This window comes from Calidris pugnax, unplaced genomic scaffold (genome assembly GCF_001431845.1).
Source record: "Calidris pugnax isolate Ruff unplaced genomic scaffold, ASM143184v1 scaffold219, whole genome shotgun sequence".
NCBI lineage: Eukaryota > Metazoa > Chordata > Aves > Charadriiformes > Scolopacidae > Calidris > Calidris pugnax.
In genome coordinates this window covers 17,187,852-17,259,044 of record NW_015094507.1, presented here as the reverse complement: position 1 = coordinate 17,259,044, position 71,193 = coordinate 17,187,852, and the positions used below count along the sequence as shown (strand labels likewise).

General features: G+C 43.5%; 3 protein-coding genes across 5 annotated transcripts in view; 1 reads left to right on the top strand and 2 right to left on the bottom strand.

The window, feature by feature from the left end:
• The window catches only part of PM20D2 (peptidase M20 domain containing 2), a 17,194-nt gene extending 2,115 nt beyond the window's left edge, over positions 1–15,079 (top strand). The window contains exons 3-8 of one of the 3 annotated variants that reach the window (XR_001414386.1): positions 1,637–1,779; positions 4,817–4,971; positions 6,790–6,925; positions 8,685–8,820; positions 11,786–11,893; positions 12,693–12,709. Coding sequence is in view for 2 of the 3 variants with exons in the window: in XM_014964720.1 (XP_014820206.1) it covers positions 1,637–1,779; positions 4,817–4,971; positions 6,790–6,925; positions 11,786–11,893; positions 12,693–12,895 (745 nt within the window). In the remaining variant the exon portion in view is untranslated. Of the gene's footprint in view, positions 1–1,636; positions 1,780–4,816; positions 4,972–6,789; positions 6,926–8,684; positions 9,849–11,785; positions 11,894–12,692 lie in introns of those variants that run through there. The other 2 variants (XM_014964720.1, XM_014964721.1) reach the window with 2 other exon arrangements.
• A 1,842-nt stretch (positions 15,080–16,921) lies between these two features.
• Positions 16,922–45,835, bottom strand: LOC106901545 (gamma-aminobutyric acid receptor subunit rho-1). Its single transcript, XM_014964372.1, has 10 exons — positions 45,583–45,835; positions 32,850–32,903; positions 31,036–31,142; positions 29,614–29,681; positions 27,080–27,303; positions 24,212–24,294; positions 22,875–23,015; positions 22,258–22,410; positions 20,769–20,965; positions 16,922–19,578 (listed from the first exon to the last, which is right to left on the bottom strand). Exons 1-10 carry the CDS (start codon positions 45,702–45,704, stop codon positions 19,291–19,293), a joined length of 1,437 nt encoding a protein of 478 aa, XP_014819858.1. The 5' UTR covers positions 45,705–45,835; the 3' UTR covers positions 16,922–19,290.
• A 24,698-nt stretch (positions 45,836–70,533) lies between these two features.
• The window catches only part of GABRR2 (gamma-aminobutyric acid (GABA) A receptor, rho 2), a 24,232-nt gene continuing 23,572 nt past the window's right edge, over positions 70,534–71,193 (bottom strand). The window contains exon 9 of the mRNA XM_014964695.1: positions 70,534–70,842. Coding sequence (XP_014820181.1) covers positions 70,534–70,842 — 309 coding nt within the window. The remainder of the gene's footprint in view (positions 70,843–71,193) is intronic.

The window sequence follows — 71,193 nt, the reverse complement described above, 5'->3', positions numbered from 1 at the left end:
TACCAGGAAAACTGGTGAATACATGCCAGAATTTGCTGATTCCTACTCACTTATCCTTCATCTAATCAGCCTTTTTATTGTTGGTCAAACAGGATCCACATTCTTCTGCTAATATTCTTAAACTGGCTTAGGGTTTCATTATTCAACAAAGTCTGTTGAGTTTTTTCTGAGAGTATGTGACATTTATGTAGTAATAGCAGTACAACAAGGAACATTTTTTTAACAAGAAGCACGTGTTTCTTGTGGGGGGAAAAGAAAGAAGATTGCAACATGACTTTCTGCTTTACACTGCCTTCTCTCCATTTTTTTGAGAATATCCAGGGATCTGTCCTGCCTTCTTTGTGAGTTGATTTGAGGGGTTTTAATCTAATTCTTGGGATGTGAATGGATAAGGGGTTTTTTTGTCTTGATTTCATAATGATAATAAATTTTAAATAAAACTCCTACTTTACAGAATGGGATGTGTGGTTGTCTTAGAGGATGGAAAAGGGCATAATTAATTTGGATTGCAGGCAGTAGCAGCAGGCGTTTTCTGCTGCAACAGTACACTCCATTGTGTCCTGCTTTGCTGTCCAGTATTGAAGTTCTGGTATTAACTTACAGCCCTGGCGTGGTTCAGAGCAGGAGGGGTCAGTTCAGGACAAGTGGCGAAGTTGGCATCTGTGCAAGACAGAGGGACAAGCAAGTGAGGCTTGTCCTAGCTGGGTAAGAGACAGCTTGTGTGTCTCGGGAGCTCTTTGAGCTTCAAGGATGGAGATTTTTAATGTAAAGGTATTGAGTACAAACAGATCTAGTTAAAATCTCTAGTATTGGTAAAAAAACCCAATATATGTGTATTTGATTAGTAGTCATACCTTGTGTAGTTATCAGTATTTCATATTTACTTCTCATGTGAAGAGTTTTCATATCATTTGAAATGCTAGATTATTTTGTAAGGCTAATGTAAAAGGCCTTCATAAGATGAAGCCAAGCATGAATTCTTACTGGATGTGTTGGAGGCTATCCTTCTTCCTTGTGGCAAGCCTTTCTACCAGCATCTTTGAGGTGTGCAGGGAAAGAACATCCTTGCTGTAGCGTGGTAACGTATATTTTATACTAGACTATCCCTTTACTGTGCTTTTAAAACTCGACTTTTGTTATTTAGACATGGCTTGTATGTGATCTTAGCAATGTGCTTTTGCTGACTTACGTACTGTATGCATTTTATTGAAGTTTGACAAGAATTAGGACAATCAACCTCTAATTTTGAATCAGAAAAAAGGGTTTGTTATCCTGATTTGAGAAGAATGTTAGTAACTTTAAGTCTCAGAACAGTCAGGAGGTATAAAAAAAAGTGCTGGAGACATTTAATTAGTATGTGAAGCCTGTCCTCAGGAAAAGGCTGTATAGTGATATGTTACTGGTAGTTCTTTTGTCTGATGGTCTTGATATTGTTTCGTTTCATTGGTTTTCTAGAAATCTTTCAGCACCTTCCTGCACACAGAGATAGTTCAACTTTGCAACAGTGTAGTGCCAGGTAAATTGTTTAGTGTTCTGCACAAAAATAACAAACATTTGTGTGAACAAAAGGAAGTTTGTATTTTAGAGGTTTTTTCAGCGAATGAAAAACCAATAAGCAATGCCTTTTATTTCCTAGTGTGACTGTGAAATACTATGGAAAAGCTTCTCATGCTGCTGCTTATCCTTGGGAAGGAGTTAATGCATTAGATGCTGCTGTTCTTGCATACAACAATCTGTCTGTTTTAAGACAGCAAATGAAACCGACCTGGAGAGTTCATGGTGAGATCTTCATTAAATCTAATGTACAGCGAGTAAGAGTTTAGGCTGTTGAAATACTAACTTACAAAATCCCACAATTTAAAATACTGCATTATTGCACTAAATTAGTATAGCCACTTCAAATATTATGAAATAGCACCATTTCATTTAAATAGTTTGTGTATAATCTTTAAAAACATGTCAGCATCCAGAACTAACTTCAGGCTTATGGGTCAGATTCAAGAGAGGACACCAGTACCTTGCTAGAGGCTGGGCAATTTTAAGTCATTGCACTTGAAGTTACAGTTCAGAAAGGGGAAGAAAAAAAGTTTATTTTGGTACATGGCCTTGAATTCCTTTAAAGTTAATGTGTCTGTTTTTGCAAAGATGTAAGATTAAATGCTTCTGGAAATTGAAGTATTCTTACTGCATCCTTTTTAAGTAGACATTCCATTAATTAGATGGCATTTAAATTGACATTTGAGGAAAGGTGTAGTGGTTTAGAGTGACTGGAGTTTATTGACTGAACTTCAAAAAAGAAAGTGATGGCAGAAGCCTGTAGTTCTGGTTAGTAGCCCAATCAGCTAGATGTGTATTGGATCCTAATATTTAATATCTGGTAGACCTTGAAGTAGAAAGATCAATTTGCAATAAGATGTGTTGACCATTAAGCTTGACTTGTACTCCTTCAACATCATGTATTTCTTTTTTTGTACAGTGAGAAAGTTTCAGAAGTTGAGATGGAAGTTGCCCTTTAACTATAAACCCAGGTTTTCCGTATTACACTCAACACAACTTTTTCCAAGATGAAATTAAGAAACTTTGCCATTTCTACAGAACTTAGGAACATAGAACTGTTTACTTGGAAAACTTGTTAAGAACTTAAAATGCTTCCAGAAGCTTTGAGCTAATGGTTATTGTATGTTGTGGCTGCTTGTGCTGTATAATACCTGTGTGTATTTCTCTCCAGGATATCTGGATGGAGTCTGGAACCCCTAACCCTTTTGCCTGTAGATGAAGATGTCTGCAGTTCTGCTATGCAGCATACCCAAACAAATTTCAGGCAGCAGGCATACCCTTAGCTCTCTGTCCTATTGCTCTGTAGGAAACAAGGCACTTAATGATGAGTTTTGGTGTCCAAAACTCACATGTTGCAAGTTTAAGATTGGAGGTGTCTAAGCTGCCGATTGGATCTAAACCTAAACCCTTAAATACTATTTTTTTGATAGTTTCTAAAGGATACATGGATAATTTAAGAAAAATCCCCTAAGTATCTAAACAGGCCTCCTGGAGGTAACGTTTCCTGAACCACAGCAAAACTTAAATTACTGTGTTGATACAACTGCTGTCATAAACCTGGTTTTCAAACTGGAAATATTTAAAATACCTTTGGGAAAGTATAAGCAGCTAGAATGAGATTCACTTTTAGGAATGCTTTCTTTACAACAGGTGTTGGAGGTCTTGTGTCACAGGCTTGGGGTAACAGCTATGGCTGACTTAACAATTCCTAAAAATCTTAATGTTACCCACTAGCAAGAGCCAAAATGGTTTCCATTACCTGAAGTCTAGAATTTCTAAGCAGTGTTTTTTTGTATTTGAACAATGTTGGTTTGAGTTTGTCTAATATTTGATAAGTTTGTTTCTTCCCTCCTTATGAGTGGAGTAAATGTTGCCTGCTTAAAAAATAGGAATGTAGATTTGATTTTTTTCTGTTGAAGAAATTGTATTAAACAGGCTGTGAAAAAAATTTCCATCTAGAAGCAGGACAAACTGGGTGCTGTTGGTAGTGTGCACACAGCCTTACTTTTAAGCTAGATCTGCTGTCCAGGCCATTAATACAGTTGCTTTGAAGTTTAAGTGTAGACATACTCTTAGTCTCTATCCAGTCCCATTTACAAATGTGTTGGAAGACAAATGAAAGCTCATTAAGCTGCTTGTGTTGAGCAAAGGTGTTAGGATGTGTCATGCAAATTTGCATGATTACTTACTTGCTGATTCCTTTTCTGTGATGTCTGCCCCTCCATCTGAGCTGTTCCTTTTGTTATGGACTAGGACTGGTAGTGGCTTAATTCAGTGTTCTGTTTACTTTGACTGTATTCCAGACTGGAAAGGTTTTATGTGAGAGGGGAGTTCTTAGTCTTAATATGCACCAAAAAGTAAAGATTTATTGACCTGACAGTACTGTCTTTTCGGGCTTCAGTCAGTAACTTTGTGCAGTATTTGCACTCAAGGTAGATAATTCCTCAGGTTCTACAGGAAACAAATCTTGTTCCACGTACATAAATTGAGGATAGGAAGCCAGGGAAACAAGCAGCCTGTTGAAAGTAATGAGCTGTTAATGCATTGAAATCTAATGTAGAATTAAGGTATACAATGTGGTTTTTTTCTTGAAATATGCATATGTTATGGTTTTTATGGTAATGCCGCTGATGCCAGAATTGAAAGCTATCTATTTGTCACAATTTTCCTTGAGGGAGCACTTTCAACTCAAACTTCACTCTTGAATAAAACTGTACATTTGTTATACATCCCAATATTTCTGAAGAATTACCATGATGAATCTAATGAACTCTCCATGCACTGTAACTCATTATTACAGTATTGCTAAGAAATGCAATTTAATCAATTTCTCTCCAAGCTGGTAAAGCAAGTGGGAAACATTCTAGTTGAGGAAACCTTTAAAAGTTGAACTAGAAGGTAGCCTTTATAACAATTTTTTTTTCTTTTTCAACGGCAGCCAAATTGCTCTATGAAAATTCTGATGCATTGAATTTCACAGGATTAGTTCCAAATGTTGTCTTTAGGTTTATAACAGGTAGCCAAAGAATGCAATGAAATTGTGCTAAAAAAAACATGTGCACGTTCCACTTAATCTAAGTGATGAAGAAACCTTGTCCATGTACTGTATTTTTGACATTCTTTATATGTTTCATGTTCAGCTGATGTTTTGATGGGGTTTGTTTATATATTTGGTTCTTGCACAAGGAGTTTCGTGACAGGTCTGAAGCTACCAAGTATTTATATTTAAGATTGGTAACAAGATTTTCCCTTTCTGCAGGTGTAATAAAAAATGGTGGTGTGAAACCTAACATCATTCCTTCTTACACTGAACTAGAGTTTTACTTGCGCGCCCCTTCAATGAGAGATCTTTCTGTTCTGACAGAGAAGGTGGAGAACTGCTTCAAATCTGCAGCGCTGGCCACAGGATGCAAAGTAAGAATCTGTTCATGGTCACGTGTTTCTATTACACTGGAGATAAAGTAGGGCAGAATAGGAAATCCAGGCTTACAGCATTTGTCTGCGTGGTGTTTACCTGAAAGAAATCAAAATGTCAGTGATTCTGTTTGCTATTCTATTGCTTTGTGTCCTGAAAGAAAGTTTTATTTTATAAATAGAATGCCACAGAATCATAGAATAACCCAGACTGGGAGAGACCTCCAAAGGTCATCTACTCTGACCCTCTGTTCAGGGCAGGACCAGTGAGAGTGGATTGCCCAGTGCCATGTGGACTTCTGAGTATCTCCAAGGATGAAATTCTACCACCTGTCTCAGCAGTGCTCTACCCACCTCCGGTTGAACAAGGGTTTTCCTGATACTTATACTGTGATGACTATTGGAACAGATTGCCTGGAGAGATAGTGTTTTCCATCCTTGGAGATACTCAAAAGCTGCCTTGATGTGGTTCTGGGCAACCAGGTCTAGGTGATCCTGCTTGAGCAGGGGAGTTGGAGAAGATGACCTCCAGAGATGCTTTCCAACTTCAACTTCTGTGATTCTGTTATTTCCAATAAGAATTTCCTTTGTTGCCTCTCATAGCACTGGGCATCTCTGAGAAGTCTGGTTCTGTCTTCTCTCTACCCTCTCCATCTGGCAGCTGTAGACAGCTTACCCTTCTTCTCTAAAGGCTCAACAAACCAAGTTTTTTCAACCTTCCCTTGTATCTCATGTTCTTCAGCACCCTGATCATCTTGATGACCTTCCCCTGGACTTGCTCTAGTCTTGAGTTCAGCATGCAGTACACCAGCTGTGGTCTCACAGCAGTTGTCTGCATCAATAATAGAGATATTACACCAGTAATTGGCACTGGTATTGATTGCAGATGGATGCTACAAGTAACAGGCAGCAATTTGGATTTTTGCACCACTGATCATAACGCTTTGAGCCTGAATGTCTTCTGTGTCCACTGAGCCAGACCTGTCATCATGAAAAGCTAAGCTTGGTTGTGCACCATCTGCTCTTCCATGAATCTATGCTGGATAGTCACAGTTGCCTTGTGATTTGTGTGCCTGGAGATGGGTCTTAGGAGGATTTATTTGCTCTTTAATCTCCTCAGGAGCTTGAGGGTAGGATAGTCTGACCAGTCTGTAATTTCTAAGATCCTCCTCCTGGTCCTTCAAGATGGATGGGACCTTTAGGTATAGTGTGTATCAATGGGAGCTAGTGAGTTTTAAGGTCTATTTGAGGCATTAGGTGCCGTTTTCCTGGTATGGCCCCTCCACTCTAATTAGAAAAGGATTTCATAAAGCGTGTTTTATGCAGAATGAAAGTTAAGATCTCTTCTGAAACTTGACTTTGGTATGTTTTTTACATTTGTTTTCAAATTTATTGCCTATGTGAAGCCATTTCATGAATGGGGCTGTTGTTATTGGAAGTGTTCTGAACAAAAACAGTAAAACAGAATTTGGTGAAAGACTTAATTGATTTCTACGTAGTTTAATAGTACCAGCAGTGGAAATCATGATAAGCTGTTACTGGAAATGCTTGCTTACTATTTTGGAGATGTGCTCTGTGAAATCCACGTGTCTGGAATTTGCCCATCTAGTGCAAGCTTGACAGAACACCAGCTGTGTTTTGATCAAGGCTAATATTTGGCAGAATGTTGTGTTTTTGAAGGAGGCTTAGCAATTATGTCTGGTTTGACACGGGGTTGATGTATGGACATGTATTTAACTTTTCTGGGCTTTAAATTGTTCACGGTAAACTGGCGTAGGTTGGTGAAAAATTTCTAATCATTCGGGTGTTTTTGTCTAGGTGGAAATAAAAGGTGGTGAAAATGATTACTACAATGTGCTTCCAAATAAGAGCCTGCAGAAAGCTTACCAGGAGAATGGGAAGAAGCTTGGAATAGAGTTTATATCAGAAGATGCTGTCTTGAATGGTTTGTCAGGTAACTCGATCAGTGGGGTTTTTTCGTTACAACTTAAGCTTAGATTGATCAAGTGTGTAAGATACTGGGATAGAGGTAGGTTAAACATAGTTTGGTCAGAAGGAAAAAAGCCAAATTAGAAAAATTGAAGCTTTGTAAAAGGATCATACTTCTGGCCTGTGTTTCTGTGTTTGGTGTAGAAGCTGAGAAATTTTCCCAACCGGTATGAAAAGCACTGGTGGTTTTCTGATAATATTTCTGAAAATATTTCAAGTAAGAAACAGTTTGGTTGGAGGGGATGATGGAAGGATGGAAAGATAAGGATTGTCTGAGACCATGAAGACATGGAATGAATTGAGGCTCATTCTGTTGTTTTGAATTACAGAATCCTGGTTTATGCTATGAATGAAGATGAGATTAAGTTTTTAGGAACCTTGCTTAACATTTGTTTCCAAGTTTGCATGTCAACAAGCATCTAACTAATATTATAGAGGGAGCTTTTTGAAGAGATTTTTAAGTGGAAGTTTAAGCATCTCATAACCTTAATTTAAACCTCTTTCCATTAACAGGTAATACAGTGCCTCTAATTTTAGTTCATGAGTTCAACAGCTTAGTTTTCCAAAGGGTGCTGTTCCAGTAGGTGTTCACTTCTGGGTCTTGACTGTGTCTCAAATTATTTCACTTTCTTGTCTCTCAGAGTTATAGGAATGTGAATTCTTGAATGCTCAGGTGGGTTTCTCATTACCCTTAACAGGTGGGGTTTTTTTCACCCGAATCTTTCTACAGGAGCTCTGTTCAAGTCTTATAATTGCTGCTGATACTTCATAGCCTTCACTCCTGATCATAACTGCATGTATAAATATTTTTACTCCACTTTTGAAAGGTTTTTCCCTTTATTTAGAAGTAAAAAGACGTTTTCAGTAAAAAAATGTTTTTCCAATTAGTTTGATTGTAGTACTAATCTTCTCTATATTAAATGCAGATTATCTTTGAATAGTTGAGATCTTACTATTTGGCAATAGATTTCTCCAAAATTTCATTTGTGTGGGGGAGACGGCATATCTAATGGTATTCTGGTTGGATTTTTTCTTATTTCTTACTTCCCTTCCAAGTAAAGGCAGCAGTAGCACATTTTTCTCTAATTGATTCATTGTTTTGGGTTTATAAACAAATTATAGCTAAAGGCAGATTTCTTTTCTCTTTATTCAGTGTGGTGCAAGTAAGACTTACTACAGTGCTCGTTTAGCCTAAGAAGGGTGCTGAGGAACCTCGTTTTAGAATGTTTACTGCAGTGAAACTTTCTGGAGCTTTGTGCTACTTCCCTCAAACCATTGTATTAAGGGTGAAGATCATGAATACTGGTCATCATGCTGGCTCAGAGGACTTTGAATGAACTTAGTAAAAACACCTAATTCTAATAGCGCTTTTTATGTAAATTACATTATATGCTAAATGTTAAAAATTAACTCTTGCTTAAACTGAAACTCTCCATATTCCTCTCTTGTCGAAATTGCCTGTCAAATGTCAAAATGTGCTTGAGCAGTTATGTTTTCATTGCACACTGCAGTAGGCCTTACTGAATTTTCTTTCCACAGCTGCTTCTCTGAATATTTTTTTTTTGCAGTGGGGATTCAGGAATGATGACAAAACACAGTCTCCAGAGACATAGTGGAATTTTGTATGCTGCCCTTTTCGGGGAGGGGTGGAGTGTTTTGTCTCATCTTTTTCAAGACCTCTATTTCTGTTTAGTTTTCATACGGTTTTCAATGTTTTCTTTTAGGATGTCAGTTTCTTCTGTTGAAAGGGAAGGAAGATAGCTCAGTTGCTTCTCCATGTCTGTGCAGCAGAAAAGTCGTTAACAGATGAGCGTACTCGCTGCCACCTCTACATGGGTATTAGTATCGGTCTGCTTACAGGTATTATTCTAGGCAGCTAAGCATTATGAAGAATTCCTCTAGTCCATTGAGTCACACTATTTTATGTGTGCCTTGTGCACACTCCACTCCTTTGGCACACAGCTAGAATGGTGTAAAATAACCTGAATCCCAGTTAGCTTTCACCAGGTACCATGGTACCACAACCTGTTTCTCCTTCTGCTGGTGGGGTGTCGATCACCTCCCACAGCAGATGGCTTAGTTTAGTGTGCCTTAGTTGAGGCACCCACGCTTGTGGTAACTTACTCTGGTATTTTTAGCATTCATGGGGTTTATTGGTTTCCTGCACACGAGAATAATCATAAGAAGGAGCCAGTATGCTTTGAAAATAGCACTTTCGAAGCTTGGGGCTGTCTATAAATGCTTCCTGGAATCTTTTGCGTTTTCCCCTCCATGTTTGTGGTAATACTGGCTTCCATTATGTGCTCAGTGCTTGAAGTGACTTGAAGAGGCTTCAGAATTAACTTCAGGATAGTTTTTTGAGAGGCTGGAGCTCCCGCTACCCTTCTGTTGAAGACAGCACACAAGTCTGTATATTGCTTTGATAACTCTGCTTCCTGGTTCTGGAAGGAAACCTGATCCATACATCTGAAGCATTGTATGGAAACTATCAGAACACTTGATGTTTTAAACATGCCTTTTAAACATTCTGCTAGGTATGATAAGAGGAGAGGAGTTTTTTATGCTTCTAGAAGGAAACTCGATCTCTATGTTTCTAGCAAGCATATAGTTCCAGATGTTTGTAAGGGAACTATTGGAATGCCTGATATTTAAATGTGCCACTAGGGGAAGATTTGACTGTCACATTTTTATTAAAAGCTGCCTGGATTTGGGATTGGTAAGCTCTCCACCTTAGTAGAAAATGCCAGGTTGAAATCCATTACATTCTGCAAAAATAACTTGTAAACGGGTAGCAGATTGGATATGTATGTCATTTTAAGTGGAATTCCATGCTTGAGAGCTGGGATGCACGGAAATTGCTAATGCTGCATTTGCTGGGTGAGAGGAGGGGATAAGGCCAACACAGTCTTTCCAGGAGCTCGGGTATTAGGACTTAATAAAGCAAGTCTAGAATTCTGGCTTTCAGTCTGGAGCTGGCAGAACTTGCAGACATCTGGGTTGTCTTTCCAGACCGACCAAAGAATAGATCAATAATGTAGACTACTGAACATAAAAATAACTTATTGCTCTGCTGGGAGTTGGAGTTTTTCAAATGCATACTGAATTTATAGGAAAAGGGTTTTTTGGGGGGACAAGCCTTGCAGCTTCCATTTGTCTGTAGGCAGAGCAAATAGCAAGCTGGTCTTGTCCTCTTTGATCACATAATGTAGGCTCTGTGGGCTCCCTTTTAATAACTATAATCTATATTCTTCAATCACTTCATTACTAAGTCTTAAGGCATTAGCAATGTCTTGTTTTCCATAAAGTGTCATGGTATGGAGGCTACGTGATGTTACAAATAATGCTCAATCTTTAGAACAGTCATTTTATATACCATTGTTAAAGAAAAAAAATCTTACAGCTCTGATTGGGCTGAAAAAAGTTAATTGAGGTCTTAGTTGGTCATCCCTATTTTTCCCCGCTATGGAACAATGTTTCCTCTGGTATCCAAATTTCACAATAACTGGCGTGTTGGTTTCTCCAGCTTCTAAATGTCATTTTAACAAATACTGAGTTTATTACTTGTTTTGGGGGCTGGGGAGGAAAGGCACTCAATGTAGTTGCAGACTCTTGGATGATTTACTATGAAGGATCTACTACTTCTGGATGGTATCCTTAAATAGAGAAGGCAGTACTTGGAGATGGGTCCCATCACTAGCTAACATACTGAAAGTGCTAGTCAAGCATGAAAAAATCATCATTAAGATCTGCTGTTGCTGTCAAGATTTTTTTGTCTACAGAGCACTAGTGCTTTGTCTGAAGGTTAGTTCTGATCTTGTTATTTCAAGGGTGCTTTTACTGTTAAGGTTTCTGTAACTGAGAATAATCAAAAAAAGAAGGAAAAAATAGTTGTCTTCAGTCTGTTTTTGTTTAAAAATAGATTGTTCCTGTTTCAGAGTCCCCTACCTACTGCTGAATACTTGCAGGCTGGTAGAAAGTGGTAACTATTGAGCCTGGTTCTAAGGGCTGTTGCAGGAAAATAGCTGGACTGCACAAAACTCTGAGGGTTGCAGCTTTCACTGTTTCTGAATTGACAGTTTACTGTCAGGAGATGCTTGATAAAAAATAAATGGTAAATGGAATAGGAACATGCTGGTACATCTTCCTTGCAGTCCAGGAGATGATTATTGATCAGAAGCATTGATCAGATTGTAAGTCTTATGAGGAGAGGCTGAGGGAGCTGGGGGTGTTCAGCCTGGAGAAGAGGAGGCTGAGGGGAGGCCTTCTCACTCTCTACAACTCCCCGAAAGGAGGGTGTAGAGAGGTGGGGGTTGGTCTCTTCTCCCAAGTCACAGGCGACAGGACAAGAGGAAATGGCCTCAAGTTGCACCAGGGGAGGTTCAGATTGGATATTAGGAAACATTTTTACACAGAAGGGGTTATTAAGCCTTGGAATGGGCTGCCCAGGGAAGTGGTTGAGGCACCATCCCTGGAGGTTTGTAAAAGACAGGTTGACACAGTGCTTGGTGACATGGTTTAGTGATGGTTTTTATCAGAGTTAGGTTGATGGTTGGACCGGATGATCTTAAAGGTCCCTTCCAACCTAGATGATTCTATGATTCTAAGTGTGCTAGAGAGCAGCATCTGAAGATGGCTAGTTAGGGAAAACATCTTGGTGATGGAAGATTTTTGAATGGATAATGACTCATTAGAAGTGCATTTAGCATTTGGGGCAAAGGATATTCTGGTTTGGATATGGGCTGGAGAATACCTATCATACATTTTCTTACAGCATTCAAAACTCTTCAACATGTATTCATTAAGAAAACTTCTGTGCTGCTTCTAGGTTCCACAGACTTTGGAAATGTTACGTTTGTAGTCCCTGGGCTTCATCCTTATTTTTATATCGGCTCTGATGCACTGAATCATACTGAGCAGTACACAGAAGCTGCAGGTGAGTGGAAGTGAAAAGTTAGAGATTTATATTTGGAACCATGATGCATGTTCCTGGCCCTACACTACAGCAAATCTAGAAATTATAAATATTTCAAATTAGAGGATTAAGCTTTCACGTGCTTCTGTGGTACTCAAAGTTTCTGTGTAGTAGATGTACAAAAGTGTAAGTACTAGATCTGAAAGTGGCTGCATGTGAATACCTGCATAGAAATGGAGTCGCTGTCTTCAGGCATGATGGGATGTGAGCTGAATATGAACCCTGAAACAATTTACTTATTTAATTGTAGAGTTGCAGAAAAAAGCTGGAAAAATGTAGAATTTCTGGGTTTGTGATTGAAGTTAAATGTATATGGGAAGGATGACCACTCCTTGTACTAAAAGCCTGACTTAGTGTACCATCTAAATGGAAGAAATTAGAAGGGTTATCCCTAGCAGCATATTCAGAAGAGTTTCTAAACATGAGCCAAAAGATAAAAGTAACATTTGTTCCTAAAGCACAATACTCTGGAAGTATAATAGAAATAACAGTATAAAACTGCATTTTTTAATAACAGAAATGTGAATGCTCCTTTTCCCGTTTATACCAGTTGCAGATAGTTAAGTACTTTCATGTGAAAATTTGTTTAGAGGAATCAGAAAATAGACATGCTGTGTTCGTGCAAATCGATCTTTTAAGAAGCTGTTCTTGCAATTGAAACTTGAAGATTTTATTTTATAGGAAATGCCTTATGGGGTGAGCTAGTGGTTCGTAGCCAGTAGTAGTAATGTAACCTGAAATTTGTCTTTTTTCTCTGCAGGGTCCCAGAGTGCTCAGTTCTATGCTCTGCGCACAGCAAAAGCTTTGGCAATGACAGCACTGGATGTCATTTTCAAGCCAAGTCTGCTTGAAGAAGTCAGGGAAGACTTTAGGCAGGTGAAGCTAAAAGAGGAGGGACAAATAAATCCAGTGGAACCTAACAAAGAATCTGGCATCGGCGTAGGAGCGTGCGCGTCGCACTAAACTTGGCTAAACCCCTCTCAGTAGGATTGACTTAATGGAGATGCTGTATTTAAATCCCAAAAGGGGCTGGATAAACATGTAGCTGAAGTAATGTTGATGATTTTTTTTGGACTTTAGGAGAAACAAATAGTATAATTGCTTCCAAAAATGTGCAATTTCATCTAGCTGTAATGTTTGCTGTATTCAATATGGTGATGAATTTCAGAGAGATCTCAAATATGCTGTCTTTAAGTTGCGGTGTTGAATAAATGATAGATCCCTTGTCAGTGATTTTCTGTGTTGCTGAAGTAATCTTCCATATAGGGGAAATATGGTATTTGCATGGAAAATTTTGTTCTAAAATTAGCACTGTTCACTCGGTGATCATAGGCCGAATCTGATCTGTGAAATATTTGTCTCTGGCCAGTCACTTGTTCTTGGGACAAGATAGAGGCTTAAAACCTGAGCTGATTCTGCTGGAGAGAAGGGTGTGTGTTTGAAGGGTGCTTGGTTTTGACAACAGTCACTTCTAGCAATGGAAGAGAACGGTTTGTATGGAAGCGTGATCTGTAAAGGTTGGTTTTCCTGAAATGTGTTGATCTTCCTCCTAATAAATTTAGGAGGGGTTGTGGAGAAGTTGTTGATCCAAAAACTGGAAAGCAACTAAATGTTTATTTGTTTAACACATTTAAACTACTGCAGGAAAATGCATGTGCACCTTTTTAAAGTTCTGCTCAAAGGCAGTGCGAGTGTCCACACAAGGTGATGCTCTGGCTTAACTGGTGTGAAGGGTGTGCATAAATTCAGCTAAACCAGTAGAAATCCTTTTCACAAAGATGCAAGCGTGGTACCATGAAGGTCTCTTTAATCCTTGTTATTTTGCTTCCCAGAGACATTAACATTGCAAATTTTATCTAGGTGGTGGTCTGTGGAAAACCTCTTAGGAATGTTTTGGGTTTTTTTATTTGCTTGTTAAAGGATCATGTGAATACATAGAGAAGGAACTAATCTTTTGTTCAGATACAAGTTGCTGAGTCAATGGGCAGGCTGGGTGAAGAAGCAGCTCACTGGTTAACATTTTCCTAAGCACAGGTATTACAGTAAGCTTCTGAAAAAGTCAGGCAAACTGTATTCCCCAGGAAGTCAGAACACACAAAATCATTTCAGAGCCCTTGTTTTTAACAGCAATAGTCTCTAAATGGTAAACTGTAGAATTCTAATCAGAATTTATATTTTATTAATTTCTATATCAAATTTCTGATTTTGGAAAAAACAGATTCCTTATCTTGGTCTAACTGTGCACTCCCTCTGCATTTCTGTTGCACAGACCTCCAGCTGCTGTTGAAGAATTCTGTTGAGACTTTCCCTTAGCAGGGAAGGAGTCTGGCCAGGCCAGCTTGTATCTCAAGTAGACATTGTAGACAACCTACTTTAACTTTCAGATACTACTTCAGATGCTCTGTGCTTGTATTAATAGGGCACAGGCCGTTAATACATGAAATGCTCAGTGTCTTTGGAGAAAGGAAGTAACTGTAGATCTGTTTCTGTAAGAACCAGAGGCATAACTAGTGATTTGTATTACAGGCCAGTTGTTGGAAGAGTTGACCATGGCCATGGTCATGGTCTCCAAGTTCTGTGATGGTCCATCCTTACGGCAGTGCCCGTGCGTTCATTAGCAGAATGTTCTGACAGATTAATGTGTGAAACAGATGAGGGTTGGACCCTGAGCTATAGGTATGTCCAGGATGGTGAGCTGGATGCCAAATCCAACTGAAATTTGGTCCAAAGTTGGTCAAAGGAACTTTCTCCTTAATTTTTAATTTAAACCCTACCTTGCTGGTTCTCAGACACAATTACAATTCATTAATTTCTGGGTTAACAAGCTAGTTTATGAAATTCCTTAGCATATGTGGTTTTTTATTTCCTCCTGTATGAACAACTTCTTGCTTTGCTGTTTTTGAGATGGAATGTTGGGATCCAGTGACTGGGATACGCGCTGTGGTGGTGTCTTTTCTACAAGCTGATGTGTGTGACAGCCTTCTCAGTGCTCTCTGTCCAGAGCTGTTGGCTGCATCGTGTCCAGGATCATTTAATTAAACATTTCTGCGCTAAAAATACGTCTTAATTTTGGTGTAATCGTTGCCGGAATTAAAATGAAACTGAAGCACTGATTAAAGATGAGTTGATACCAGTAAAGCAATTTAATTGTGACTGACTTTTCTTGTCCTTTGGTGAGTGTTGGGATGCTGCATGACTTCATTTGAAGAGCATGTTTGATTTTTTTTCCCCGTAGTTTGGTCTGATTGTTTAAGAGTTGAGGGTGTTTTAAGCTTTCTGTTTCAGTCTGCTGTAGTCAGCAGGGTTTTGTGAGGGTTAGTGCTTTTCGAATACAATATTTAATGGCAGTCTTTATAAACTTAGGTCTGGTTTAACTCTTAATGCATGTTGGTATTCATAGAGTGATAGGAGGGGTGCCTGGGAGGGCTCTCTGGAGGATCTCTGTTAGGCTAGACCTGGTCCAGGCTCCAGTTTGAAGTGGGGTTATCAGCAGCACTAGTTCAGAGCTCGGCTTTTTGCTCAGTCCTGGAAGCCTCCAAGGACAGAGACTTCTCAGCTTCCCCAGGCCAGTTAATTCCCATTTGTCTCTCAGTACATTTCATTCTTCAGGTCCAGAACTAAAACAGTTTGGGATTTAATGTTAGGATTTTAATATCACAATGATATTGTAGATGAGAGAAATGAGTCCGTAAAACTCTCTTTGATTGTCACTAATTTGTGCTCATAAATCACATGGATATGAAAATACCTGGCATGGTTTTTTTTCAAGTTCCCTAACTGCAGTCTTCTCCAAGCTGTTTGTAATTTAAGAATATTGGAATATTTATCAAGGACAGTACTTCTAGCAACAAATCAAAATGTGTGAGTAATCAACTGGAGTTGCTGAAGTGACTCTGAAGAGCTGACAGCAGATCTTGGCTCTTTAAGGATGAGGTGACAATGTCCAGGCTTTGTGAAGAACTTGCTCGGGTGTCCAGTGTTGTAGAGAGACCTCCAATGATGTGATTGCTGTTAGAATGTCCTTTTACTGGGGGAGAAAGAAAGAGATCCTTGATCTTTCTTTGTGCCTTCTCACTGTTCTGTCTGTTCCTGACTGAAGTTTCCCCCCTTTCCTGCTCCACCCTGTGGGTGATCATCAGTGCCCTTAAGGACTGTTAAGGGCTTCGTTCTCCAAAGCTCTTAGTCTCTATGTGCTCACAGGCAGGACTTGTGTCTCTCCATAATCCACGCAGACCTGGAAACACACTTCAGCTTCTCAACCCAGCATCATCCCAGGCTTTGGTTTAACCTCCAGGAAATTGCCCTGAATTATATTCCAGAGTACCCTCCTAAGGAGATAGGAGAAGGGCTGTAACATGCTTGGTCTGGGGTGGAGACCTCAATGTCCTCTTCTTGGCCAGCTTGAGTTTGGGTCCAGGCTTCCCAACATCCCAGGGCTCTCCGGCCCTTCCAGTATCATGGGATTTAAGGACATTTGGTATTTGACTGCATCAGGTCCTGAGCAAAAAATAGGTTTCTACAGGTACGTATAAACTCACGGAGATCATTCTTTCAAAGGCAGGAACCACACGATGTTGTACAAATGTGAGGTTTTATTGCGATTTTGAGTGTTTCTAGAAGTAAAACCAAACCCAAACAGATCACTGATTTATTGTGGAAATGGAAAGGAGCAGAGTGTGAATGATTGGATCTGAAACCACACACTGGAAGGTTAAAAAGCCAACAAGCTGTGTATGTAAATATGTTTAATGAGTGCAGCTGTTGATGGCAAACACTGACTGTACATGACATATCCTGTACTTATAGAATACATCTATATACACATTTATATAAGACTGAAAAGGCACTAGAGTTTCCCAAATAAAACACAAGTAAATTAACAATGTAAATCCAGATACGGAGGTTGGGGAATCTGTTTAGGGAGATGCCAGGAGGGGAACTTTGAAAATTACATGGGAAATGAAAAACCAGCCTTGCGCTGAGAGCCAGGGAATGCAAAAGTCCAGCTCTCCTTTGTGTCTTCAAAATCTCCCTGAATAGGCTGGTTGGATGCCAAATAATGTATGTGGTGTGAGATTAGTGAGTCTATAAGGGAGCGTACGGTGCTGTGGCCAACTGCATAGAGGTAAGCTCCTTAGGAAGCTGGAGAGCTTACTAGAAAATCTGGCACTCCTGTTCCTGCCAACTGTAGAAATAAATGGGTTCTTTACAATACAGAGAATCTAAATACATTCCTGTGCCAGTGGTGCCCAAGAAACCTCCGAGCTATTTGTGGGGGAAGGTGCCATCGGGGTAAAGGAGGGTGGCCCAGCCTTTCATCTGCTTTTGTTGGGGTCACCTTCCTCCATTTGACTGAAATGTTTAGGGTTTAAGAAAATATGGTGGTTTTTCTTAAATCTCTTGAACAAACATCACTGGAGAATGATATGATAGGGAGAAAACTTGATAAAACCAAGCTAAGGTGGTGTGTGTATGTGGAAAAATAAAAAAAGCTTTGTAGAAATGAGTACTAAAATGATCTTACTTGGGGGGGAGGGTGTCTGTTAGTGATCTGAGCTGTTATTTCATTGCCTTTATCTGTGGGGCGCAGGCTGTAGGTGCAAGAGGAACGGGGGTGGTTTGAGCAGTGGGGAGGAACTCTGAGTGTGTTCATGTGCTGTTTATTTACAGGGAAATTAAAGCTCAGGCAGCTGCCGTGTCCGTGTCACGAGCGGGGAGCACAGAGCAGCTCCTCAGCCAGCCCAGGGCAGATTCCCTGTCAGAACCTCCTCTTTCCTTTCAGAGACACGACTGCTTTGGTCGGATTCTTGGAGCGGCTACACCTGTAGAAGACAACAGCCTCTGCTGTGCAGGGAGTGCTGGATTTCCTAACGGTGTGCAAAATCACGCGTGGGTTTAAAGTCCTGTCCCCCCCACGCCCTGTGGGGATGCGGGTGGGTGGCAGCAGAGCAACGGAAGGACCATGCTTCCTGAGACACCTTTGGTGCTCCCAAGGTAAAGGCCCCTGATTTCACCAACCGTTGCTCTCCTGAAGTATTTTGTTACTTCTACGGTACAGATTTTGCCCTTTTCATGCAGAGCGTTTACGCTGACTCTGTAAGAGGCTGTGATGGAGGGCTGGGACTTCACGCCAGGTGTGCCCAGGTCCAGCTGTGTCTCCTGGCTCCTGCCCTGGGAGGTGCTGGGCCTGCCCTGAGGGCAGAGGGGGCTGCAGGGCACCAGGGGCAGCAGAGGTGGTCAGATGTACCAGGGTCTGTAACACAGCTGCTCCCTTAGGGTGGAAGTGCCTTCATTCCAAAGTTTTTGGCGTGGTATCCATAGTATGAAGTCCTGACAACTGCTGTATCACCTGTGCAGCACCTTTCCATTATGCTTGTACTAAAAACGGATGGACCAGTGCAATTACTGGTGGCTTCAGCAGGGATGAGAAGTTACAGGCTGCAGCAGGTTCTCAGGCTGTACAGACCAGTAACGTCCAGACCGTCTCAGACTCAGAAGTGGCATCTCCTGTAGCAGCTTTAGTCTTTTTGTAGACGCCCCATTGTCTTCACTGCATCATTTTGTTGAGAAACCTGTGTTCTCTCCCAGGAAATTCAGCAGCAAAACTCCAACTGCCCCAAAGAAGGAGAGCTCCTGTGTTTCCTGGAGGGTTTGGTCAGCGTCGCAGAAGGTCCGGCTCTCTTTCATTCCTTAGCAAGTGTGCATTGCAAATCGTGTTTTAAAGGGAGAGTCACAGAAAACAGCTTGGAAAGATTTCTTGGTTTTAAATATGATCACAAATCTGACAGTGTTCCTAGATGGACCTGCCAGCGCCGAGCTGGCAGCACACATTTAGCAGTGTAAGCAAGCTTTAGCTGGCAATAACTCCGCCAACATGAGGATATTTTGCATTTATAATGACCATTTCTGACCTCGTCCCGCAAACACGCAAGTATTTGCATATTCTTTGTATTTATTGGTATCAAATGTGATAAGTTTGTTTGAGTTGTGAGATGGATGTGCAGAGAATCAGGATCTCGGGGGCGCAGAATGGAGGATGCACCGTGTATAAGCAATTATGGTGATTATAGTCACTTGTTAAAATAGTTTATGGTGGCCTGTGAGGCACAAGAAGGAACATAGCACAGCTTTAAATAAGTATAAAATTATAGATTGTGTATCCTATATTTTGCTGAAATGTGAAGCTTGCACAATGATTTATGCCACAGATGAGTTGCATCTAATTTTAAAAAATCCTGAAAAAAATTTATCCATCTTCCTTCTCATTAAAACAATTCTCCATTTTCTCTCTGTTAGTCTGTGAGCCGGTACTTTCACTTAACGTCACAACGCTCTGCGACTACAGAAGTCACATAGATTTATGAAAAAATGGACCAGTATATCAAATTAAACAGGATGTATGCACCGGGGAATATGATCCTGGAGTACTTGTCGATGGCGTGGGTGTCGATGCGCATGCTGACGTATCTCTGGTTTTTCCTCCTGCCCGAGCCCCTCTCGGACCCCAGCGCCAGCTGCACCATCATCCGGTCCTGTTTGTCCCCGTTCTCCGACACGTAGTGCCCCAGGTCGCTCACGTCCCCGTCGTTGAAGCTGCCGTCCATCATCATGGGCCGTGGCTGGGGCAGGCTGCACGCACAGGGGAGCTGTGGACACAAAGAGGGGAGAGGGAGAGGATGGAGCTGGGCAGCAGCTTTTCCCTTCTCTGTTTCCACGTCTGCGAGACGCAGCGCGGAGCGGGGCTGTCTGTGGAAAAGCTGGTCTGGCTTAAGGTCGTTGGACCTCTCGGCCTCCAAGTTGAGAAAATCAAAGAAGAGGGCAGAGGGGAACCACAAGGAGGAATGTATGAGGCTTGCCCCATTTGAAGAAAAGATCTTAGGCTGAAATGTGGTTATAATTTAACGTAACGAAGGCAGAAAGGGGAAATTTGGACCATTGTGTAAGTTTATTATATGCCCACAAGTATCTCAAGGGCGGGCTGAGGGAGGAGGGAACCAGACTCTTTTCAGTAGTTGCCAGTGAGAGGACAAGGGGCAACGGGCACAAGTTGGAACATAAAGGGTTCCACTTGAATATGAGGAAAAACTTTTTCACGGTGAGGGTGCCAGAGCCCTGGAACAGGCTGCCCAGGGAGGGTGTGGAGTCCCCTTCCTTGGAGATTTTCAAGACCCGCCTGGATGCCATCCTGAGTGGCATGATCTGACAAGCTTTGGGTGGTCCTGCTTTAGCAGGTGAGTTGGACTAGATGATCTCTATGGTCCCTTCCAACTCTAAAAATTCAGTGAAATTCAGTGAAATTTAGAGTGTGCCTAGGGAAAGGTGGGGGGTGTCTGCCATGTCATCTAGAGCCCAAAACACAGTATCCATCTGGTGCTATTCACAGGTTTGGATATTCAGTATAAAAAAACTATTTAAAGGTAAAACTGTAGAATCATAGAATGATTAGAGTTGGAAGGGACCTTGAAGATCATTGAGTTCCAACCCCTTACGCTGGGCAGGGACACCTCCCACCAGACCAGGTTGCTCCAAGCCCCATCCAGCCTGGCCTTGAACCCCTCCAGGGATGGGGCAGCCACAACATTCTGGGAAACCTGGGAATAAAATCCTAACATACAGGCAGTGGAGGACTGTATGTAGAGGGAGATGGATGGGGCTTGGCTGTAGCAAATCTTTATAGCCCGGAATGCCTCACTGCTGGTGTCTTTTTACAGGCACTGGTTTCTCCCCGGGCAGCTGAGCGCAGCACTCTGGAGTTGCAAACTTCTGAACATTTCCAGACATTGGCCAGACCTTTTCCCGGGGGGATAAAGCTGCATCAGAGATAGAAAAACCTCACCTTGTCACGCAGTTTCCTCTCCTTCCGCTCTTGCACCGTCGTCAGGTAATTCACTGCCGCGTATTCCAGCACCGAGAGGAAGACAAACACAAAACTGACCCACAGGTAAATGTCCACTGCTTTGATGTAGGAGACACGAGGCATGGAGGCGTTCACCCCGGTGATGATGGTGGACATGGTCAGCACGGTGGTTATCCCTGGGAATGCACCAGCAGAGAGACCGTAAGACACTTTCAAACCAGACTTTCCATCACAAATACAGCTGTCGTTACAGTTTCCTGACATCTGGATTCACCTTTCAGTACCGTTTTTCACCCGTTTGAGCAATGGGTTTCACTGCCTGGGGAGGGTCCAGGCAGCCCTGATTTCTAACTGGGGGTTTCTTGTCTTTTTGGTGAAAACAGCTCTAGTTCTGGCCTCGGGGTGTTTCTAGCCTGGTTCCTCACCACACCACCAGTCTCCCACCCCATGGCCAGGCAGCCCCACTCTGACCCTGTGCCTGCTGCACCCCACCTCCAGGCTCAGGATAGTCCCTGGAGGGGTACAAATACATTGAGTTGGACTTGATGATCCTTATGGGTCCCTTCCAACTGAATATATTCTATGACTCTATGATTCTGAGTATCTCAGCTTCTAGTTCAACCCTTCCACCAGGATGGGCACAAGCAAAGCCCATCTGCCGCTGCTGCTTCCACCACTTTCCCCAGGCCTGTGTTTTCCATCTGTCCCCGGGAAGTCCTGCTTCATTGGAAGTCACCAGCTGGCTCTCATGCCTCCCCCAGAGCAAGAGCAGAGACTGATGGGGCCCCACAGGACAATGCTGCCCCACGTCACACCATGGGTGAGCACAAGGAGCTCTACAGCACCTGTAGTTTGGTGTTATCCTGGCTCTGTGTTTCTAAACACAGACATGGGGAACTGCCCCGTTGCCTCCATATATCCTCTCCACCAAGGAATAGGATTTTAACAATAAATAAAATCCTGAGGTGTGTTCCCTGGAATAAGCAGAAGCAAGGTCAGGCTCAAAACCACAATCAGCCCTTTGCTAAGGGCAAAACATTACTTTAGAAGAAGATTTATGTTCATATCATAGTTGTGTTCCCATAGTGACTCCTTCGACATATGGCTTCATCTGTCTGAAAGATGCTGCAGAGGGGGAAGCTGAATCCCTTGTGTTGCACTGTAACCTCATGGAACCAGTTGAAGGGCACAGCTCAGCTGATGGTGTTACCCCCACCCTCCCTCCTCTAGCAAAACTCAATAAAACCAAAGTTTTGTCAGGGCTGCTAATACTGATTTTCACCTTCTCGCTTGTTGAAATCTCTGAAGGATACTGACACTTTGGACACGTGTGTGACACAGCTGATTTCCATGCCACAGGGCAACGTGAGGGCAGCGCATGGCACAGGGGATTGTGTCTTGATGGTCAAGGCAACAGCTCCAGCAATTGTCTCTTAGGTCTGTCTGTGGGCTACAAGATTGTTTTTACCTAAAGGGACTCTGGCAGGAACTGCTCGGCGATCGATCCAGAAGGACACCCAGGACAACATCACCATGAGGGTGGCGGGGAAGTAGGTTTGGAGCAGGAAGAAGAAGATGTGTCGGCGTAAAGTGAAGTTTATGTAGAGGCGATTGTACCACCCTGTGTAACAGAGAGAACGAAAAAGAGAAGTCACACCAACACCAAACATCATACTTTTGGATAAGGTGGTGTTGCATCAGGGGAATAGCCCCTCATTTGCTTTTAGAAAAACACAGGTAATGACCACAGTCAAGAGAAAAGACTCCTTACTGAACCAACTATCAAAGTCAAAGCATTTCTCAGAACCACATTGTCCAGAGAAGACAAAATAACCTATGCACCAGTAGAGTTTAATTCACGTTAGGGCTTGGTGTGGTCTTGAAGAGGGATGGCCTTTCAAAACTACGTAACCATCAAGATAGAAATCTGTGTCTGGGACAGCAGCCTCGGCATGGAAGAGAAGCAGGTCTGACGGGCCACAAGGAGGCCTCCCAATGGACAATCCTCCATGGCCAAGGTTGAGAGGAACAGTTTGCACCCCTTCTTTCCCCAGCCCATTCTCTGGCAAGCACTCCAGTACCCACCTGTGCTGCTGTAAAAGGCGAGCTTTGCGGTGGTGTGAAACTCCTGGATCAGGAACTGGGAGAGTGATATCCGCTCGTCTGTTTTTAAGGAATCATTCCCATTCTTCCAGTAGAGCATGAGATCATCTTCAGTGTAGGCATCTAGGGGAGCAGAGCAAACCTTGGTGCAGTGCACTGAGCCAGCTGCTGTCGCACCCACAGCCCAGGGTGAGCCCACACACCTTCCAGCTTACTTTTGTGGGCCTGGCTGAAAAGGACAAATGCCACCACCTGGCTGAGAGCCACACTGATGGGGGGTATGGCTGTGGCAAGGAGGGGACTGGCTCATTGTCACAGACCTCAGGTCTGATGCCTGGTGCTATTCGTAAACCCTTCTCTAATCAGAAATTTGTACACATAACCCATGCTTCAGGCAACCCATCAGAACTTGAAAAAATGTCCCTTATAGTCATCCTAAAATCAGAAGCAAAGGAAAAGAGACTTAGAGGAAAAAGCCTGCTTAGGGTAACAGGGGGAACAGGCTATTAACAGTATTAACAGTACGTGGGAGGACAAAATCTTGGGTAAACTTTCTGTGTGTCATGCACACACCAACATGAAAAGTCTTGGTTTTTTTCATAGATGTGGAAATATAGTAATATTAATCTTTTCAGATGGGATTTAATAACAACTGTTCCCAGAGAGCAAGAAAAAAATCATACATTAATATATTAAAACAGAATAAAAATTATAATTCCTTATTGTAAACTTAAGAAGGAGAAGAAAAAAAAAATCCTAAAAAGCTAAAAGTTTAAAATGTCTCTGTATGAAATCCAGCCAATTCATGTGTGTGTCATACTTGGGACAAATGAGGTACATGTGGGTATAAGATGGATTTATCTCTCATAGGTATAAGAAAGGTAAGAGGAAGGTGATTAATGTCACTGCCCCGTCATGGTTCCTACTCTGCAGATGATGCAGGTGAGGGGCACAGGGCCATTTCTTTATGCGTTTGAAGGCACCCAGGAAAGCAGGTGCTGCTGGGGACAGGCGACCTGCAGGCAAGCAGCTTGGGGTCCTCCTGGGATGGGGTGGCAGTGGGGAAGCCTGGCTGGCTCCTGGGGACACTGGCGAGACAGTCCTCACAGCTGGTGTTTAAAAACACCATGTTGTTGGAAACTTCATCTACTTCTAGTGAAAAAAAATATAAGCATTGAATTCTGCTTTGGTCAGAGCTCCCATGAATGTAGCAGCAGTTTCATTATTGGTATAATTGGTATAATTATTGATCTAATTAAACAAGTTTGGGTGCCCATGGCGTGCTGCCCTCAGCTCCCCTACATCTCCGCTTTACTTACAGCTTTCGATCTCCAGGGAACATGTCTGTGTGTCCAGGGGAAAGCGACTAAAATCCATGTTGCACATTGCTGTTACTGTAACTCTAGGAGTAATAAAGACCATCCTGTTAAAAACTTATATTTTTATGTGACTGAAAAATAGTAAAGCTGCAAGTTTCATATTTTATTAAGTAACCATCTGGACAGTAACAAACCACTGAAAATAAATACCTTCCATTCAGCTAAAGCCATTCCACTTAAGTTAATGCCATTTCTTCAGCAAACTAGTGTTAGAAAAGATGACTGGAAAAAGATGACCACCACAAATTGCTACTAGCTGACAAAAAATAAGAGATAAAAATGGGAAAGAGCAGTGAGGGTGCTTTTTCCTCTTTGACTGTCAGCAGACTTCTCTCTGCAGAGATCTGTGCTTTGCATGGTAAAATAATATACGTTTATCAAAGCCATCCTCATACCATGAGGGATGCAGGTAATTTCTCTGCATATGGTGAATTTCCAGCTGCTCAATGAGAAGCCAGTGATCACACCTGGGTACCAGCCACCAGAGGGCACAGGCAGTGCCTCGAGTTAGGGCTGGAGCTGGTGTGCAACAGAGACCACTGAAACGCTCTGCCCCATCAATCAAAAGCTCTGGCCTTGCTATAGTCTGATTATCTCATCTTAAATAGCCTGATTTTGTGTTTGGACTGGAAGCGTCCATAAATCTTGGCTCAACTGGCCTGAACGCTAGGGAAGTAAATGAAAATAGAAGTATAAATCATAATGGGGAAAGAATCAATGAATTACAGTAGGGCTAATGGTAGACAGACATCTGTCACAGAGTGATAAAAACAAGATGCAGTCTCTTATGTTACTCCTTCTGCATGTGTGGCTTCCCACTGATGTTGCTTTCCTATCTGGATTTAGCCTTTGAGTGAAAGCGTTTGGCTCAGATTTGTTGTTTAGGTGCCAGTGAGGCCTGCAGTGGTTTCCAAGACAAGAGCAGACAAAATCTGGCAAAGAAACAACCTTAAAAAGGCAGACACCAATGAAAAATGTAATCTACAGGCAAAGGCATTCAGCAAAGGCAGGCAGGCAGGAATGACCTGCTTGCTCTTAAGGCAAGACCAGCATTCATACTATCCCTGCATTTGTAAAGTACTCTGACCCGCAGTCACCACTGAATAAAACAATGAAACTCTGTCAATTTGCCATTCAAGACATTCACCACCATTTTGTAGAGGACAATTGTTTAAGTAGGAGACTGTGCGTGGCAGGATCTGAGTAGTTTGATGTTCTTCTGTTCCCATCTTCTTCAGACAACCACAAATGCTTGCAACACAGATGATTTCTATCAGCTAAATGAAAGAGTGTATAGTCATGCATGCTATAGCTGAACATTATGGACTGAGGACCTGACCAAACTTTGCAATGGCCTAAGGAGCACCTGTACCTTGTCTAATATGCTGAGCGAAGAAAAAGCTTTAATAATGAGAAGGTAGACACTATTCAGGCTGTGGATTTCAATGAACAGTAAGATAAAAATATCAGAGAAGAAGAAAATTCTTGTCAAACTGATACCCCACAGGGAATCAAGAGTTGCTTTGCTTGCCTTCCTTTCATAAAGTCATAAAACACCTCGGCAAGCTGAGAAGTTGATCTCCTCACCTCATGGCAGGTTCAGCTCTACCTCTGCCACTCCTTCAGTCGCTGTCTAACATGCTCTTAAAGACCCCCACAGCCTTCCCAAGCAACGTGTTCTGCAACCTTATAATGAGTTAAATCTATGCATCTTGCTGATACTGACCTCCTATCAGTCAGATGTTCCTCCTTTTTTATCCTTTAGAACACATTATCATCTGTTGCTTTATTTATCATGTATTTTGCTATTTCCTTGCTGTGGAGGTGATGTCGACATTCTTGCATCAGAATATTGTACAGCAATTTCCTCTCTAATAGGTTTTTATGGGTCATTTGGCAATACTTATTTTCTTACTGGATGGAGCTGCAGCCAAGAAAAACAGAAGCACTGATTTAAGTTGCTTTTGGAGATTGACCGACGCTCCTCACTTAGCATCTCCAAGTATGAAAGTGTTAGTTATTAGAAAGAAAAAAATTCCTGGTTTAATAATGCTCAGGCTTAACTCAGCAATGTTCCTCTCAAAGCTGATCGAGCAGTTGGAAAATAAGGGAGAAATCCAGGGCTGGGATCACCCCTCAAACTGGAGGACAAAACAAAGTTTACCCAAAATGTTCCCTTCAAGGAGCTTTCATGCATTTCACATGAAATGTGAGCAAAAAGCAGGAAGAGTTGAAGCCAAGAGTTTGGGTTGCTCTAGCCATCCATGTGAGTCACCAGGAACTATATGCCCTTGCTCTGAAGCTTGTCACTTCATGTGCTGAAGGGTGTTCCATCTGCTTTGTTGCTTATCATAGAGCTAAAGTTGTGCTCAGTGTAATTTCTTCATAATTACCTACAAGAATAGGACTTGCACAATTTGCAAATCTCCTTAGATTGCAAATTCCTTAGATTGTACCTTGCCTCTTCAGCAGTGCCTGGCAGGGACTGCAGCCTGCTGGTCCTGGTGGGTTGCCCCAAGGGACTGCCACCTCCGGCCACAGCTTCCAACAGCAGGAGCAGGGGCCAACCACGCAGGTGAAGTGAAAAGACACTGGTGGAATCAGCAAATTTAGCACAGAAATTGGCTTCCTGCAACAGGCACTTAGTGAACTTGCACAGGAACTCAGATGTTGGTGGATAGTCAGCACATTCATTCTTTTTTTTTTTTTTTTCAGTACGAGGTCATGCAAAAACACAATATGGGAATCAATTAAATAGCTTTCTCTCTCTCTCCACTAATAGCTCTCATTGATGGAAAGCAGCTTTACCTGAGGCTATAAAGTACCTTCCCATCTGGCTGGACCCGCAGCATGACGTTGTCGGTGGTGGTGTCGTGGATGAAGGAACGCTTGGAGTGGACGAAGAACATGTCAGGAACCCAGATCTTCTTCACCAGCCTGCCGTCAAAGGTCATGCTTTGGTTGTTGGTGCTGGGGAAGGACAGCCTCTCGTCTTTCCAGTAGTGCCTCAGGTAAAGGGTCATGGTGAAGTCCTGCAACAAACAGGCTTGTGTCACAACTTACACCTTACACTTTCTCCTCAAGAAGCATTGTTCCTCAACTATCCTCAAACAAGGACAGAAACTCTGAAGCTCAACAGAAGCTTCCAAAGCCACTGACCACATAATTTCTTCTTTTTCATTTCATCCATCCTAGAGTGCTCTTTAACGGCTTTTCCCTGTATTCAAATTTAAAGATCATTCTGGGAAACATTTTGCATTGACTCCTGTGTGTTAATGTGTCCTTTAAACAGTAATAAATTGACAGACATCAATGCCTCACTCTTTCGCATGTTATATTTACGGTTGCTGTGGAAAAAAACAAGTATTGTCAGCTTTCATTAGGAAAGATTTATTAATACTAGTTTTAGACTATTAAACTAACCACAGTATTTTACAATGCATCATCTGAAAATGCCTCAAGCAACAATCATATAATATCTCACTCTTCTTTTGGGCCGTTTCTCAGAGACACTATTAGCTCTCCCGTTATGTTGGGAAATGAAATTCCAATCCTGGGTAACAATCTGGTTTTTTCCTTCTTCCCATCTTTCCTCCAGACAAAAGAGCTGCCCCACACAGCCTTCAAAAGCTCTGCTAATTTCAGGGTCAGTGGCCCATAATAGATACTCATAAATTTTTAAATTAATTGGACAAAAAAAATCTGATTTGTGACATCCTAAAGAAGTTTTATAATGTCCTCTATTATTTTACCACTTTCTTGCAAACAGTTGGAAAGTAGGATTAAAAAAGGAACGACTGATATTATCTAACTCCTCAAGCTTAAATTTAGTAGAGTCTCTGTCACTGATGTCTCTTCATTTAAAAAGCAAGCAATGATCTTGCAAAGCACCGTGGCCTTTTACTATAAAGCTGCAGAAGTTAAAAATAATTGATTCTGACAGTATAAAGTCTTTTCTATCATTATTTTGCAAACATCCAAAATTGACCCTGAATATTTATTTTTTTTTTACCCGAGGCCATTCAGTGCTTTTCCTTTGTTGCTGGGTGTTGCAGCACAATGTTACATGAGGAGCAGGGGCAGTACTCAAAAACCAGGGCAAGTCATTCAAAATCATAACGCTTGCTTAAAAAATGAGTGCGTTTGTTGTTTGGGTTTTGCCCAGTGTGGCACCAGAGTGGCTGGTGAACACCAGCTGTGCTGCCACACAGCCATGTTCCTGGCTTAGACATGGGAGGAGATTGTGCAGTCTCTTTAACCCTGCGGCTGTTAATTAGGAGCACAGGGAAAAGTTGGAGCTTTCTCAGAAAGAATTCTGCATTGGGGTGCGATTATTTTTTTTTCTCTTCCCAAGCAGAAGTTGAGCTGCTGAGAGACTCTGGGGATGCTCTGACAGGGCAGGTCTGACAAGCTCTGGGTTTTGAAAGAGTGAATAAAATTGGAGTGGGTCTGCATGCATGGAAAACCTTCCCGTGGAAAATCTCCTGCAGAAATCATCCCTTACTTTCAGCAGTGTTTTGTGACGAAAAAGGCGCCACCAGCAAAAATCATCAAGGTCGGCACTGCTTTGAGAGTGCTTGAAAACAGATCATTTTCACATTACTAATTATACTGTAGGAAACAAAAGACAGGGACTTAGTAAGGAATTCAGCTTGTGCAGAGCACCAGTATTAGTCCTACATGCCCCCCTGAAATCCTGCTTCAGCGTCAGTACAAAGACACAAGAAGGACCAACAGAGCCTTATGCTGGTCCCAGGCACACAGCAGGGCTGATACAACTGCTAATGCACCAAAGGCAAGTTCTGGAGAAGCTTCTCCCCTCTGAGCTCATCCTGGCTGCCTTGTCAAGAGTAGGACTTACCAGTCTGAACCAGTGTTGTTCTTAGGACGGCTATATGGCTTCTAGTTGGGAGCTACCTGGTTCCTGACCACCTCAGAACTGGTCAATATATCAAAGTGTCTTAAAACTAACACATTAATTGGTCTCCTCAGAGCTTTTAAACATGTTACTACGTCTTAAGAAAATGTAAAAACCCAAATCTTTTGGGACAGTCTTGGCAGCGTTGTGTCATTTTGTCCTAGAGAAAAGAAACTGTCAGATTTCTTCCTTCTGCTTCAAGGGATATGAAATGGTAGCATGAGGTCAATAGAAGCAATTGGCAGATTCAGATCAAGCCCAAATCTGCTTGCTGAAGGCTATGGAGTGTCCATCCTCAGGGGTATTCAAACCCCACAGACACAAACCTGGGCAGCCCGCTCTAGCCAGCCTTGCTCCCAGCAGGGGTTTGGGCTAGATGTTCTCCAGAGGTCCCATCGGACCTTAGTCCTTCTGTGACTCTTACCATGTCCACCTCAGAAATGCTGTCCAGACTTTCAACTTGGACATCCACCCCAACAGGAATAGCAGGGCCTGGGGAAAAAAAAAAAATTAAAAAAATGAGAAAATATAAATGTGGTGAGACAAAGTAATCCTCTGGCTTTCTTATCTTAGAGGTAAAAATAGATGTTCACAAATAGAAACATGAGTAAACCATTTGAAAATAGAAACGACTGGAATTCATAACAAAAACCTCCTAATAACAATCAAAATCAGCACAGAGACTGACCTGTTACTAACTTTCTCTTTTTATTGTGTCACCCTACACACGTCCCTTCAAAATTTCAAAGCCCTGTCTCTAGCACTTGGGTCTGGGGCATCCATTCTCCGTATGGAAAGCAGCAGTGGTGCAGTTAAGGGGACGTGGGAGGGTTACTCCAAATTTTCCCCTCACTTTGCTCCCCTCTCAGGCTAACAACATCCCTGAGAGCTACTCCACGTACTTGGCTTTCACATCACTGAGTGCTTGGCTGTGGAAAAGACGGGCTGAGAGGAGGAAATGCATTACAGGACACAGGCATGTGCCACTGAGCCTGGGGCTCCCAAGGGGAAGGCTTGGGCTGTGACCCCCTGGAACAGGGGTTTCGATCTTTTTTTCCTCCTCCAGGCTTTGACTAGCCCCTCACATACCTCTGGCAATTACAGCACAGGAGATCTGTCAAGATAAATAGTGCTCACATTAGCAGACTGCTATGAAACTGAAACCTTTTTAAATTAATTGAACATGCTGGTATTTGGTGTATTGAGCATTTAGCAATAAAATCTTCTTCCATCAGAGTATATAATGGTATCCTGGATTTGAATGACCATCTGTCAGCCAGAAAGGGTAGATAAATTACAACATTCTCTAATCCGATAGGCTGAAAGAAAATGTGTTCTCCTTCATCCATTTCCGTGAAAGCTTAGGTTGCTCTAGCACACAGCCACAAAACTGGGAGCAAGCATTAACACACAGTAGTCAAATTATTTTCTTTTGGGTTATAAATGAAGTGGCCGGGTCAGTAAGCGTGGTACGTGACTTGATTATGCACACACATCACCATAGTAAGACCAAATCTTAGGATTTCCCCATCATCTGGGAATAAACATAAGGTGTATTTGCAGATTTTTATCAGAAGAAAGTGTCACTGAATACCAGGAATATTATATTGCCTGTAATTACATTTCTATGCCTTTGACTACGCTACTTGCTCGTACGAGGAAGATGGCTATTTCACTGCACCCATATCCCCGAGAACATGCCACGAATTCAAAACACAAAACAACAAAAATTAGAGACAGAAAAGGCTTTGCTTGTCAATCTGCTTGTTTGCCTGACTACATGTTACAGTATAAAGAGGAGCGACAGTGTAAAACAGGACCAGTGACAAACGTGCACGTTACATACCTCCAAAACCTGGTCTCATGCTGAAGTCGTGGTCGTCTATTCGCAGCAGCTGCTCTGACTTTGTCAGGGGAGATTTGGTGATGTCAGGGCTTCGTTTTAGGATTGGGCTACCAGGAAGAGAGAAGCACAGCTATGAGTCCTAGGCAGTGCCAGGGAAAAGTATGTGCCCACTTCGCCCCATTACCCCTTAGACCATTTCCCCCTTAGACTATAGCCGTGCGATTGCTTGCGGTGGTTGGCAGCGTGTCATTAAAAAATGATTCCTGCACTCAACATACAGCTCAGGCACCTGTGACAATTCTGGCACTAAGAAAACATTTGTTTGGTGACTTTTTGTCACTGTAAAATTATCTCTGCTTATAGCACAGTTTTGAGACAATCATTTAAAAGTGTGGGCTGGAGGAATAGTTGGGTGTGGATAAGTGGGGAAATGGAAGTGGCGGGAGGGGGCATTTCTGACATTGAGTTATGACAGGGCATGAGGCCAAGAATTAGGGAAAAAAATATATCATATAAGCTACTGGCTGTTGCCCAGAAACAAAATGGAGACAGGCTGGGAACCAGGCCAGGAGGCAAGCCATCCCCTAACTTGGGATAAAATGATTAGCTTCTGCCCCAGATTTCTAACGAGGATAAAAAGGAGCATTAAGGACCTGGGAGGTCTCTGAGAATTAAAGAGCCTGGGAGAGTCATTCCAGAAGCTGCTAGAGTTGCGTCAAATGCTGGGCAGAGGATGCTCTGCTCCTCCTCCACATTCAAGATGCAAAATGCTGTTCACACTCCAATGCTTTGGCTGGGGTAGTGGTGGCAGCAGCCCCTCAGTTTCCCCATCATGTAGGTGAAGCTTTGCTGCCCTCAGATCCAGCCACACACCAGCCGCTCGGGCAGCAGGGGGGCTCAAATACAAGAGGAAAGGTTTTGCTGGTTCTCAGTTTGAGAAAAGATGGCACGTTCAGAGAGGCACTTGTCTGAATATACATAGGACAAGTCCAAAATACATTAAAGGAAAATGGGACAACAAAGAAACATGATGGGGAGTATGTTCCTGAGACAAATCTCCTCCTAAGCAAGACTGCTTAGCCATGCTGTACCTCTCACACACTCATGGGCAGTTGTGCCATGAGAGGCCAATACAACAATCTCCTAATAGAGACCAGTGGTGTTATCAGTGACTCCTCTCTCAAACCCAGAGCTTTATTTGACTACAGAGTACCTTAGAAAGATGCTCAGTCTCAGTTTAATAATTTACAGGAGTGGCGAGTCATCTGCCTCCGCCAGTGAGTTCTTCTAGTCATGAATTATCCCTCAGGCATTTTAAATGGTGGCCCCTGCTTCTCCTTTAGATTTAATTCAGCCTCTGAAAGACCTGTGGCATTGTGAGCATCCATCATTAAAGTGTCCATCTCACCTGGCTGAGATGGGGGAGTGATATTAGCAGGTCACTGGCAAAACCTTCCACATCTGTAAGCAGGCTTGACTCTGCTCAGAAAGACACTTTCTCCCTGGCAGTGGCAGAGGGAAGGGCGAGCGGTGGGATGGAGACCCTGTGGCGGGGAGCTCAGCTGCGCAGAAAGGATGCTCAAAGGGAAGGCACCTGCTTGCACATTATGGGCGACATAATCCATGCAGCCCGGGGGAGCTGTGGAAAACAGCCACCTCCATGAGGTGTCAGGCAACGCGGCTTCCTCTGGGACCCGCTGGATCCTGCTAATGGCACGACTCCTACCTAAAGACTGCCATGCTCGAGTGGCGTCCCCTTCCCCTGCCACAGCCTCAGCCCGGCCATGGGGACATGGCTGGAGGGTTTCACCTACCTGCCTTGCTTGTGGGCATCGCCGTGGGCCTCCCGTCTCTGCCGCTGCGGCCGGCTGCACGGAAACGACAGGAAAAGGGAGAGCTGAGAGAGGGCAGGAGGGTGAGGACATCGTGAGGGAAGCGAGGCGGGAAGCCCCGGGTCCCCGCGGCGTTACCTCCTGTCACACGTGCAAAATGGCTCTTACCTGTTTGCCGAAGGCGGGAGCCAGGCTGGGCATGGCGGAGGGTGCACAGGGGGTGCTTGCGGCCAGGACAGGGCAAAAGGAGGGGAGAGATGTTTTTTGTGAGGTGGGACACCACAGGTTTTGACTCCTTGGCAAAGGAGGCAGGCAGGCGGCTCACCTCCCTCCTCCCACAGCCATGGCCGGCGCCATGAGGGGCTCTGGAGAGGGGCCATGCTGCCCAGGCCAAGGCGGGCTGCCCGGGAGCCTCTGCCAGCCATTACCTCTACTCACCACAGGCAGCCGGCTGTTTTCATGAGAAGAAGACCTTTTCAAAGTATTCCAGGGGAGGAAAAAACCAAAACAAAATGTAAAGTAAAAATAAAAAAATCCTGTGGAAATATTTGTTCCTGGTTTCATACTGTGTCCCAGATGGCTGTCAAGAAAGCTCCTCTCAGGTGTTTGGCCAATATTTTATTTTATCATTAAAGAAAAGAATATTGCTTTTAGCAGTGTAAGTGCCAGCTTGAGCAAAAGTAACATTTTAAACATCTAACAGTTCTAACTCGTCTTTAGTTTTAAGTTAAAAAAAATTGGCTTCTCTCTCTAACAGACTCCAATCTAATCACCTCTACTAATGAGACTTTTTGCCCATTAACAGACATTTCAAATCCCTCTGTAGAGGTTTGCAGAGGCAAAACTCCTTTTGCAACAATGAGCATCACCCCCCCGAGCACCATTGTCCTTTTGGTGAGCAGTGGCCAAACCCCAAGCCTCACAGGATGCTTTTTCCCTGGGCTGGGAATTCTCTGGAAGCTGACAGTGTTGGAGGAAAATTCAACTTTTTGCTGCCACAGAGAAGAGAGAACCTCCACATCACCCAGACAAGGGCCGGGCACACGGCTGTGTCACTGACTCACCCTGAAGCAAAGAGTTGACCAAGTAGGACTGGTGATTTTTTCCAGAATCTGCTCTGTGCCTCCCAGAGGAGGGCTGGGAATAAGCCCATTGGCAGAACTCTATTTGGGGGAGCCTTGGGCCATGCAGCACCATTGCTATTGCAAGGAGCAGCTTCTCTGGACCTGGGCATCACGCAGCAAAATGTTCACTGGCAGATGCAAAATGCACTTTCTGGACTCTTCTGCCTTGTCGATACGCCCTTGGGCTGCTGCTGACGTGTCTCCCTGCTGCCTGCTTCTCATCTGCTGGCCGTCAGGAAGTAATTTCACATGTTTTGGGGATAAGCAGATTCTGGCGACAAGCTGACCTACTTACATGACTTTAAAGTGCCCTAGTAAACTCTTGGCTGTTCAGGAATAATGCTGGTATTCAAACAGGGATGAAGCCGGCCATGTTCTTGCAATTTCTAATTTTCATTTCTCTTTGTAGACCTTATCTAATGCTTCATGTGGGCCCTGGCTCTGTCCTGCCTGTTGAGAGAGTCTTCAAGACATGGCCATCAAGGATTCGCAGCTGAATCCTCCCTGTCCTCTGCACCCGGCAACCCTGGGTGGTTTCTCTTATTTCTTCCAGGAATTTCTACTCTCCCTCTAAACTAAACTTTATTTCCTTATCACAAACCAGCACAGAATGTCCTCCATGCTCCAGCCACCACATGGAGCAAGGGAACCATGTTCATTTGTGCTTTAGTTTAGCACCTTCACTTCTTTTTGCCTGTCCCATTCCCCTTGTCACAGCTCTGACATTACTGAGTCTCCCCTGCTTCCCTGCCTCCTCCTGTGGCAGCAAAGCATTTTCACCTGTTGCCAATCATTCCCCAATTACTGTGATTTGAAGCCCCATTTCTTTCTACTCAATAAATAGCTTTTCTGGTCCAGTTCCTGGGGAGTGCTCATGCTGGCTAAGTGATCAATGGCAGCTCCATCACGGGACCCCATTAGCCTGCCCGTTTGGGCTGTGGATCGATGGCAAGCCACTACGGCTGCCCCTCACACGTCTGCTGTCCCTGAGTGTTTTCAAGCAGACAGCCACACTCGGGAGATTCAGTCCAGATATTGCTCACAGATTGCTCAGCGTGACTGTTAGCCACGGTGGCCACACAGTGTTACAGTATTGCTCCTGCCTTCACAGGGGTGACAGGCTGTCTTTAAAACTAACTGGTAACTCCTGAGGTAAAATATATTGAATAATGAACAACTTTTTTTTTTTCTTTTTTTTTTTTCCCGATGTCAATATTTATCTCCTAACAGTTACATTGCCAAAAGGCATTTCATGGCTCACGAAGCTCACTGAGAAGCTTCATGAAAAAGCAACAATTGGAGCAGAGGGGCATTTATTTCCAGTGCTCCCTGTGCATTGCTAGAGTAGCTTTCAGGCCCCTCCTGATGGCAGCTGGGGTGATGCAACCTCTCCAAAGGCATCATCGTTCCCCCAAATCCCCCACTGCTTCAAGGGATCATCAAACGCCTCTGCCCCAAAGGTTGAGGCTTGCTGGCATGGGGGGGAAAGTTTAGAATAGCTAGGGGGAAAAAAAAAAAATCAGCAAAACCAGATTTTATTACTATAACTACAGACACAAGGCAAAAATCAGTTACTCCTTTTTTAAAAGGCTTTTTTTTTAAAAAAAAAAAATTTACTACAGCACTTGTAGTCCCTTCAACACAGCAAAAAAGGGTTGCAGAGTTAGGGATAACCATGTCTGATTTTCAGAAGGCACAGTCCAATTGTGACATCTGAATGTCCCAGCAAGCATTTCCGAATGCCTAGCTCCACAGGACCTGTGCCAGAGGAGTGTCAGGTCCACACTTGCAGTGCGCGCCAGAAAACCCACAGTGTTACTCATCTTTGAAATAAGAGCTTTTGGAAGCAACCACAACAAACGTGAGAGAAGCCACTACTCATCTTAGCATTTTAGTTTGTAATTACTTATGCAGCATACACTTCCCATCTATAAATCATATGCTCTTTTCTCTACGGCAGACAATATAGTGACCTATTTTACACTGTTATTAGGATAATCTCATTAGGATCTAAGAACATTTCTTCTTTGAGGAATTAAATCAAAATACAGTTTCAGTTCTTCAGGAAAAAGCAAGATCTGATGTATCTTCCTCAAGAGAAGAGTGAAAGTATGTTGCTGAAGTACTGGACCCAGATTCACACCGTCTTTCCTGGGTCCAAGGGGTGACAAGGAGTTTGGGCTAACACTAACATTATTATTATTATTAGATTTCATTAAATCCTGGGACAGTCTCTTCAATTCATCCCTTAAGATATTCTCAGGTCTACAAAGAGGATGGCAGATCAGAGAAGAGATGTCAGAACAGATCCTGTCTCAGGAAATGTTGCTGAGATGTGGCTGTGGCATAATCTCTGTCCCTTTGGCTACTTCTGTCGTCAGCAACATTTTGGCCAGGAGCTGGGGCTGCGATTGACCCCAAACCTCCTACCCTGAGGGGAGCTGCCCATCTCCCTGGAAGCCTGACAGCCACCAGCTGGCACAGAGACATCCAGGGTGCCCGTTTCATCTCTGCTTATCTCATGCCTGGGTGTTGCCTCCACCTCTTCTCCGGGGCAGAGACTCTGGGCTTTCCCCCCTTATCCTCTGAAAGCACCACATGCTTAATTTAGTCAGATACAAGCTCATGCTGTGCTGCGGTCCAGCCGATCCACAGCCTCTCCTACCACTGATGCAAGGCAAGAGAGGGTGTGGAGCTTGCTGAGCCAGTTTTCAGCAGGACTTTTAATTGGAAAGTAGTGAAACTGAGGAAAGCTCCCTCATGGTGCTTGGCTCTGGGCTCCCTGACCCTGAGTGGACACTGGCGGGCAGCTTGTGGGGTGCCTCCACACAACCTTCATGCCATGTTGGACAGGGGAAAGGCAGGAGCTGCATTCTCCTTGGTCTGTCCATAAAATTATGGCTGGGCAAGGCCCTGATGAAATGCTGCCCAAGGCAGAAGGACCAGGAGAGCAGCCCAAATCCCTGCAGGGAAAAACCTCCCCCTTGCCAGGCAATGGAATGGCAAAGGTTTATTGATACTACTAAAGAGCCATGAGAAGCATAGAGGTCTTATCAAAGACCTATGCCTAAATATTTGATTAGGTTTTGTTTCTCCCTCTGTTTTATGACCAGTCAGTGACTTGGGTTCATATCACATCAGCATCATGTTAAAGGGAGAAATTAGGTGGGGGGTGCAGGGCCAGGGAATGGGGGAGAGACAGGAAGGGGGTGGGGGTGGTATGCACAACCATACAGAAGGTTTCTGCAGAAAAAATAGTGGAACAGAGGCAAAGAAAGCTTGGATCTGCAACAGAGGCTGTGCATTGGGCGAGACTGAGGAGAAAAGAGGCTGGACAGGCAGAGATGGGAAGGGGTGGAAAATGTTGGGTAAGGCCAGAAGGGAACCACTGGGTAAGGCCAGAGGGAAAATGTCAGAAGGAGCAGAGAGAAGACATCAGGCTCAAAGAGTTCTTCATCATTGTGCGGGATGACTCCTGGGGCACAGAACACCTTGGACAGTCCTGCATGAGTAGGGGTGTCCCATCACCTGAGTGGTGCAGGACAGAGATGCTGCCTGGCCCCTGGAGATGCGTGAGGGTTGTTGGGCTAAAGAACCTCTCAGACTGTGCCCCAAAGGAAGGAAAGAGGTTTTGGGGCAGGAGTTTCGCAGAAAGTTCTCTCATAACATGCCTTTAACTTGCAAATGAATGGGGAAGACCTTCTCAGAAAGCAGGAGATGCTAGTGGACAGGTGCTGCAGCAGGTCTGGATGAAGACTGAGAAGTAGTCCAGAGCCCAGAGAAGCGCTTTTTGGAAGGAGGCAAAGTGAGGTAGTTTAAATGGGGAGAAAAACCACCCAGCACCCGAGAGAGGGGGGAGCAAACTTGCAACTGGATGAAGCTGCTCTTACCCAGCAGGAGACACGATCCGCTGTGTAAAATGTTAATTCTCAGGGATAATGTAAGCTAGAAACCCACTAATTGGTACTCAGATTGGGAGAGCTACAAAGTTGTGAGCTCTAAACAAGCCACTAAAAACTGAGGAAAATTAATGACAAAATGTGTTACATCTTGGCGTTCATCAAGCCCTTGTTTGCTTATAATTATGTTGGGTCACATGTCCTTATGATTAGTAGGCTTAAAGATGGTGAAGAAAGGTGACCCATTGCTATTATAGGTGGTTAAATCTACGCAAAGAAATGGGGAAAGAGCACTATTTTCAATGTTCACATCACAACATCTGAGAAACAGTGGGATCCAGAACTGTTCCACCATCTTATTTTTGAGTGGTATGAAAACTCAATAAGAACCCCATATTAATCCAGTATGAATTGAATATTGGTCAATCTCAGAAAGCAAAATACACAGGGGCAGGAGACGTATGTACAACCCTTTAAATTTTGTCCTTCCTTTGTTCTTTGCCTGGGCCTAAACACTGGCGAAAGGAAAAAAAAAATGAAGCAAACCTACACATAATGATTATTCACAGAAATGTCATGCCACCGGCGGTCTTGGCAGTGTACCTCATGTTTCAGAAAAAGAGAAGTGGCAGAAATTGCATCCAGTGTGCGTGTGTGTTGGTTGGGTTTTGTGTTACACAGGTTGAAAGGAAGGGTTGGAGGAAGCAGAAGGAGCATCTGTCCTGCCAGCTGAGGAGGAGGCAGGCACGGTGCTCAGGGGCTCAGCTAAGTGAAAAAGATAAATAGATGAAGGGATGGGGAGCAACTTATGGGCCAACGTGGTATGTGCTGAAAGGTTTTGTGTCTGCCCCAGTCTGTGAAGAAAAGTTGACTTGTAAGGAGATGTCAGCACAGTACAGACGAGGGAGGGGCATGTTAAGGTAAATTTAGATAAACTGGAGGTATTAAAGTCAACAGAGACTGATGGCCCTTCCCTGGCAGCACTAGGAGTACCATCTTTTACAGTCTCTGAGCTGTAAACACGTACCTCCAAGGACTCCTCACAGATGGGTGATACCCTGAGAGAGGTTGAGGGTGAACACAAAAGCTGGCTTTAAGCAGGGGACAAAAGAAGGATGTTGGAGTTTTGATGTTTGGAATGAAACTGGGACAGACTTGTGATCTGTTTGTCTGCTCTCCCTCACACCCCCCCCCCCAGCTGCCAGAGATAACGAGATTATAAAGATCACTCGATGTGAATCTTTGCAATAATTGACGTCAAACCGGTCTAATGTCCTTGCTGCCAGTGTAACTGGCTGCCTTAGCGTAAGCAGGAGGAAAAGTAGATTTGAATTAAGTTTTTAATTTTTCGTTACTAAACTAGGGAAATACAGTTGGGATGAAACTGTGACTTTGAGCATGGTTGAAGATCAAAGAGTAAATGACATTACTTTCCTGTCAAGAGATATTAAATGACATCTCACGGATTTCATCCTGGAAACTACCAGTCAATACTTTCAATAGTAATGCAAATGACAGAACTATAAAACTCATGCATGACAGCACGCTTGAAAGAGAAACAGAAAAATTGAGGTCTGGGATCAGAATTGAAAGCAGCCTCAACACGTTGGAGAAATACATCAGCAACTAAGGAATTTGTTTGCACTACCAAGACTACAGAATTGTAACAATTCTGCTGTTGGGCCAATGTTAAGAAATATTCATATTGGCACAGGACCAGAGACAGATTTAAAGTAAATGGACTGAACAGTAAAAACTCGCCAGGCTTTCACCCAGAAAAAAGCCAAATGAGAAACTGTTGAACCAGTATTTGCATTGTTCTTTGTATCACAGCAGTGGAAGGCGAGAATTTTCCAGTTCTTTGGAAAAAGAACTCCAAGTGGAATCTGAGAAGCTACAAACCACTCCACTGGACAAATTAGCTACCACCATAGTAAAACCACATAAATATATATTGAAAAAAAGAGAGAGACTTTTCTTGAGTGATGTTATGCACTGGAAGTATAATAGACTTCTCTAAAAAGTTAATGACCCTGTAGATGAGGGTGATCAAGATGACAGAGTTGTTCTGATTTGAGGTAAAACAGAACCAACTTTCTGTTCAGCCTCTGAATTGGAGAGACATGGATTTGATGGCTGGACCACTCGGTGGATAAGGAATTAGCTGGATGTCCACACTCGAAGAGTTGCATCCAGCGGCCCAATATTCAAGTGGAGATCAGCGATGAATGGTGTTCCTCAGGGGTCAGTACTGGGAGAAAATTTGGCAGAACTGTGTGACAGGGGAAATGCTTGTGCCTAGGGTCAAATGAATGATCACGCTGAAGCAGAGGGCAGAGAAAGTCTGGAACAAAAAAGGGAAAGAGCAATTTGGAGAAGAGGAGAATCCTTGAATGTGGGAAAGAAAAGGAGTGAAGGGGATGGAGGTGAAAGGAAGAAACAGAAAAGCAAGTTACCAGCAGGGGAGATGGAGAGACTCCATTGCGTTGGCCTGAAGCCTACTCTGGGCTCCTTACTGCACTCCTGATAGCCAGCACTGCTGCTGTGTATGGTGTCAAGGCACAACACAAACTGCTGGTCTTAAGAAGGAGTGCCTTGGGACCTGCAAGTGCTCAGTGCTCCGCTGGATCTTACTCGCTGTTGATAATGTGCTCCTATAGGCAATGCTTTCAACAGGCATTTTATGGGATTATTGTGCACTCTGAAGATCTGATCTAAAGTCAGCTTGCATTAGTAAGCTTTGTTCACGCAAATAAATGCTTTCAGGATCAATCCTGAAGATAAAATACAAGAGCAAAACTCTAGGACAAGAGAACAGCTCAAGGATTTCTGGGAGGTAAAGGAAGAAATCCTGTTAGTTGAATTTATGAGGCCAGAGAAAGCATTTGGAGGGCAAGAAGGTAGGAGCTGTGAACGAGGCAACCTCAGTGAGGGTACCGGGATAGACATTTTGTGTGATTTACAGAGCATAGAGAGCTTGCACACAACGTGGCTGGAGTACAGAGGAGCTGACAGCACAGAAGTCCTGACCAAATTCAACAAAAGCAATGGAAGGTAACTTCAATGTTGCAAATATTTCAGAATGATGCTGAGCCTTTGAGAAAGGACTGGGCAGGAACCATGTCCATAATAATGCAGGGCAGCTCCCATCACTTAAGAAGAGTGTCACTAATTGTAATAACATCTGAAAACCTCATAAAGAGAAAGATCTTTGGCCATGAAAGGGACCTTGCGATAACAAGCCCAGGGCTTATTGTAGATGATGTCATGCAACTGCTGTAAAAGATAGTTTTTATTGACAGAAGCATGGACAAGGAGCTCTGTAGGAGTGGAAAATGAGTTGCAATTTGGAGACCAGAGCGAGGCAAAATGATTATAACGTGGCCAGAGAATGGTAGGGACGTGAAAACATGAAGAAGGTCTCTTAGCTAAGATTAAACAAACATGATCCATAAATCTTGTACAGTGAAATCTCTTCTGCTGAGAGCTGTTTGTCTGAAAGGTGGTTATAGTGCTGTCCAGGAAGATTTTAGTGTTAAGAGGGTTTTTTTCCCAGCAGTTAGCTCTGGCAGAACAACCTGGGCTCAACTCCAGGCCAGTTTTTTTTCTATTGCTCATCCTCTCCAGCAGATTCCACAAGCCTAATTAGCAACACAGGCTTTGGCCCTTTTGTTGGCATAACCATGTTGTGACCTTTAATGATCCTTTGTATCCTTCTAGTGACCCCCATGCAGCCTGGTGGCTTTCCAGGAGCCTGAGCAGTTGGGAAAGCAGCAGACAGCCCTGTTGCCAATGCTCCGGATCTCAGCTCCTTCCTGTAGGAGCTTTGGCACCGTGGACTTAGCAGGAGTAAAAAGCTTTGCAAACCCTGCAGGATTTGCACCCGGCTGACTGCAAACAGGTCTGCAAGGTGAGAAAGCTCTTATTTTTATATTGCTGCTCTTTGAAGTGAAATTATTCTGAGGTGATTTGTCCCAGAGATTAGCAAAAATAAGTAGTTGAGTCTTTGACTGGCACACAGATATTTCTACAGTGAATTACAATATTGGAGGGCTCTGTAGTAAGTCCCACGCAATAAAGCTATCCACTTTGCTGCTTTCACTGTGACTGTATGCATACTATGCATACACTTATTTGACATTTTCTTGTAACTGTGTCCCAAAGCTTCATCAGCTTTATTTCAGGAAATATTTGGGACCTTTTGCAAAGATCCCGTTGTGCAAACCAAGTCCCCAAAAGACTGTGGTTCATACATGAACTCTCATGAGGAAAATCATGCCCTTCTGCTCACCCTTCTTCAAGGTTGTTCTGTCTCCTGACAGAATGACTACCTCGGGGAACCTGCAGTGCCAAAAATTGTGACAGAGAATGTGTCTGACCCTGCAGCCCTCCATTCACCGTATCAGCAGGGGTGCAAAGGCTGTGGGGTTAACTAGACTTGGGTAGGTGAAAAGACAACCCCCTGGTGCTAAAAACGGCAGAGAAAATGGTGAGTTTTTATTTGAGAGCAGAGTTCAGAGCAGGTGAGTCTCCTCGGAAGAAACTAACACTTGCAGAATGGCACCATCCAAATAAACAAGTTTAAAGTCTGCGTATTTCCTCCATCAACAGCACCATGAGAATCAGGAGCAAAGCTGGACACGTCTGTCAAGGACAGCGGGATTCTGGCAGCTCACCCAAGGTGGCAGGTCTCTACAGCAGGTGCCTGCACTGCCTGCCAACCACCGGTGGCTGGCACTGAGCCCTGGCAGTAGAGCAAGCGGATGGTCTTGTACCCCTAAAGGGCTTCTGGAGGCTAGGAAGGCCATGGGTGCAAATCAAGACACCCTGAGCAGCCAGTGGTGGTGTGGAGCCAGCCTTTTCCACTTCAAATCCCCCACCAGCCTCTCTTCAGAAGATAAAGTCTGCAGTGAAGGGATGGACTTCCATCCTGGTCCTTACCACAAGCCTTACGGAGCAAGAGATGACAGTGCTCAGAGAGAAGTAACAAGTCAATTGTTGTAACATCTTCTGCATAATGGATATTCAGGACTGAGTCTTGAAGGGAGGGGAAACAGAGTCAGTAACAAAATGAATTCCTGAACAAAATTCAGGAGCAATCTTCACTGCAAGCTTTTTCTGACACTGCATAGCATCCCCCCTTGCTCTATTTTTCTTCCAGGATCTAATTCTGTGATGAAAATTGGCCTTGACTTTGACCGAAATGCAAAGGAACTGTGTCTGCTTCAAAACTGTCTGATATGATCAGCATCTTAACATATAGGGAACTACATGTGAGTGCAAAGAGGACTGGCTGTATCTTTAAGACAAGGTGTCCTGTCATAGACAGGTGCTGGGAAAACATGATCTCCCACTGCAATGGAGACAGCGGCCACAATCCCAGGAGGTACCTGGAGTAACTCTGTATACAGAACCTGTGCACCAGACTGTGTGAAGCCTGCACCCAGTCCTGGTGTCAACCCTGAAAAAGCAGTGAAGGGACCGAGGAAAACAAGCAAATAACAGCGTCAAGGTTGGGAAACATCCTATCCTATCCAGCATAACCTTTTTAATATACCTCGGAGGAGATGAAGAGGGGGCTTGATCCACCTGGATGGAGAAGAGGCAAGCTATCATAGAATAGGAGAAAATGGATGGAAGCCAAAGTTAAAAAATACTTGCAATCTATTCTGAGTTTATCTGACATTGCAGGTAATTATCAGAAATTAGGAGTTCGGTGTACAATCCACACAGAAGACTTGGTTGCTTGTGCTTAGCAGGAAATCAGATGGATGACCATAATTGTCCTTTTTGACTTTACAAATTGCAAGTCTAATAAAACCATTGGCCTCTTGTGGCCTATGCCATCGCAAGAGAAAGAGGTACCTGAGCACTGTACCAGGTACCATGTTGCTGATGGACAACCCTATGACCACGCAACCAACATTGTTCCTCTCTCCCCGTCAGTCCTCCTCAGCGTCAACACTGCTCTACTAAGACAGAAATAGGCCAGAAATGACCTCCCAGGCCAGCGTGGGCACACTGGGAGGGCTGTGGACCCAGTTTCTCAGAGCTGCGATACCTCAGGGCTTTCTGATGGGCTTGTCCTGGCACAATTACACCATATACACAGAGCACAAGGGAAGAGACAGTTCCTAAGTGAACAGAATAGGTATTTCTTTTCCATTTTCACATATTTTTAACACTCTTTTTTTTTGCTGTGACTTATTGTGTTGTCACTTAATTGCACTGACACTGTTAAGTGTTTGGTGCAGTGGGAGTTTTTTGTTAAAGATGCTAAACAAGAACACGGTTGTGTGTACGTGTTCTGCTCTGCTGGACACTTTTCAGCTCAGACTGTGTTTCCTTGCTTCTCACCCTTTTATTTTGCTACAGTCAGCACATCACCTCTGCTGCCACTGTCACGAAACCTCAATGAAAACAGAGGTTTGGTGGCTGTCTTGCATCCATCCTGCCTCTGGGAACACGTGGCCAGAGGGCTGGTCGTGATCACAGCCCCTTGCATCCATTTTGCCAGTTGTACCTCCATGAAGGTGGCGTCACTGCTAAAGCCATTTCCTGTGTATAAGATGGCTCGTGGACCCCCAGTTGCCAATCAGGACACTGCAATCACTCTGTAATGTAAGTCTTACTTGCTACAAGGGAAAACAAAAATGTGCTGTGCTTTCTATAGTTCTATGATTCTTCCCTTCCACCTTTCATTATTTTTTCTGAAGGCTAAAAGGAATGGTTTGAATTTCTGGTGACTGTGACACTCCTGCATTTCCATCCCCACACACTTTGCAGCATTGACAGTGATGTGGAATCGTTACAGAACAGCAACAGGGAATATAGAAAAGCAGGAATGACATAGGTTCAGTCTGTCACAAGCAGAAGTAAACAATATTTGAACAGTGATCTAAAAATGTGTCAGCTATATCCTCCAGAAAACCCCAAAGGATTTCTCCTCCAGGTGTACCTTGTTATGTGCCTGAGTAGAAAGACCCTCATACAAAGTTCCAAATATTCCACAAACAGAATATAAGTAATCAGAACACCATTGTAGCAAAAAAACCTTCCTCAAAACCTCCTAAAATAGCTGCGTACAACATGGTAGGAAAAAAATGTCACATAGTCTTTTTGTAAGAGACAGAGAAAGAGAAGGACAGACAATATTTTAAATAATTTTAAATATCTTAGTTCAATACACTGGATGCTCCATTTCCTCTGATAACTGACCACAGCCTTGAAGTTTGCAGAGAGACTTTCATTTTTTTTCTCTCAAAAGCTCTATCAAACAAATAGTATAGGAATAATAAAATCAATTCTGAATGTCTTAATTTGAGATCTCAAGTCAATCTAATCTTCGGTAAATGCAACAGTCTTCATGGACCTAAATTTCCTCTCCGCTTTCATGTAAATACACTACTACATTTTAACTACAATAAATATAAGTAAATGTTTCTTTTTTGCACCCTTTCAAACTTTGAGATACCTCACAAACTGATTTTTTATTGGGGGGGAGCAATGATTTTCACTGCAGAAAGTACATTAGAACTTATTAGCAGAAACAGCAACAGAAAATATTTTTGACTGAGAGATCACAATCTGCAAATGCAAACTCTAATTATCTGTTAGTCATTATATCTTCACCTGAAACATTACATTTGTCCAAACTGTAGCAATTTGAATGTAAAAAAAAGAGAGACTCACCTGCCTTTTTTGTATACCTCATGTATTTCTTTTCCTTGCCGGTGGGCTCTGCATTCAGTGGATAAAACCCATCCCCACAACAGCAGGAAGATGCTAAAATGCATTTTATGGACAGTCAACATGTTACCTGAAGGTTCTGTATCCAGAAATAGTCCATATAAGAAGAAGAAAACCAAAAGGAAGATCCTGTTCCTCTTTTTAAGACATTATCGGTCTGATCGTTATTGGAAGGATGTTTACTCATACAAAAAATCATCCTGCAGTATTTAATCTGGACACTGGGGAAAGCAATTTCCACTAAACCTATAAATCCTTCTACGTCAGATGGCAGGGATTTTCTAGCAGTGTTGAATTCACGTATTCTCAGAGAACAATTCTTTTTCGTCAAAACAGGCTATTTTATTAATTGGTTTAAATGGGAACCCCTTTCAAGCACCTGTGGGAAAAGGTATATATATGTTTCTGCCTGGTTAACCAAAGCAGTGCAGTTAGTCAGGCAGGTGTTGTTAGTTTTCTTTAATCACTGAACTTATTTGTGTGGCAGTGATGCTTGTTACAGGCACCCTAATAGATTGAAAAGTGATAAGTGTATTGATTTCCAGCAAAAACTGATTTCCATTTAGCTCTACAGGACAGTATTTTGACCCTGTGTGGTTTTCTACATTACTTTAATAGAGAGTGGTTCTGTGGCTGGAGTGGTCGGTGCTTTCAGGACTTGCAGGGTCTCTGGAAAGCTTCCTGGTGTACCGGGGAGAGGGAGAGGACAGCATGGGGGGAAATAGTTCTCCTCTGCACCAGGATGTTTGGAGGGACCTTGACAAAGCAGAGCAGCAAATGCCAGAGCCTCAGGAGAGCATTGGTGCTAAAGAAAACAAAACAGCATGAGCAGAAATGCACAGTCAAGCCAGACATTGCCCATCTTGTTGGAGCTCATCACCCTCCCTGCATAACCCACAGCTGTGTTTACTCTCCTTCTCCTCCGCGTCTCCCCACAAGGCCTTACAGGTCTCACCTGTGTCTTATTACAAAGACCTTGCCCACAGCTCTGCAGACACCACAAGCCCCATCTCTTTGCTGACATTGCTCTTTTTCCTCTGCCTGTTACCAATGGATTTATATTTTAGACCAGTTCATCAAGTCACCCATCTCCTTTCATGAAAGCCTTTTCTAAAACCCCTGGGGAGCAGATCTCTACCTGGTCTAAGCTCACAAAGCTTTATTGACTTCAGTGAGTATTTACACTGCCCCAGGATCCACAGAAACAACACATCAAAAGCCACTGAAATGTCAATCCATCAACCAACCAAGATTCAATTTAATGATTTGCTGGGCTAAATCATTTCCTACACAATGTCATGCAGGCTTCAAGACATGGGCAATCAGTCACTAGCAGTTTGTTGCAATGGTTAATCGCTGTTGCTGTTCAAAGAAGTTGTACCCGTCTTATCTTTGAAAATTATCTGCATTCAGTTTCCACTGATTCACCTATTCCTTCTCAAGGAGGATAAAAGTACCTTAATAATTCTTCTTTTCACCTGTGGTGATATTAGATACACTTCTCCTCAGTCTTTGCAATAATCTATATGAAGTTTTATGACATCTTACATCAAAGGAATTTTTTCTTCTCTTTGAAATATATTTTTGTTACTTCATACACATTTAGGAAAAAAAATGCTAGTCCCTAGAGGACCAATGGGGACTGAAAAGAAAGGGATAACTATGAATTCACTTAGCTGCCCTGGAAAAGCGGGAGGTCTCTTGGTACACATGAGAGGAAGGAAACACTAACGGAGGGAATTTACTAAAAGAGACATAGAGAAGGCCAAAAAAATGCATTCAATTCCCCCTTTTTGCATCATTGTTTGTAGAAAAGTTGAAATATGAGCAATTCCTAGAAAAATCCTGGAACAAATCACCAGACAACTTCTAAACTCCTGGGAGATATTGGCTGGATGAGGGATAGACATGGACTCACGAAGAACAAACATCTCAAAAAAGAACAAACATCTCAAAAAAGAACAAACACGTTGAACAAACTTAATTTCTTTCCCCGACAGGCCAACAGGCTTCATAGCCTGGGGAGAAGCAATAGATTTAAATAAGCTTTCAACACCATCTCACATAACATTCTTACAAAGACAGGGGAGCACAGAATATTTGTAGGACTGATGCAAAACATTGCTGGCTTTAGCTGGGTTTATCTTGCTGTACCTCAAGAGCAGTTATCCCTGACTCCATGCAAGAAATAGCAAGATCTGCAAATCTTCTGCAAGGAAGCTGTGAACCATCTGGTTGCACAACCCAAAGTGAAGGCTTGAAAGGGCAGAAATGGCATGGCATATGTCTTGAAATATTCAAAGAGAAAAATACTCTGTTCCAAATGGCCACGATATACAGAACAAAAAATAATGGGCTGAGAGATTAGTAAGGGGAAAAATGAGGTTAGATACTCAGATAGATTCTAGGAATATTTTCTAACAACAAGAACAGTGAAGCATTGCAGTAGATTACATGGGCAGAGTGTAATTGCCATCATTAGAAGTAATTAAGACAGGTATTGCTAATCCTGGTTTAAGACAAATAGTTAGACTATATTACTTCTCAGGGTCACTTCCAGCACTATTTCTTTCTGATTTTCCCAGGGAGAAAATATGACAATTAGAACAAATGTGAAAAATTCAAATATCCAGGCAACAGATAAATGGTGGCTATGTGCCTTACATGCCAAATATAGAAGAAAACAGAAAAAAATGAGCAAAATATATTTTTCAATGTTGTCCTCACATTTTGCTTAATCTTGGATGCCACCCCCAGCTCCTCCTGAGCTCGACACCCACCAGCTGGCATTGCTTTGCCTGCTCCAGGGCTTTCGCTCTTCAGTCACTTTGTGGCTCAGGGGAGTTCAATGGGATCGTGGGCTTTTATTTAGTTACTGAGGACATCTAAATGCAGGTTTCCCAGGCTGCTTGGGACTCTAATTCTGTGTTGTCTCCTGGGGGTTCATTGACAAAGGATGATAAGAAATGTCACAACAGTAAACATTTCACTCCATTTGACCCAACTATGTTATTATAATTTGTTAAATAAACAAGTTTAGAGCCAGATAAAGATATAATTTTTCCATTTAGCCAGAGAAAAGTCAGCTATTTGCCCAATTCTGTTTAAAACCTATGTATTTCCTAAATGAGAGTCAGAAGAAAAAATTGAGACTTGTTCTGCCTTTAAGTTAGATGTGTCAGATACTGGTGAGATGCTGGTCAGATGCTGACCAGAAGTAGAAATCCAGTCTGGAGATCAGTTGCTCAAGCCACCAGCCACCACAGGAAACCGGAGGTACTTTCAGTGTCCAAAAGGCCAAGGCACCATTGTAAGTGGCATCTAAGTGTCTGCCACAATGATAACTCCAGTCAAATCATGAACCCAGCCTGCTCCTGTTTAATTAATTACCCAAAGCTTCAAATTGTGCAGTAATACACAGTATAGATTGTGTAAATACCCCTGGAGCCATAATGAGACTGCAGCAGCCACGCATAAAAGACCCTATAGTATTTATATGTTCTAACCTCTCCCTAATGGGTGCCTGCCTATATCTAAAAGCTTTTAGTGCAAACGTGGATGAATGTGTCACCGTATCTCTGTTGTGATTTACGTTTGCAGGAGCTGGAGGAGCACAAGGGTACCTGCGTGATTGATAGGATGCTGATCAACTTCTGGAACGTTATTTCCCCTGTGCAGCTCTGTGTCTCCAGAGCACGCTGGTCAGAGTATTGTTTATTAATTCTTTAGTGTCTTTATTTGTCAGAGACTTTAAAAATCAGGCTTAATATGAATTTAGTGGGTTTTCTGAATCCATTACTTGTGTCCTTTTTTAACAACTGTACTTGTACTTTGGGACATGGTTCGCAAAAGATTACATGTGTCGACTGGATCCTTCATCTTTGTTAGATATAGGACCATCTCCAAGGAGAATATTAGTACAGACGATTAATAGAATTTGAACAACTTGGGGATAAGTGGCATATCCACTCAGTTTCACTATGGTGGTGTCAGCAGAGCTGGTGGCTATCCGTAGCACTTTCTGCTCTGCTCTTGCACAACTAGAAATCAAACTCTCCAGGAAGCTGAGGGGATGAGAGAAGTGTGGATACATATATTTACGCCAAGGTGATTAAAACCAAAGAAGTCCATACAGAAAGGGAAAGATAGTATTTCCTCTGCAGGCACAAGAGACAAGGACCATCTTCTCCAACCTGTAACTCAACGGGCTGCATTTGTGAGGAGCAGAGACAAGGAGCTGCCAGCAAGAGTGGGGCAGGTAGGAATGTCCCAATAGGATGATTTTGCTTTTCAGTGTTAAAGACCTGGTGTAAGTGTGCACCAGGATGGGAATCATACCACTTTATACTGGGCAAGGATTTCACTGCAAATAACCTTTGTTCTTTATTATCATATTATCTTTATGGCCCTGCTCCTCTCTGGTTTCTCTTGCACCCCTCACTTAGAACGTCACGTCAGAGTGGGTCCACATGTTCTTCGTGGAAAACTCTGGGACTTCTCCAGGTAGTGACGAGGACATTAGTGGACCCTAAGAAAGTCTAAACACTAAAGAATAATTAGATTTCCATGCAAGATGAATGGCAGGGAGGAGACAAGTGCCAACGAACCCATGACCCCAAGCCTTCTTATCACAGAATAAAAATCAGACAGAGGCAAGGCACTGTACATGTGCCTCTAAGCTGCTATAAATCCCTAAATGGATTGTGCACTGTATGAAAGGCAAGGGAAATAGGCCAAGCCTGTGCTGGGCAGGAGCCTGAAAGGCTACAGCAAACAATGTGCTTGAGTGAATTGCATTGCTTCAGGACTAATGCATTCAGCTGCTCTTTCTCGCTGCTGAAATGAATAACAATGCTACAGCACCCCAACGAGGCACATCTTTAATACCACTCTTGTTTCATTAGAGCTTCTTGCTCAAGGATGTCGTTGTCCACCGGTTGCTTCTTTCTTTTCTCCCCTCATGATGTGTCGTTGTGCCCGTGGGGACATATTAGAGCTCGCAAGTGTCTTTACGTGGTCTTAGCACTCTGTCTGAGAGATGATGTGCGTTGCGTGCTGAGCAACACACATAATGTGTCCTTTTGTTTCAGACTGTTCTGCAATTTCCCGGAGCTGCATTAGCTGGATTAGGCGGCTTTGCGTGTACTCGGCCGTGGGGCACCGGGCTTTTTTTGGCACGGAGGTTCTGCTACTAAAATGGGAAAAAGATACTTTAAAAAGTAAAATAAAATAAAATAAAAGACAGAAAGACACTTTTAGAAGGATACTTTGCTCTTAGCAGCTTAAGAAGGCTGAATTTAAATATTGAAATATGTACATGAGTGCCTGGTGCACCCCATTGGGAAGTACTTTTGTCTGCTACCAGCAGATATACTAGAGGAGGCAGACATGGGGTGCTATGAGTGTAAAGGATTCCCCCGACACTCTCCCACATGTCCTGATCCCCAGAGCACACAGTACACTCATTTACCAGGAGGGACTGCTCTCTTAAAGCCTATGAGTTTAGCTTTATTGGAAAATCCAGAGCTAAAAGGTATGAAACCATTCAGACCGGATTGAAATTGTGCTCTTCATATCCTGGATAGGGACTAATTTCACTCTGACTACTAGATTCTGGTCCTCAACCCTCCTATCCGGCCCACATCATTCCTGGTTTTTTGCAATAAATACATTTCTTATGTCTACAATCCTAGCTAAAAAGGGTTTCCCAGTTTCCTCTACACTTCTCACAGCCCATCTGCATCATCCCCCACGGGGAATTTGATCAGTAATACGCTAACAGCCCCTGCCTGCCAACCAAGAAATAATTCAAAATGTTTTTCAAAAGAGCAACAAAATGGAAGAAAAGAGGATGATGACGAGATTCTTACACACAGCCACCGAGACTCCAACAGGGCCACCTTGAGGCAAAAGCTGACGCTGGTATGAGTAACAGCCACAGAGCTGTCAATAGCAATTCAGAGAAGGCAGAGGTGCTTAATAAGAGAGTTGTTCTGCCAATATTCAGAGAGGATTAAATGAACAACTGGAGTAATTACAGCCCTCTGCCTGACACTGATCCCAGGCAAAACGTTGGAATGGCTGATATGACACTCAATAAATAAAGAGTTAGAGGGTAATTTGATTAATGTCAATTAGCATGGCTTTAAAGAAAAATAGATCTTTCCAAGCTAATCCTTTTTTGATTAATTTAAAATGTGTTTGCTGGAGGAAATGAAGCTATGCACTGTGCTTCTGTAAGGCATTTGATGTTGTACCACCTGGCATTTTGATTAAGGAATTGCCAGAATACAGGATCAAGGTAAAATAATGACAATATTTTAAAAATGTATAAAAAAACCCCACATTAATATATTACTGTGAATGGCATATCTTCCTCAGGTGAAGAAAGTATCTGCCCAAAGAGACTGGGTCTTTATCCTGTTTTGTCCTGTTCAATGAGCAAGAATAAAACGCAAACTGCTTCCTGATTAGGCTTGTACTGACATGAAGTAGATCAGAAAAACTGAAGGATCACTCACAAAAGGTAAACGGAATAACTTAGGGAAAGATCCAGAAACTACTAGTGTCATTTCACTACAGATTACTGGAAAACTACCCATCTAAGAGTCAAGAAAGTGGGTTATAATTTTAGGACAGGGAGGAGAAGCTCTGGACATCAATAGAGAATGTTCTCAGAAAACTAATTGGACAGTGCCTTCCCATACAAAAACGTGGCCAAAAAAATCCCCTTTTACTCACTTGTGTGTTTAAAAAAGGGGATATTGTAAGAGTATGAAGGTTATAGTATCTCTTTGCATAGATGATGCAAGCTGTCTGAGTCTTGAAGCAATCGTTGTCCTCTATCCAGAAAGCTAAAGATTTATTAAAATAGCTTTATTAAAGCTCTTACATTTCCAGTAGCTGGAAGACCACAGATGAAAAATTTCAAATAGAAATACGTATCATTTTTTTTTTAGCAGTAACCAAGAAAGTTTGTTTCTCTACTAGTGTATTTTTTTAAACTGATGACACTAGGATTTTCTGAAGGATGTGGGCTAGTTCTCAGGGGTAAATCTGGGAAAGTCCAATAGCCAGTGCCATAAAGAAGAGCTGATTAGATGATTAAATAGTCAACAAGCCAGCTTTAGAGCCATCAGTTATTGGTGGCAAATTCTAACAGTGCTTTTGAAAGGCAAATTTGTTTGGATCTGACAACCTTCGCTGAATTTGACAGTGATAATAACTTTAGAGGGCAGTATGTTATAACAGTTAAGTTTTACATAATTTTTGGTCAAAAAGAAGTTCTTAAATCCCAAATTAATAATAATTTGTATTTTTTAAAATAAAGAGAATCACATATCACAGAATTCTCCTTTGGTAGATGTACTTTGAGGTACACAGTGGTTTTCAGCAAGCTACTCCTTGGAATCACCCACTTCCCTGGATGGCCATTTGATGGACCCACCAAGCAGCCACAAATGGCCTGTCTGGCCAGCACTCACAGGACTCACATGTTTCAAATATGGCTTCAGCATCACTTTTAACTTTTTCAGTCAAACATTAAGCATCTGACAGAATCTTGTATGTTGGGTGCCCACGGTCAACCCCTCCCGGTGGTTTCCTACATGTTTCCCTTCACTGGAATCACTGCAACTTTTTCATTTTGGCACAAAGAAATCCAGAAGCTTTTCTTTTCCTCTGTGAATATGCTGCAGCATCTCCACCTCTGTCATTTCTGAGATATTTCATGGCTTTGCACTGACATTGGAACACGACTGCAGATCCAGGCAGCTCTAATAACAATATTCCTTGAACTTCTGTCCTAAATGATGTTAGTCTGACATTTGGATGTACTGGAGCTCTGTGAATTATACACGGTCATTTGGAAAATTACCAGTTGGCTCCTTTTCCTCTGCTACTGATCTTCATCACTAGAACACTGATTCCTCAAAGCAGCAATAAAAAAAACAAACTGAAAAGGTATTATGAACTGCAGAGAAACTCGCCAGGAGGAAAACAGCAAACAGGAGCCCCGAATCTCCGACATGCAATTCTGATTTCAGTGGCCAGCTTCTGAACGGTGCTGGATGGGTTCTCACAGATGACCCAAATCACACAGATAAACTTGTCTGACACAGTTTTACCACCACAGCTGGTACTGTTTACCATCTCTGGATCTCAGACTACCTGCAGTCCTTCTAGGTCTTCAGATCTGTGACAGAACAGAAAGCCCACAACACAGACATTCCCCACTCTTGTCTCCCTTTAGTCTGTTGCCAATAAGTGCAACCCCACTGGTGTCCGATTGCTCTGTCCTCCAGATTCACACAGGAGAACTGGACTTCTTTTAGACCATTTTCTCAACAAATTATTTCTCTGACAAAAATTCTTGTACTGCATGCAGCTTGGATGTTCCTTGGATGTTCTCTCTTTTTAAAATTTTTATTCTAACTGAAGCAATTGCCTGTTTTATTGTCTCCCAAGATCTCAATTTAGCAAAACATTCATTTGCCCAGTTTGTTTTACTGCTGGTGTTAATGTCTTTATACAAATAGTGGGCTAGATCCACAGTGAAGCACATTGTGTGCCTCCACCAGCTTAGCTTCTGCCCCTTGTCTGCAGATACCATATGGTGTAATATGGGAAGGCACAAGACTGTAATTAGTAGAACATTAGTCTAATTGGAATAATTAACTGAAATAAAATACTAATAAAGGTCTTGTTTGCAGCAGGAGGCTGCAAGTGTACAGGAATCAACAGATGACTGTGTAGCATAGAAATCACTGCCATTGGCAAATGAACAGGCTTAGTACGCCTGTAGAGCTTCTTGAGTGTTAGAACATTCTTCTTGTCCCTTTGCTGAATGAGAAGGTTTCTTTAGGTGTCAGCACTGACTATTCTTGGAAGTTGCTCATCACAGAGGGAAACAAAGCCAAAAAAACACCCAAGGAAATCAAAACACATCAAGCAGACACCTAAAAGCTTTTCCAGGACAAGTCTGAAGAGGAAAACTAAGTGCTCAGTGTCCTACCTCCATTTTTTGCCAAGTTCCATTGCACTGTTAAAAACAAAACCAAAGCTCCCCTGCCCTTTCTGTCACCCAAATGGCATGTATGAAGACGAGCAAGTGTGGCAGTGTCCCAGCCTGTGAAGGTGACCAGCTCAGTACTGAAGGATGCATCTTAAACCCATGTGATCCAAACAATTGACAACCATCAACTTCCCTCACCACCAGCCTTCTTGCAGCACCCCTGTGAAGTAAACAAGAAAATGGATGCCCAAAGCCTATATATTCATCTCTATAAATTCATCAAACCCCATCTTACAACACTTTAGCTTCTCTGACCTCACTGCTTGGTGAGTAAAACAGTTCCTCAACATTAGTGACAGTTAGAAACCTTCTAGTTTCCAGTTTTACCTCACACATGACAGCTCTATTCATGACCAGTTTACCCTTTGACAACCATAGTTCTCCTTGTCTGATATTTATCCTTTCTGAAGTGTCCACAGGACACTCTAGATCCTTATGGGGTGTCTCTCTAGGTAAGGGTGCCATGCACAGTGCTATACATCCCTTATGGGTGCTGCATCAGGGTGATCCTTCTGGTGTTGGGTGGCTTGCACACAGTTAGGAGGTGCCCCTTTGCCCAGCTTAGTCTCTTCTGCTCCTAGTGTTACCTTCATGGAGGCTGTTGAGGTTTCTCAGGGTTTCAGCAGATCTACCAAGTCATGACTTTTAATCCTGCCATTTCCCAGACTGCGTGGCCAGAAGCAGCTATTAACTGTCATGTCTTAGTGGCGTCACAGGTTTGTGTTTGGAACAGAGCTTTTATTAATTTCAGTCTTGATATCATTTATGATTTTTTATTAGTGTAATTTTGATGTTCCTTTCTTTTGAAACATAAATTATCATTGATCTCTTGAGACTTTATTGAAGTATTTGATAGGCTCATTTCAAATCAAAGTCATAAAGCAATGGGGCCCAGACATGAGACCATCAGCCTCAGGATCTGGTTTCTTGCTATTCCAAGAAATTGTTTGGGAGCCAGAGTTTTTATTAACACATCCACTGTCTGGAGCTGGTGTATTTATCTCATGCCCTGGTTTTAATTTCTTTTTTTGGTTTGCGAGAATATTTTAATCTTTATACAAGTATGAACTGAGCCTTAACAGGAAGTCTTGATTCTTCGCATTTCTTTTCTGATTAACATACAGTGAGGAACAGGCTCATTTTCCTGTACAATCTACTAAAAAAGTGTTGGTGGTACTTTCTCCTCTTAAACTTGGGAGATCCAACTTAGACCAGGCTTCTCAGGGGCCTATGAATTTTGGACACCTCCAAGGGCGAAGTTTCCACAGCTTCTCTGAGCAGCTTTCTCCTTGTACCTTGCTGCAGCTTGTGACTTCTTGCCCCTTTCCTTCTTCCGAGCATCACCGGGAACAGGTCTATGCCTCCCAGAAAACCTAAAAGCCTCCTGAACGTGGTGTCACCGTTACTGGGCGAAGCAGTGCTTCCTGCGCTGACCTGGGAGCAGTGATTAAGCAGGGAACATCCAGCTCAGCAAGGTCAGAGAGGCCTTGACCTGCTACGAGCAGAAGCTGTGTAGGAAAAACAGAGTGCCAGATGTTGGAAGGGAAGGAGTACAACATCAGGATTGCAATGTGGTAGGTGAGCTGCATTACAGACAAAGCCAGGGTGGTTTTTTTTTTTGTTTTTCTTTTAACTTCCCCACGTGGTTTCACCATTGTTTCTTCTTTTCCCTTCCAAACCAGGTCAATGCCAGTTCTATGAATCCGCGCACGTCCCACTAAAATGGTCACATGCTGAAGCCATTGAAAAGAGCCACTGGAGTGTATGAGCGAGCACGAGGCACAGCGCCGGGGGGACCGGGGCACAAAAGGTCTGTCAGAAAGGTCTCAGCAGCTCGCTGAGGGGGAAACAGATAGAAGAGGCAGTGTTTATCTTACATCTCTCTATTTCCAGATAAAACAGAGAAAAATGGATGTATGCCTCCTTGCAACCACACTAGCAGAGTGGTAGAGTTTAAAACACTTTAGATATACCCATAAGAGAGGAAAGCCTTGACAAAAGCACAAACATAATTAATACGGTTGTGGCTATGAGCATTTTGAGTTCTCCCATCATTCTTTCTGCACGTTTGTCCTATTTACCCTGTCACAGCCAGCACCTTACCTCCCTAACTCAACCTCTTGCTCTCATTTCATTGCACGTCCAAGCCAAGGTACGCAGAAGCAGATGAGCTGCAGCAGCAGCAGCAGGACGAGGCAGCCCTGAGCTGGCTGCCCCTCTTCTGACACCAGCATCCTCTGCTCGTGTCCCACCTGGGACTGGCCTTGGGGACCTTTGGAAGTGAGATGGGATGGGAGATGGTCCTTACACCCAGTGCTGCAGTCCATGGATGCTCCTGTAATTTCAGCCAGGGGAACAGGACCATCTGCAAGTTTTATTTCCATTGCGGTGTAGGGACATAGAGGGTAAGGAAAAGAGAGGGGGAATTTTTGTTATTGTTCACTCCATTTTTCTTGTGCTTTTCCATCTGGAATTGCCAGCTGGGTACTTTTTCTTTGCCCGAGTGACAATCTCTGCAGCAGCCAGGCTGGGTCTCTGCCTCTCGGAGCGCGGTGTGGGCAGTGGGGCATGGGAAGCAGTGGGGACAGTGGTGCAGGCAGGGGGACAGCAGTGCCAGGCAGGCAGCAGCAGCAGTGCAGGCAGGCTCCCACCTGCTGGAGACAAAGCAGCTCCACAGCTACTTATCCTGGCTGCCTGGCAAGAGGATTCCCAGAGGATGGGGGGCCTGGCAGGGATGTCCACACCGTGCAGCCCCAGCATCATGGGCCAGGGGCCAGGGTAGGTCCAGGAGGAGATGAAGGGGGTTTGGGGAGCAGCTAAGGCTGGGTGTGTGTTGGTCACCTTGAGAAAGCTGTGGCAGGAGAGGAAAGTTAAGATAGCATAAAAGCAACAAAAAAACCACTCTCCCTAAGGGAAGGAATCATTTTTTTTCTTGAAAAAAAAACCATCACTAGGAGAGACTTCTTTAGTAAATGTGTGGTTTTTGAGGGTCTCACTCATGCAATTTGGTGTGTCAGAGGAGTTTACCCCCTAATGAAATAAAGACTATAAACAGATGTGTACTTGTACCTGGAAGGAACGACATTTTTCTGGTACCCTTTGGGGAAGGGAGAGGATTAGGGAGGTCCTTTGTGGCCCATAAAACTGCCCAGAGTGTGAAAAGAGGGAAAAAATCCAGGTTGCTACAGCCCACAGCCCCCCTAACATGTGGATAACTGGAGACTTCAGGGGAGCCGGCCAAGAAGCTCCAGCAGCTGGTAAAACTCGCCCAAAGATGCAAAAAAACCCCAAAATAAAATATATCTCTCCTTTCTTCCCTCTTCGAAAGACATCACCCTCTAATTACGGAAAGCTGCCTGGCGTTAGTGGGTTCGTTTATGGCTTTGGTTTGAATGGGAATTTCCCTGAACTCTCAGGCACTTGAAAATGAGCTCTGATTTCTTAGGCCAAATCCTTTCCCCTCCCTCTCTGGCAAGAGTGAATTTGTTATCGGAGGCTTGATACTAATAGCATTTGAATGGTTTATTTTTAAAGAAAAATAATGTAATTATTTCAGAGAGAAATCCAGAGCAGAGCTAATAGAAGGGGAGACAGTGGTTTGAGATGCTCTGGGCAAAGACCCAAAAAGCAGTCTGTGGGCATGTATAGTTGCAAGTTTATGGTTTTGCAGCACAGCATGCTGATGTCAGCGCAGAAGTAGTCTAGGAAAAGCAGAAATCTTCTCTGGAAACTCAGCCCATGGTATGTAAGAACATGATGGCTGAGTTTTGTGCTGAATATGTGAAGTATAACATGTCTGGGAAAACAACATTCCCTTGCAAAAAGAAAATGTATTCTAAGACCAGACTTACATTTTGATTTTAACAGGAAAAGAGTTGGTTTTCCATGATCAAAAATGTAAATATGACATGATTACATTCAGCCATGGATTATAAACCTGCAATCACTGTAGAAAAGGCCAGGCTGGATGGGGCTTTGAGCAGCCTGGTCTAGCGTGGCAGGGGGGTTGGAACTCAATGTTCTTCAAGGTCCTTTCCAACCCAAACCATTCTATGATTATATGAAAAATGGAACTGCACGTTTTTTCCAAACATGGGCACTTTCAAAGTGTGACCAAGAGACTCGGGGTGTCTCACTGGGTTACTGAGCATACCCACTCCTTTATGGCCATACTCCTCTCCTCTGTGCATATGGTGTCAGAAGAAGGAGACATGTTTCGTTTTGGCCATTGCACTGAAGACTTCCCTGCCTAAGAGGCGACTCCCTATGGGACAAACCTGCTTTCCCCTGTCTACAGTGGGCCCCAGGTAGGATCATGATCTTTCTGGCAGAGAAAAAAAGGAATGGTAGAGATAAGTGTGGGAGGGAGATGAGAAAGAACTGCCCTGTGTGCCCAGGAAGAAGCTCAAGCACACACTTTATCATCAGTCATCAGTGTGTGGTCTCCTATGCTACCACCCAGAGCTGAGCCCTGAGAATGCTGCTCCTCTACCATTTCAAAAAAGCACCCCAAGCAAAAAAAACACCCCAGAGTCATCTTCCCCTCTCCATTAAAATATTTCTGCAAGCCTTTCAAGCTTTTTCCTTTTGTTCACTTCCTTCATTTCCCTAGCCTCTTCTGATAGCAAGGCTGAGCAAGGAAATGAAATAAAACCAGAGATACTCCCAAGCAAACACTTCTAAAGCAGAATGTTTTGAGATAGAAAATGTTGATGAACATTTTTTGAAGACTTGATTCTTTTAAAACCCCAAGGCCCAAGAATGTAATGGCATTTCTGCAAAACCCTGTCTGCTCTTTTTTTGGCTTTATCTAGTGCCAGAGCAAATAAAAAAAATGGTTGTTATTAATTTTCACATGCTTTTTGCACATGGATTCTGCAGGTCCTTGGAAGAGCTCGTCTCTCCATTTGCCATTAAGGCTCAGTGTGCCAGAGCCAAAAAAGCCATTAACAATCTCAGGCTGGCATCCCTTTAACAGTAACTTCTTTCATAGCCCAGATAAAGTATTAGAAAACATTCAGCATTTTTGAGAGATGATTAAGATAGTCTAATGGGGCTGTTCCATCTCTGATGTCAATAAGCAAATGTTTTCATCTCATTGCTCACGTTGTATTGGTGTCACAACATTTTCTGATGGTTATAAATGTGGCCTGTAATTTCCGTTACAGCACAGGCAAGAGTTGCCCATGAATAAAAAGAAGCTGGATTTTGCTTGGTGCTGGGAAGTATAAAGCTGCTAATGAACTTTGCTGGTAAAAAACCTGTGTGAAAAAGTCTCAGAGAGGGGGTGATGGTCATTTTCTCAGGTCACATCAGTACCCGACCCCCATTGCTTGCCCAGCAGCCTGTCACGAAGCCTCCTTTGCACAGCTATGTAGCATCAGCTGATGGCCCTTTGGTGATTGGGGCCTTCTAGTGATGTGTTCCCTGGGCAGCAGCCCCAGTGGTGTTCCCTTTTGCCTCTCTCATTTGCCACAGTGCCTAATTTAAGCCATGGAGTGGTTTCAGGCTGCTGCTGCTGGCCAGGCTGTTGCAGGGGCAGCCCCATCACTCTGTGGTGGTGCCCCTGCCCTCCCATCCCCAGGGCTCAGGGACATGGGAAGCCCTTAGGGGCAATGCCATGCTCCCAGACACAGGGTTCTTCCACATCCCCTTAAGATGAGCGTAGGCAAATGGCAAAACTCAAAGGAATGACTTAAATAGAAATTTACAACATTCAGCCTCGCTCACTCAGCCTGCGTACCTCACTCTGGCTGCGCTGATTAGTTGCAAAGTTAATCACCTGCTGCGCCTCTTTTGAAGTCTCTGCCTATGACAGTATCTCCGCCGCCAGCCTTCCTCCCCATTTGAAGTCCTTTGCCTGCACAGAACTTACTTTGTTCTCACACTTCTTACAGATTTAATCTGCTTTCTGCAGCTGGGCATCACTTGGCAGAAAAGCAAGGCCAAACGGAAAAGAGACAGAAGAAAACCCCCACATCTGAGAGATGCTGTTTTACCTGCCGAGGAGCCACGCTGCTGGAGGAGATGCAAGGCTTGTTTGTCTTCACATGTCACAGCTTGTGGGGTTTCTCCTACTTTATGCACGTTTATTTTGTATGAGTCAAAATAGAGTAAAAATATAAAATGCTCAAGTAAACAGAATAATTCTTCCTTTAAGCCATAATTGTGAAATTCCTTCCTAGTTTTTCCTGTGAGATCATCAGCAAATCAATAGGGAGAGTCCCACCAGATCATGAGCAAAGGTGAGTAAAAAACCAGTTCTTGCAAGTACTAATCACTTTTCTGTGTGTGAATCAGTTTTATTATCATCAGTTTTATTATATCGGTATCCTTAGGTCACAGGGTAACCATAGCAATTTTTCTTCCTCACTAGTAATTATAGACACAATTTACTGATGTTTCAGTGGATTTGGCTTTCCGGTGAGTTTTGTTTTTGATCTCATGGCTTTTGAAGAATATCTCAGAGCCCCTGCCATGCAGGTACCTCTGTAAGTCCCTCTGTAAGGGTGACACTGGCACAGCCTGGAGAGATGGTGTCCCCTGCAGAGGAGCCCAGGAACCAGCTCCTAAAGCCTCATCTCTAGGAACGTCTGAAGGGAGGGAGAGGAAAGTAAATGAGTCGGTGTGGTATGCATTGCCTTCTTCTAAGTGGAAATAAAGGTCCCAGGATCCTCCTCATGGCTGGGAGAAAGCCTCTGTGTGTGTGTGCCATGACACCAGCCACAGGGTTCCGGGCGGCTGCGCTGTCCTCTGCCAAAATCCCTGGTGTTTAATCTGGATTTGCCCTCCTGTTTTTCACAGTGGGTTTCCTTGTGGCTGCCGGAAGGTGAGGGCTGGCTACCCCGGCCCGGGTACAAGCACAATCCAGCTGTGCCCCTGCTCCTTGCACCTTCCCGGGGTGACTCCGTACAACCCAGTGTGCCCCGATGCCACCAAGCACCCATGGCTGTGGCCAAGGAGCCAGCATCATCCCACCAGATGCTGGAGCCCTGGCTGCACGAGGCCATCTCCTGCATCCCCGGTGCCCCCCTCCTGCCTCCCACTGCCTCCTCCCCCACATCTGCATCACCAGGCTGCGGTGCAACATATTGTACTCTTTAGGAAACAAGCTCAGCACTCCTGGAATTAGGATCCGAGTGACGCTGGCTGAATCATAACCTTTTAAAAAAATAGGAGATCTTTTTTTTTTTTTTTTGGGGGGGGGGTCTATTTTTCCCGCAGTGGAACAAAGCCGGATTTAAAAGGTCTGCCGTGGGTGGATGATTGCAACCCTTGATCTCCAGCCAGAAGCATTACATTACATAAAGAGTTTTTTCCTTCATTAGGAATTAATCTGTGCTAACCAACTGTCAACTGCTGGTAACGACCATTTATTAACATGCTGCCCTCCCCGGACTAGGGGCATTTAACTGACTTATTACGTTAGATGTAATATGAAAATGCACTTATCCATATCCCCGGGCAAGCAGGGGGCCCAGCTTTCTGCCTGCCTGCCTACCCACGCGTCTGCTGGGGCAGGGGAGACAGGGCAGCTGGGCAGGGCAAGGGCACAGGCTCAGTCTTCCTCCTGCCTCTCCCCTGCCCAGCTGCAGGACGTGGTGGCAGATAAAGAGATAGAGATAAAAGAGACCCATCCTGTGGGAGTCCTGCTTGAGATTATAACAGAGGCATTATTTGCCACCGTGGCAGGAACCAAAGCTTGCAGCGATGCAGAAAGCCTGGAAAAGCACTTCTATGCTTTTATATTGATGTTTAAAGTGGGAAAGGGGTTTATCCTGCCTGGTAGAGCTTTTGTAAAAGGTCAAAACTAGCCACTTCTGGGCTGCCAGGAAATCTCAGCAAATATTATGGTAAAGATCATAGAATCACAGAATGGTTAGAGTTGGAAGGGACCTTCAAGCTCATCCAGTTCCAACCCCCTGCCCTGGGCAGGGACACCTCCCACCAGACCAGGTTGCTCCAAGCCCCATCCAGCCTGGCCTTGAACCCCTCCAGGGATGGGGCAGCCACAGCTTCTCTGGGCAACCTGTTCCAGTGTCTCATCACCCTCACAGGGAAGAATTTCTTTCTGGCATCTAGTCTAAATCTCCCCTCTTCCAATTTAAAACTGTTACCCCTTGTCCTGTCACTGCGCTTCCTGACAAAGAATCCCTCTCCAGCTCTCCTGTAGGGTCCCTTCAGATACTGGAAGGTTGATGGGGTTGTTGTTCATGGATGAGTTATCACCTCTATGTGACATAATGAGACACTTAATGAAATAGCTGAAAAACATATATGCCTGGTGGTGGGTACGTGCCTTGGCCAGCAAGGTGTCGGTGTGGCTGGAGGGGTATCTGCTTGGCAGCAAGGCCATGTAATGTCTTCAAGTCTGTTACTTCCTCTAATGACAGCAAAAAAGCCAGGAGGCTGGGCTGAAAGGTGCTCAAGGTGTTGAGGCACATCCAGGCTCAGGGAGGCAGCTGGGAAATGGCACCAGGTGGAAATTAACACCACAGCCAGGTGGACCAGCCTGATGATAAATGAACATCAGAGCATTCAGCTGCACCTAGGGTGAGCATGTTAGGGTCTAGGCAGCATGGGATGGAGAAGCTGAGGAATGAAAGCCTGGATCTACAGTACTCCCTGGGTGGCTTCTCCAGTCCTGGATGCAGTGGTGGTTCCTCCTGCGGACTGGCTGCTGGACCTGCACCCGTCAGCCATCTGGGCCAAGCCTCTCACTACGTTTCTTGACACCTGAAGTGAAGGTAAGCCTGGGACTTCTTTCTGAGCTTGCTTCCTCCTCTATGAAATCAAAGAGAATATTTTTTTAATTTGTACCAGGCTGTTTTACCTCCTCCTAATTAAACTGCTTCAACTAGCTGTTTTATTGGATTCACAAGGGCAGGAAACAGCCTTACAGATGGGGTTTGTACTTGTAAAACAGCCTCCGTGGGTCCTTCCCTTGGCAGAGCACCAGCACAAAGGTGGTTTGTGGTGGAGCTGTTAGTCACATGCTTTCATGGGTTTTGTCACCAGCTGAGGCGTGGGAAGCACATGGACGTGCTGTAATGTTTACGTCAGCTGCCAGAAGACTGAGGAAGGGAAAGCACACACATTGCAGCCAGGATTAAAGAAAAGGTGGAGAAGTGAGGAGCAGCTGATGGTTTGGCAAAATACTGCCTTCAGCACAGTCACAAAAATACTTGCTTTTGTTTGGGGGGGGGAATTTTTCCTCTTCTTTCCTATTTCCAACTTTATTTCTCCTTTGTAAGCCATATCCTGCTAAGCACCTTCTGGCTCTCTCATTTAGGACACAGAGTGCCCAAGGGCCCAGGACAGAAAATTTGACCCCAAATAATCAACAGGGCCTCCCATTTTGATCCTTTCCTCTGCTTTCTGTGCCATACACCAGCCCTTCTAGACCAACCACCCCTTTGAAGCAAGGACTCCTCCTCCTTTCCTGGGCCACCACCGGGATGAAAGGGAGGTCTGATGTGGCAGGAATCTGACAGGAAAACCACTGCAAACAGCCACCACATCTGCAGACCAGGGCACCAACCTCCCCCATGGACAAAACACACATGGAGAGTCCCCACCCCAGCCCCAGAGGAAGAGAAACGTTTCCTTCAGTGTGCCATCCTGGCGCCAAATCAGACACATTTGGGGTAGGTGGACCCTGACCCTGCAAAGAAAGGGTCTCATGGAGGCACAGCCTGTGGGACCAAGCCCTGAGGAAACATCCTTTGTCACCTTCCCTGGGGTGGCAGTTTGCATCCATGTCACCATCGTGGCTGGTGGTGATGGTTAGGGTGGTGACTATCCGAGGTGGTTAGCGTGACCAGATCTGGCCCAAGAAGGAGTTTCCTTTCCTCCCCACACAGTCTTACAAAGTCCTACTTGGAACCCAACAACATGCATTAGATGTCAAAGCTGCTGTCTGTGCAAATGATATGGTCCTTCTTTTCTCCAGCTCCTTGGAGAGCGTCTTGTCTCCCTGATGAATGGCTGAAAAACTCTTATTGTCCCATTTTGTGGAACGGCAGCCGTGTCTCCTGAAACTCCAGGGGAAAGAAAGGAGCAGTATTTTTACTTGGAGGCTGCTGCAATTGCAATCTGTGCACGGCACTGAAGGCCTCCTCCCAAACGTACCTATAAAAATATGGTCATTATGCACCTTAATAAGAAAGGTTTAAAATTTCATGGTTGAAATAAATTTGGATCCTAATAAAAATCCAGATAAATTGGAAAGAGCCAGGAGGCTAGAGAGTTTTACGGCTCTAATGTTCTGTCCCATTTCCCAAAATATATTTGTTCAAGTAATTCAAACTGTCGTTACAATTAACTTGTCCTTTCATTTCCCTCTCTGAATTCCCTCTAAGCTAAACACACAATTTTCTTCTATAAATCTGCGTGACAAGTAGAGCAGTAAAATCTTTTTCTTTTTTTTTCATGTCATTTATATGCATTTTCCACGGAGTGAGTTGCCAGGCACTTTTCCCAAGCTAATTTCTGTGGTTGCGAGTGCACATATCCACACTCTGAGACCCCTGAAAGGCTGGTGGGAGACGTCCAGTTTGGACAACTGGCCATGATAAGTCTTGTGCATTTTCTAAAGGGCAGGAAATCTTAAAAATTGGTCTTCAAACTCTCTGCTAAGGGCTTTGCTGCTTCCTCTGGGGAGGGTTCGGGGGTCTTCTTTTCTGGATGCAACGGAGGTCAGCATCAAAAATGGGTGGCATGAGGCACAATTCATTTGGAGAAAATATTGTGGCCAGCTGTAGGTGCAGGTACTGCTTGTCTTCCAAGGTCTCCCTGCCTCAGGCCCCAGCCCGTAGCCAGCCTAAGCCTGGTTCTCAGCAGAAGATAGCTTTTTCTTGCCCAAATTAAAGAGTGCCACATGGTGAGGTGTGATGCCCAGGCATGGGTCCTCCCATCCTCACCTCCGCAGGGGTCTCTGCTCAGCCACAAGAGCTGGATGCCAACAGCAGCACCTTGCCCCCTGCTCGGGCACCGTTTCCCTCCCCACCCTTCTCGCTTCATTCAAAATGGTAATTCCTCTGACCAGGAAAGTAACGACCCTGATACATTATTTTAAATGTCATTTTTGCAAAGGAATTAATCAGCTTAGTGTGAGGCTGGATTACATTTTAATTTTAATAGTGCTAAAGTCTCGCTGTTTTTTTGAATACGTTTTTCTGTTGTTTAGATTTCAGCAGGGCAGGATCTCACTTATTTAGACTGTACCTTGCTGTAATCCCTCCGTTGTGGAAATTTGACAGACAATAGCCATTATTCAGTGGTCCTGGTACCAGCGTCATCCGTGCCCGTTTCTCTTAGTCCCATTGTCTGCATTAAGGATAATAAGATGAGATCGGGCAGCCGGGACCTCAGAGGGGTTTTATCTCCCCTTGGTAAGTGTGGAGACAATTTTTTCAAAGGCACAAAGGAGGAATTAAATGACAGGTTCTCGTTTATAGTCAAATGGAGATTGGGAAATATACCTGTGATCTGGGCTTCTGAAAACGTGCCTTTAAATGTAAAGTAATGATTAAAATTTCTTCAGTTGTGGGCTCCAATTTTCACAAAAGGTCTCTGTAGCTTATAGCTGTAATTAACAGCTCAGTTTTCTCAAGGAGCTTTGCATACTTCAAAGTACTTGCATGCTTCCACTACATTTCTTCCACCTTTTGAGATGTTTTTTATTTAAAATCAATTACAAATGAGGTGTTTATTCAAATCCTTCACCAGTGGACATTAACTCATGTGTAACAGGTCTCCAAACAGAATTAAAGTCACATTTTAAAGTTCACGCCATGAAATGGACTCTTTTGCACTCTTTCCATCCATTATTTTATTAGCAGGTTTGATTACAGCGAGCGGCACAGTGGATTGTACGCATTGTACAACCAGCTTAGCATCAGCCTTTCCTGCAAACTTCTCAACACTTCCTTTTTCAGGAGGAAAATGTGAGAGAATGTGTAATTTTTATTTATGGAGTAACTTGCTATATCTCATTTCTTGGCCCTTGGCTGACAATAAGAGCCTTTTTTCAATTCAATGCGGTATGTTTTCTGGGCATAATAAATGGTAATTTACATACAATATATTAGAATTTCACTTATGTGAACTATTTAACATAGGTGCACGTCCCAGCGTCTTCCTCTGTTATACGCTACCTGCATATTCATTATACATAGAGAGAGTTACTGTCTTTCAGAGACATGATTTGGTTAGAAGCAAGTAAAAGTACAGTGGAGCCAGATGCAGAACGAGCAGGGCTGACATTTTCTCTCTTTGTCGCTGGATCAGGTTACTTGGAGAAGGCATATTCATCGACGGGCTTCCTTTGCCCAAATCCCTTGTGAAAATCCTGCCCTTCGGTGGGTTAATTGTCCAGACACTTAGCACTTCACAGAATTGGTCTGTATCCATCAAACAGGCGTTATTTCTCAAAACATTGGTGGGACCTTGCAGGTAGGGGTTAGACAGTGCTCGTCAAGTCTCTTGTAACCCAGGGGAGATGAAAGGTGAAAAACGTCCTCAAGACCACGCTTCAGATATTTGTTCTAACTTCATGCCCAGCCACTCTCCTCTTAATAAGCAGAAAAATACAATTCAGATGCTGCATGAGGGAGATGTCTTGGTTTTATTTGCATATATACTTTTCATCTATTGTTTTAATGAATAATAAGTGTAAGTGGTGCCCAAGATAAAGACTTTTTTTATCCCTTTAATGGAAAAATACCCTCCTTGATGGTTTTATAGGCTGTGTAATTGTGTCTGGTAGAAACAGACATCAATCTCTAGCAGTTATGCACACATGCATATGAAATAAGAGTAAGGTAGCCTCTCCAAAAGATGTTTATTAGCAAGCATTGAAAATACAGGCAGCAGTAGTGCAGAGATGGTGGGATCTAAAGGGCTGTCCCTGTTGCCACATAACTTTTAAGGGAACATGAGCTGTAATAAAAGCAAATGGCAAAGTAAAGCGCTAGGACTTCTTTTTTTTTTTTTTTTTTTTTTCCTATGCAAGGAGGCATTATTCATTGACAATGTTCACTTTTTTGGCTGTTGGGCTACATTTACCTCTGGTTTAATATAATTTATCTGGCTTAATATCATTATGAAGCAGGGGAGAGACCCACTTTCTTCCAGCTGGACTGATTCAATGGACACATTGGAACAATTGCGCCAGGGTAGGTTCAGGCTGGATATTAGGAAAAATTTTTTCACTGAAAGGGTTATCAGGCATTGGAATGGGCTGCCCAGGGAGTTGGTTGAGGCACCATCCCTGGAGGTGTTCAAAGATGGGTTGATGTAGTGCTGGGAGGTATGGTTTAGTGATGATGCTTCTTGTTTGTTGTGTGGGTGTCTATTTTTGTCAGTTAGGTTGACGGTTGGACAAGATGATCTTTAAGGTCCCTTCCAACCTAGAAGATTCTGTGATTCTGTGAACAACTCACTGGTAACTAAGACAAATCCCTTTGGATTCCCATGGGGTGACCTGCTCAGAAATCATAACTGTGCCCCACACATGTGCTAGTTAAGCCAGTGGAGCCCCTCGGCACCTCATGAGGTAGGTAAACGTTATTGCTCCCCACTTCCCAGCTGGAGATGAGGCACTGAGAGGTTAGACGGCACACGCCACGGGTAAGGTGAGAAGACTGGCAGGGGAACCTCTCAAAAGACAGGCAGGTGATTTCTTTAATATCTTTTGCCTTGTTATTGTAGTGATCTCCACCTGTCGATGTGAGAAGCACCTACATTTTGGCTCCAGGAAGAGCTATGTGCGGTAAATGCACTGACCTGGTGGCTCAGGAGAGAGGTGCCAGGCTGGCATACAGACATCTGGGGTATCTCCCTCCCAAATACTGCCCTTCCACAGCTCCCCTTCTCACCAGCAATTTCAGGGCTGCATTTTCTGAGTTGTATGACTGCTCAGAACTCCTGTTAATGTCAGTTATTAACATGGCTGATGAAAACAGAATGGAATTGTTGTTTTTAGTTTCTCTTATCTATTTTCTTTCCAGTAAATCAGTGTCACAGCAATACTTGAGGCACAAGAAAAGTTCTGGGTATTGTTGACAGCCTGGAGTTGACACTTCCCTGTCATCTTCTACATGCCTTGAGACTTAAGACAAGAATTAACTGCTACGGTAAGCAGAAAATTTTACATACCAGCAAGTAGTTACAGTTTTGTTAGTATTCTTGTTTGCTTTTTCTTTATTCATGTGATTTATCTGAACCTTCATGGCCCAACCCCAGTCAGATGTGTAACTGAATCTTATCGTTGAGTCAGCTTCTAACCTCCGTCCTGGGTCTTCACGCTTCAGGCTCTGCTCACCCTGCTGAGGTTCAGCTTGTTAACCAAATGTTTTGTGGAATGTAATCTCCACCAAAGCCAAAAAGTCAGGGTGTTCTCCAAAAATAAGAGCACATAAACCTGGACGCCATTGCCCTGCTGCTATCATGTTTCTACATTTAAGTTTTGCTGTCAGTGTTGGTAGCAAAGGAAAGGGAGATATCACAGGATGAAAAATGAAATGCCAAGTGCAGAAGCTCGTTACAATGCTCTCCAGCAGCTTCAAAGGACTTCCATTGCCCTTGGAGCCAGAGACCAGAGAGGATCCCATTGAATCCCACAGTATTATTCTTGGCCATTCAATCTCTGACATGCCTGTGCTTCTGCAGAGAGAGGTTCTGGCAGACATCTCTCCCTCTTGATCCAAAAACGCCTGAACTGAAGGACAATGTGTGGATTGGGAGAGGCACATTGGGACATGCAGTTTCTCTGTGGGCTGCACTTCCCTCACAAGGGTGAGGAAAATCCTCGAAAACCACCAGTGCTGCACTCGATGCTGTTTTCTGCTTTGGGAGAGAGAAAGTGATAGTCCCAGAGACGCTGCCCATCCACCACGTGCTGACTGTACCTACCATACCCCCGTCTTCCCCTCTCATTTTAGAAGGCAGGTGCTACATATCACCTGTTGGGCTCAAGTTATATGGAGAACACGTGCCTAACATCCCTGTTTTCATCACTCATGTACCCCGGGAGCCATCTTCTGTGAGTCTGTGGGCTTTTTTGCTCTGCTTCATCATCACTCCTTACCTCTCATCTAGAAAAAAAAAAAGACCACCAACTCAAATTTACCACCTGTACTCTGTAACCAACACTGTTGATCCTGACCAGTCAGCTGTCCTGAAGGTATCGATGAAGGTCCTATCCAAAGAAAGCAGAATTTGGATCCTAAAAGGGGATTTTGCTCGTAAACCAATGGAAAGAAACATGATGTTCATACGCCAAAGTAAAAATAAAAGGATTTGCTCAAAACCAGAGATTTTGGAAAGGAAAGGCCTCATTCAGTTCCCTTACAGGAGATCCACTGTCCAGACCCCTCCTTGTTGTGTTTGTCTAGTCCCTCAGGAATGCCTATGTGAGCATTGTGTCTGGATGTCCATCGCACAGCAGGCACCACCAGCATGGCCGGCCCCAGATGAACATAGAGCACCTTTTGGGTGAAAGGTGAGCACGTATTTTCAAGTATGAGAAAAGACTTAAGTCTGTCATAAAGCAAACAAGAGCTGGGATGTGAGTTGGCAACCAACCAGCACAGCAGGTTCCTCCATGATCAGCAGGCTCCTCCATGGTGCCTGTGCATGGAGTTGCCTACTGGAGGACGAGCCCTCCCCTTTACCCTCTGAAGAAGCAATAAAATAATCAGTTTTCTGGCTTTGCATCCAGATTAGGTTGAAAAAGAACCAACGAAAGAGAGTTTTGTAAATGTCTTCTGCTTTTTTCTTCTGTCTTTTTTGTAAAAGTCACTGCTGTGCCAGCATGCCTAGCTAAAGACAGACCAATATACCAAATTAAAAAATATATAGGTGCCTGGAAATATTAATCTTGAGTATTTATCAATTGCATGAGTGTTCTGGATGATGCGCAAGCCCACGTGGCCCCTCAGGCCTCTCTTCCTTGATGAATTAGATTCATTGCTCATAGCTAAGTGCACAACCATCTTTTCTTGTTTTTCTTCCTCAGGGACCATCTGGTTTCGTGTATATCCTGCCAGGCTGTTGGCATCAGATTCACTGTAGTTTCCATCCAGCATCATAGTTTTTGAATGAGATATTCCACACGTACATGGAAACTAGGAGCATAAACAAGAAACATAGCTGAACACTGGAAGAACACATTAACAACAGAAATTATGCCTTTCTATTAACAGACAGCTTTTAAACAATTGAGCTTGAAATTTTAGTTGAGATACTGTAAGTTTTTCTTTTAACAAAAAAGTCACTTTTTTTTCTTGTATTCCAAAAGGAAAAGATATGGTTTAGCTACACTGCTATATAAATAAAAACTAATCAAAAGGTTTCCTTAGCTAGCTCTGTTCAGCCTTGCTGTCTTGAGATTCCTTATTTTGATGTCTTTATATTTATAATTATTCAAGGACAAGAAGCAGTTTAATCTGTGGAAATGGCTTATCCAGTACATCATG

Bases quoted from the DNA above. Each gene is read 5' to 3' on its own strand.
- LOC106901545 (XM_014964372.1), bottom strand. From the start codon at position 45,704: ATGTTGACTGTCCATAAAATGCATTTTAGCATCTTCCTGCTGTTGTGG. The intron at 27,304-29,613 runs GTAAGAGTCACA...TGTTTGTTGCAG, and splicing joins GCATTTCTGAGGTGGACATG to GACTTCACCATGACCCTTTA. The intron at 23,016-24,211 runs GTAAGTAAAGCG...CTGCTCCCCTAG, and splicing joins TTCCCTGGAGATCGAAAGCT to ATGCCTACACTGAAGATGAT.